General features: G+C 37.2%; 1 protein-coding gene and 2 pseudogenes across 1 annotated transcript; 1 reads left to right on the top strand and 2 right to left on the bottom strand.

The window, feature by feature from the left end:
• The first annotated feature begins 3,460 nt into the window (after positions 1 to 3,460).
• LOC116912655 lies at positions 3,461 to 4,516 on the top strand (annotated as a pseudogene).
• Positions 4,517 to 15,156: 10,640 nt separating this feature from the next.
• LOC116912378 (UDP-glucuronosyltransferase 2B7) lies at positions 15,157 to 28,475 on the bottom strand. Its single transcript, XM_032916435.1, has 6 exons — positions 27,752 to 28,475; positions 26,041 to 26,189; positions 21,074 to 21,205; positions 19,346 to 19,433; positions 17,915 to 18,134; positions 15,157 to 15,433 (listed from the first exon to the last, which is right to left on the bottom strand). The coding sequence occupies exons 1-6, from the start codon at positions 28,473 to 28,475 to the stop codon at positions 15,157 to 15,159; spliced, it is 1,590 nt and encodes a 529-aa protein (XP_032772326.1).
• Positions 28,476 to 52,344: 23,869 nt separating this feature from the next.
• On the bottom strand, positions 52,345 to 68,765 carry LOC116912410 (annotated as a pseudogene).
• Positions 68,766 to 72,089: the final 3,324 nt, after the last annotated feature.

The raw sequence follows: 72,089 nt of genomic DNA, 5'->3' as shown, positions 1-72,089 counted from the left end.
ATGATCATATAATCATTTCAAATATCGAAAAAACAGGATCCATAAACCTATAAAGTATTAATAAAATGAAGATCTTTTTTTTTTCAATGTAAACTTATATCTGATTTTATTATTAATATAATTACATATCAAAGACCTGTACATCTTATTTTTTTTTATACTTATTTTTTTTTATTAACTTGAGTATTTCTTATATACATTTCAAGTGTTATTCCTTTCCCTGTTTCCGGGCTTAACATCCCCTCCCCCTCCCCTTCCTTATGGGTGTTCCTCCCAACCCTCCCCCCATTACCGCCTCCCCCAAAAAGTCTAGTTCACTGGGGGTTCAGTCTTAACAGGACCCAGGGCTTCCCCTTCCACTGGTGCTCTTACTAGGATATTCATTATTACCTATGAGGTCAGAGTCCAGGGTCAGTCCATGTATAGTCTTTAGGTAGTGGCTTAGTCCCTGGAAGCTCTGGTTGCTTGGCATTGTTGTACATATGGGGTCTCGAGCCCCTTCAAGCTCTTCCAGTTCTTTCTCTGATTCCTTCAACGGGGGTCCTATTCTCAGTTCAGTGGTTTGCTGCTGGCATTCACCTCTGTATTTGCTGTATTCTGGCTGTGTCTGTCAGGAGCGATCTACATCCGGCTCCTGTCGGTCTGCACTTCTTTGCTTCATCCATCTTGTCTAATTGGGTGTCTGTGTATGTATGGGCCACATGTGGGGCAGGCTCTGAATGGGTGTTCCTTCAGTCTCTGTTTTAATCTTTTGCCTCCCCTTCCTGCCAAGGGTATTCTTGTCCCTTTAAAGAAGGAGGAAGTATTCACATTTTGATCATCCGCCTTGAGTTTCATTTGTTCTAGGGATCTAGGGTAATTCAAGCATTTTGGCTAATAGCCACTTATCAATGAGTGCATACCATGTATGTCTTTCTGTGATTGGGTTAGCTCACTCAGGATGATATTTTCCAGTTCCAACCATTTGCCTACGAATTTCATAAACTCGTTGTTTTTGATAGCTGAGTAATATTCCATTGTGTAGATGAACCACATTTTCTGTATCCATTCCTCTGTTGAAGGGCATCTGGGATCTTTACAGCTTCTGGTTATTATAAATAAGGCTGCTATGATCATAGTGGAGCATGTGTCTTTGTTGTATGTTGGAGCATCTTTTGAGTATATGCCCAAGAGATGCATAGCTGGGTTCTCAGGTAGTGCAATGTCCAATTTTCTGAGGAACCTCCAGGCTGATGTCCACAGAGGTTTGATGGGTCTGCCTTTATATGTTACTTGACCATCTTCCCTTACTACTTTTAATATAGTTTCTTTGGTTTTTTTATTTAGTGTTTTGACTATTATGTTACAGGAGAAATTTCTTTTCTGGTCCAATCTCTCTGGAGTTCTGAAGGTTTGTATATTCATTGGCATTTCTTTCTTTAGGTTAGGGAAGTTTGCATTTATAATTTTGTTGAAGATATTTACTGGACTTTTAAGTTGGGAATCTTTGCACTCTTCTCTACCTCTTATCCTTAACTTTGATCTTATCATTTTTTTTTCCTGGATTTCCTGGATATTTGGGGTTAGGAACTTTTTTATTTTTGCATTTTCTTTGACTATTTTTTCAATGTCTTCTACGAAATCTTCTGCCCCTGAGATTCTCCCTTCAATCTCTTGCATTCTATTGATGATGCTTGAATCTATGACTCCTGATCTCTTTCTTAGTTTTTCTATCTCCAGGGTTTTCTCTCTTTGTGATTTCTTTATTCTTTCTATTTCAAATTTTAAATCTTTGATGATTTTGTTCAATTCCTTCACCTGTTTGGTTGTGTTTTCCTGTAATTCTTTAAGGTGTTTTTGTGTTTCCTCTTTAAAGACTTCTACCTGTGTACCTGTATTATCCTGTATTTCTTTAAGAGAGTAATTTATGTCCTTCTTAAAGTTCTCTATCATCATCATGAGATGTGATTTTAAATCCAAATCTTGCTTTTCAGGTGTTTTGTGATATCCAGCATTTTCTGTGGTAGGAGCCCTGGGTTCTGATGATGCCAAGTAGTCTTGGTTTCTGTTGCTTAGGTTCTTGCACTTGTCTCTCAGCATCTCATTATCTCTGATGTTAGTTGGCCTTGTAGTCTTTTATTGGAGCTTGTCCCTCCTCTGGGCTTGTAAACCTATGAGCCTATGATCTTTGGAGAGTGCTCATCGTAGACCAGCTCTGTGCCTGCATTTTTGGTCTGAGAGCTGTAGAACAGCCCTAACTCTGGGCACAGATGGAGACAGGAATGGCTCAGTCCTAGGCCACCCTGCAGCTCCCGAGCCGTGTGCTCTCCCTGTAAATCTGTCTTTGGACAATCACTGGAAAGTAAGTGGTGTCCTACCTGTGGACTGTGGACTTAGGAGAGAGTGTTCCTGGCAGACCAACTTTCTACAAGCAGGTTTTGTATCCTTGGGCTGCGGTACAGCCTCAGCTCTGTGTGCAGATGGAGACCAGAAGGGATATCTTTTCCATATATCAAAGGTGATAGTTATATCTCTCATCCAAATTTTATAATGTTTTACTGAGCAAAAGAAAGCTGTTCAGTTGGATACTTCTTTTGTGTTTTCCGTGCAGACTATGCTCTGAGTATAAAAATTCTAAGTGTAGATATTTTAGGTCAGATCTTGAGAACCTTTTACTATTTCAGATAGTCTCTCTAGCACAGATAGTATGCTATGATACCAAAATTTTCCATTCAATCTTAACTATTCATTTTTTTGACAATCATCATTCCCTAAGTTTCTAATGGGAAATAAATAAAAGTGTATATTCTAAGTTTGTGCTTTTCCTCATACTTGTCCTGGGTAGGTTAGCAGTTAGAAATGACTGGTTTGATGAATAAGAAAAAGATATAGATCACATTTTTTTGCCACAGGAAGGAAGTGTATTACAACACCAAGAACACTGAATTGAGCATGAGGTACTTTGCTATCATTCTGCGCTCTGCAGGTCATCTTCTGTTGTTTATTTTCATACTGTCCAACTTCACAGGACCATTCAATGAAAAGAATATTAAAAGTGTCTGCCATGTGGTAAAAATTCTTTCTCTTTCTAACAGAACATTCATTGGATGATCTAGTTTTCAGTGGGAAATATATTAGGAAACATCTTGAGTTGGTTTAATAAATAAAAAAAATCTTGAAGTATTTTGTCTACCCTCTCAGAGAAGAAGGAGAGGGGGAATAGAGGGAGAGTATCTGTGAGGGAAGGGTCAGGAGGGAGGCAGCATTTAGGATATAAAATAAACTAACAAACAAATACATAAATAAACAAAAAAGAAATTCATGCATTTTTATCCTCATGTAGCAGATAGGACTTGCACCTAGACTAGATTAACTTATTCTAGATTCCACTTACATTTTGTCATGGATCTGTCTTAAAACTAAGAGAAGGCTCTCAGTCCCATATGGAACTTTAGTTGGAAGAGGCAAATCTGGTCTCAAAATGGAGGGCCATGATCTAAAAGAACCAGAGCAGCTGAAGAAGCTGTTATTTGGTAGTCTGAACTTTTAAACCACAGATGATAGCTTAAGAGAACATTTTGAGAAATGGGGCACACTTACAGACTGTATGGTAATGAGAGATCCTCAAACAAAAGTTTCTAGAGGCTTTGGTTTTATGACCTACTCTTGTGTTCAAGAGTAGATGCTGCAGTGTGTGCTTGGCCATACAAGGCATGTGGTGGAACCAAAGAGAGTTGTTTCTAGAGAGGATTCTGTAAAGTCCGCTGTCCATTTATCAGTGAAGAAAATTTTTGTTGGTGGTACTAAAGAGGATACAGAAGAATATAATCTGAGAGACTACTTTGAAAGGTATGGCAAGATTGAAACCATAGATGTTATGAAAGACAGGCAGAGTGGAAAAAAGAGAGGATTTGCTTTTGTAACTTTTGATGATCATGGCACAGTTGATAAAATTGTTCTTCAGAAATACCACACTATTAATGGGCACAATTGTGAAGGGCCAAAGGCCCTTTCTAAACAAGAGATACAGTCTTCTGGATCACAGCGAGGTCATAGAGGTGGATCTGGCAACTGTATGGGATATGGAGGAAACTTTGGAGGTGGCAGAGGAAACTTTGATCATGGAGGAAACTTTGGTGGAAGAGGAGGCTATGGTGGTGGAGGTGGACACACTTATGGAGGTGGTTATGGTGAATATAATGGATTTGGAGGTGAGGGTGGCAACTATAGTGGTAGTCCTTGTTGCAGCAGTAGAGGAGGTTATGGAGGTGGTGGACCAGGATATGGAAACCAAGGTGGTGGATATGGTGGTGGAGGAGGAGGACATGATGTTTAAAATGAAGGAGAAAATTTGGGTGGAGGTAACTATGGTGGTGGTGGGAACTATAATGACTTTTAAAATTATAGTGGACAGCAACAATTTAATTATGGACCCATGAAGGGGAACAGATTTGGTGGAAGAAGCTCAGGCAGTCCCTATGGTGGTGGCTATGAATCTGGAGGTAGAAGTGGTAGTTACATTAGCAGAAGGTTTTAAAATAAAACAGAAATAAACAGTTACAGTTCTTATCAGGAGAGAGAGCAAGGAGTCATTGGGAAAGCTGCAAGTTACTTTGAGACAGTTGTCCTAAATGCATTAGGGGAACTGTAAAAATCTGCTACCGAAGAAATGATGATCCATAGTCAGAAGAGTTACTGCAGCTTAAACAGGAACCCCTTCCCGTTCGGGACTGTCACAGTCACAGTTTGCAAAGAGTGTAGCTATTGATTAATGCAATATAGTGTCAATTAGATGTACATTCCTGATGTCTTTTATCTGTTGTAGCTTTTTCTTTTCCTTTTTCTTTTCATTAAATCAGGTATATTTCCTAGTAAATTGTGGTAGTGGTAACAGGAATAGGAAACTAAAGAATTTTTAACTTTTCAAAAAAAAAAAAAAAACTAATAGAAGAGAAAGTGGACAAGAACCTCAAACACATAGGCGCAGGGGAAAATTTCCTGAACAGAACACCTATGGCTTATGCTTTAAAATCAAGAATCGACAAGTGGGATCTCAAAAAATTGCAAAACTTCTAAAGGCAAAGAACACTGTCAATAGGACAAAATGGCAAGCAACAGATTGGGAAAAGATCTTTACCAATCCTAGATTTGACAGAGGGCTTAATTTCTAATACACACAAAGAACTCTAGAAGTTAGACTCCAGTGAACCAAATAATCATATTAAAAATGGAGTACAGAGCCACACCCGCAGATCCCGGCCCGCAGCAGCTCTCTGCTCCCAGACCCCGGGGGAGAGAGACATCACCGCCTGGTCAGGTGGGCACTCCTGAGGCTGCAGAGCGGAAGAGACCACCAACACTGCCCACCCCTGCCCACATCCCTGGCCCAAGAGGAAACTGTATAAGGCCTCTGGGTGCCCGTGGGGGAGGGCCCAGGAGCGGCAGGACCCCTGCCTGAGACACCACCGGAACCTGAAGGACACAGACCAGATAAACAGTTCTCGGCACCCAAATCCCGTGGGAGGGAGAGCTAAACCTTCAGAGAGGCAGACAAGCCTGCGAAACCAGAAGAGACTGCTCTCTGCACACATTACTGATTCCAGAGGAAAACACCAAACTCCATCTGGAACCCTGGTGCACGGAGGCTCCCGGAAGGGGCGGCGCAGATCTTCCTGGTTGCTGCCACTGCGGAGAGGCCGTGGGCAGCACCCCGCGAGCAAACTTGAGCCTCGGGACCACAGGTAAGACCAACTTTTCTGCTGCAAATGACCTGCCTGGTGAACTCAAGACACAGGTCCACAGGAACAGCTGAAGACCTGTAGAGAGGAAAAACTACACGCCCGAAAGCAGAACACTCTGTCCCCATAACTGACTGAAAGAGAGGAAAACAGGTCTACAGCACTCCTGACACACAGGCTTATAGGACAGTTTAGCCACTGTCAGAAATAGCAGAACAAAGTAACACTAGAGATAATCTGATGGCGAGAGGCAAGCACAGGAACCCAAGCAACAGAAACCAAGACTACATGGCACCATCGGAGCCCAATTCTCCCATCAAAACAAACATGGAATATCCAAACACACCAGAAAAGCAAGATCTAGTTTCAAAATCATATTTGATCATGATGCTGGAGGACTTCAAGAAAGACATGAAGAACTCCCTTAGAGAACAAGTAGAAGCCTACAGAGAGGAATCACAAAAGTGCCTGAAAGAATTCCAGGAAAACACATATAAACAAGTAGAAGCCCATAGAGAGGAGACACAAAAATCCCTGAAAGAATTCCAGGAAATCATAAATAAACAAGTAGAAGCCCATAGAGAGGAGACACAAAAATCCCTGAAAGAATTCCAGGAAAACATAAATAAACAAGTAGAAGCCCATAGAGAGGAGACACAAAAATCCCTGAAAGAATTCCAGGAAAACACAATCAAACAGTTGAAGGAATTAAAAATGGAAATAGAAGCAATCAAGAAAGAACACATGGGAACAACCTGGATATAGAAAACCAAAAGAAGAGACAAGGAGCTGTAGATACAAGCTTCACCAACAGAATACAAGAGATGGAAGAGAGAATCTCAGGAGCAGAAGATTCCATAGAAATCATTGACTCAACTGTCAAAGATAATGTAAAGCGGAAAAGCTACTGGTCCAAAACATACAGGAAATCCAGGACTCAATGAGAAGATCAAACCTAAGGATAATAGGTATAGAAGAGAGTGAAGACTCCCAGCTCAAAGGACCAGTAAATATCTTCAACAAAATCATAGAAGAAAACTTCCCTAACCTAAAAAAGAGATACCCATAGGCATACAAGAAGCCTACAGAACTCCAAATAGATTGGACCAGAAAAGAATCACCTCCCGTCACATAATAGTCAAAACACCAAACGCACAAAATAAAGAAAGAATATTAAAAGCAGTAAGGGAAAAAGGTCAAGTAACATATAAAAGCAGACCTATCAGAATCACACCAGACTTTTCGCCAGAAACTATGAAGGCCAGAAGATCCTGGACTGATGTCATACAGACCCTAAGAGAACACAAATGCCAGCCCAGGTTACTGTATCCTGCAAAACTCTCAATCCACATAGATGGAGAAACCAAGATATTCCATGACAAAACCAAATTTACACAATATCTTTCTACAAATCCAGCACTACAAAGGATAATAAATCGTAAAGACCAACATAAGGAGGCAAGCTATACCCTAGAAGAGGACCCTGCATTCTGCTGTCTACAGGAAACACACCTCAGAGAAAAAGACAGACACTACCTCAGAGTGAAAGGCTGGAAAACAACTTTCCAAGCAAATGGTCAGAAGAAGCAAGCTGGAGTAGCCATTCTAATATCAAATAAAATCAATTTTCAACTAAAAGTCATCAAAAAAGATAAGGAAGGACACTTTATATTCATCAAAGGAAAAATCCACCAAGATGAACTCTCAATCCTAAATATCTATGCCCCAAATACAAGGGCACCTACATACGTAAAAGAAACCTTACTAAAGCTCAAAGCACACATTGCACCTCACACAATAATAGTGGGAGATTTCAACACCCCACTCTCATCAATGGACAGATCATGGAAACAGAAATTAAGCAGAGACGTAGACAGACTAAGAGAAGTCATGAGCCAAATGGACTTAACGGATATTTATAGAACATTCTATCCTAAAGCAAAAGGATATACCTTCTTCTCAGCTCCTCATGGTACTTTCTTCAAAATTGACCATATAATTGGTCAAAAAACGGGCCTCAACAGGTACAGAAAGATTTAAATAATCCCATGCGTGCTATCGGACCACCACGGCCTAAAGCTGGTCTGCAATAACAATAAGGGAGGAATGCCCACATATACGTGGAAATTGAACAATGCTCTACTCAATGACAACCTGGTCAAGGAAGACATAAAGAAAGAAATTAAAAACTTTTTAGAATTTAATGAAAATGAAGGTACAACATACCCAAACTTATGGGACACAATGAAAGCTGTGCTAAGAGGAAAACTCATAGCGCTGAGTGCCTGCAGAAAGAAACAGGAAAGAGCATATGTCAGCAGCTTGACAGCACACCTAAAAGCTCTAGAACAAAAAGAAGCAAATACACCCAGGAGGAGTAGAAGGCAGGAAATAATCAAACTCAGAGCTGAAATCAACCAAGTAGAAAAAAAAGAACCATAGAAGGAATCAACAGAACCAAAAGTTGGTTCTTTGAGAAAATCAACAAGATAGATAAACCCTTAGCCAGACTAACAAGAAGAAACGGAGAGTGTATCCAAACTAACAAAATCAGAAATGAAAAGGGAGACATAACTACAGATTCAGAGGAAATTCAAAAATCATCAGATCTTACTATAAAAGCCTATATTCAACAAAACTTGAAAATCTGCAGGAAATGGACAATTTCCTAGACAGATACCAGGTACCGAAGTTAAATCAGGAACAGATAAACCAGTTAAACAACCCCATAACTCCTAAGGAAATAGAAGCAGTCATTAAAGGTCTCCCAACCAAAAAGAGCCCAGGTCCAGACGGGTTTAGTGCAGAATTCTATCAGACCTTCATAGAAGACCCCATACCAATATTAGCCAAACTATTCCACAAAATTGAAACAGATGGAGCACTACCGAATTCCTTCTATGAAGCCACAATTACTCTTATAGCTAAACCACACAAAGACCCAACAAAGAAAGAGAACTTCAGACCAATTTCCCTTATGAACATCGACGCAAAAATACTCAACAAAATTCTGGCAAACCGAATCCAAGAGCACATCAAAACAATCATCCACCATGATCAAGTAGGCTTCATCCCAGGCATGCAGGGATGGTTTAATATACGGAAAACCATCAACGTGATCCATTATATAAACAAACTGAAAGAACAAAACCACATGATCATTTCATTAGATGCTGAGAAAGCATTTGACAAAATTCAACACCCCTTCATGATAAAAGTCCTGGAAAGAATAGGAATTCAAGGCCCATACCTAAACATAGTAAAAGCCATATACAGCAAACCAGTTGCTAACATTAAACTAAATGGAGAGAAACTTGAAGCAATCCCACTAAAATCAGGGACTAGACAAGGCTGCCCACTCTCTCCCTACTTATTCAATATAGTTCTTGAAGTTCTAGCCAGAGCAATCAGACAACAAAAGGAGATCAAGGGGATACAGATCGGAAAAGAAGAGGTCAAAATATCACTATTTGTAGATGATATGATAGTATATTTAAGTGATCCCAAAAGTTCCACCAGAGAACTACTAAAGCTGATAAACAACTTCAGCAAAGTGGCTGGGTATAAAATTAACTCAAATAAATCAGTTGCCTTCCTCTATACAAAAGAGAAACAAGCCAAGAAAGAAATTAGGGAAACGACCCCCTTCATAATAGACCCAAATAATATAAAGTACCTCGTGTGACTTTAACCAAGCAAGTAAAAGATCTGTACAATAAGAACTTCAAGACACTGAAGAAAGAAATTGAAGAAGACCTCAGAAGATGGAAAGATCTCCCATGCTCATGGATTGGCAGGATTAATATAGTAAAAATGGCCATTTTACCAAAAGCAATCTACAGATTCAATGCAATCCCCATCAAAATACCAATCCAATTCTTCAAAGAGTTAGACAGAACAATTTGCAAATTCATCTGGAATAACAAAAAACCCAGGATAGCTAAAGCTATCCTCAACAATAAAAGGACTTCAGGGGGAATCACTATCCCTGAACTCAAGCAGTATTACAGAGCAATAATGATAAAAACTGCATGGTATTGGTACAGAGACAGACAGATAGACCAATGGAACAGAATTGAAGACCCAGAAATGAACCCACACACCTATGGTCACTTGATTTTTGACAAAGGAGCCAAATCCATCCAATGGAAAAAGATAGCATTTTCAGCAAATGGTGCTGGTTCAACTGGAGGTCAACATGTAGAAGAATGCAGATCGATCCATGCTTATCACCCTGTACAAAGCTTAAGTCCAAGTAGATCAAGGACCTCCCACATCAAAACCAGACACACTCAAACTAATAGAAGAAAAACTAGGGAAGCATCTGGAACACATGGGCACTGGAAAAAAAATTTCCTGAACAAAACACCAATGGCTTATGCTCTAAGATCAAGAATCGACAAATGGGATCTCATAAACTACAAAGCTTCTGTAAGGCAAAGGACACTGTGGTTAGGACAAAACGGCAACCAACAGATTGGGAAAAGATCTTTACCAATCCTACAACAGATAGAGGCCTTATATCCAAAAATATACAAAGAACTCAAAAGTTAGACCGCAGGGAGACAATAACCCTATTAAAAATGGGGTTCAGAGCTAAACAAAGAATTCACAGCTGAGGAATGCCGAATGGTTGAGAAACACCTAAAGAAATGTTCAACATCTTTAGTCATCAGGGAAATGCAAATCAAAAACAACCCTGAGATTTCACCTCACACCAGTGAGAATGGCTAAGATCAAAAACTCAGGTGACAGCAAATGCTGAGAGGATGGGGAGAAAGAAGAACACTCCTCCATTGTTGGTGGGGTTGCAGACTGATACAACCATTCTGGAAATCAGTCTGGAGGTTCCTCAGAAAATTGGACATTGAACTGCCTGAGGATCCAGCTATACCTCTCTTGGGCATATACCCAAAAGATGCCCCAACATATAAAAAAGACATGTGCTCCACTATGTTCATCGCAGCCTTATTTATAATAGCCAGAAGCTGGAAAGAACCCAGATGCCCTTCAACAGAGGAATGGATACAGAAAATGTGGTACATCTACACAATGGAATATTACTCAGCTATCAAAAACAACGACTTTATGAAATTCGTAGGCAAATGGTTGGAACTGGAAAATATCATCCTGAGTGAGCTAACCCAATCACAGAAAAACCTACATGGTATGCACTCATTGATAAGTGGCTATTAGCCCAAATGCTTGAATTACCCTAGTGGCCTAGAACAAATGAAACTCAAGACGGATGATCAAAATGTGAATGCTTCACTCCTTCTTTAAAAGGGGAACAAGAATACCCTTGGCAGGGAAGAGAGAGGCAAAGATTAAAACAGAGACTGAAGGGACACCCATTCAGAGCCTGCCCCACATGTGGCCCATATATATACAGCCACCCAATTAGACAAGATGGATGAAGCAAAGAAGTGCAGAAAGGTAGATCGCTCCTGAGAGACACAGCCAGAATACAGCAAATACAGAGGTGAATGCCAGCAGCAAACTACTGAACTGAGAATAGGACCCCCGTTGAAGGAATCAGAGAAAGAACTAGAAGAGCTTGAAGGGCTCTATACCCCCACATGTACAACAATGCCAAGCAACAGAGCTTCCAGGGACTAAGCCACTACCTAAAGACTATACATGGACTGACCCTGGACTCTGACCTCTAGGAGCAATGAATATCCTAGTAAGAGCACCAGTGGAAGGGGAAGCCCTGGGTCCTGCTAAGACTGAACCCCAGTGAACCAGACTGTTGGGGGAGGGCGGCAATGGGGGGGGAGGGAACACCCATAAGGAAGGGGGGGGGGGGATGTTTGTTCGAAACCGGGAAAGGGAATAACACTCAAATTTATATAAGAAATATTCAAGTTAATAAAAAAAAAAATGGAGTACAGAGCTAAACAAAGATTCTTTTTTTTAAAGCCTTTAGATTTTTTTTATGTTTTAATTCTTCAAAACAATTTAAATGAAGAATTTTTTCATCTTTATTAACTTGAGTATTTCTTATTTACATTTTGATCGTTATTTCCCTTCCCGGTTTCCTGGCCAACATCCCCCTAACCCCTCCCCCTCCCCTTCTCTATGGGTGTTCCCCTCCTCATCCTCCCTCCATTACAGCCCTCCCCCCAACAATCACATTGACTGGAGGTTCAGTCTTGGCAGGACTGAGGGGTTCCCCTACCACTGGTGCTCTTACTAGGCTATTCATTGCTACGTATGCATTTGGAGATGGGGTCAGTCCATGTATAGTCTTTGGGTAGTGGCTTAGTCCCTGGAAGCTCTGGTTGGATGACATTGTTGTTCATATGGGGTCTCAAGCCCCTTCAAGCTCTTTAAGTCCTTTCTAAGATTCCTTCAACAGGGGTCCCATTCTCAGTTCAGTGGTTTAATGATGGCAATCGCCTATGTATTTGCTGTCTTCTAGCTGTGTCTCTCAGGAGAGATAAACATTCAGTTCCTGTCAGCCAGCACTTCTTTGCTTCATCCATCTTATCTAGTTTCGTGGCTGTATATGTATGGGTCACATGTGGAGCAGGCCCTGAATGGGTGTTCCTTCTGCCTCTGTACTACACTTTGCCTCCCTATTCCCTCCCAAGGGTATTCTTGTTCCCCTTTTAAAGAAGGAGTGAAACATTCGCATTTTGGTCATCCTTCGTGAGTTTCATGTGTTTTGTGAATCTAGGATAATTCGAGCATTTGGGCTAATATCCACTTATCAATGAGTGCATACCATGTGTGTTTTTCTGTGATTGGTTTACCTCACTCAGGATGATATTTTCCAGTTCCATCCATTTGCCTATGAATTTCATAAAGTCATTGTTTTTTATATTTGAGTAATATTCCATTGTGTAGATGTACCACATTTTCTGTATCCATTCCTCTGTTAAAGGGCATCTGGGTTCTTTCCAGCTTCTCACTATTATAAAAAAGGCTGATATGAACATAGTGGAGCATTCTTTGTTATATGTTGAAGTACTGTTTGGATATATGCCCAAGAGAGGTATAGCTGTGTCCTCAGGTTGCTCAATGTCCAATTTTCTGTGGAACCTCCAGACTGATTTCCAGGGTGGTTGTACCAGTCTGCAATCCCACCAACAATGGAGGAGTGTTCCTCTTTCTCCACATCCTTGCCAGCATTTGCTGTCACCTGAGTTTTGGAACTTAGCCATTCTCACTGGTGTGGGGTGAAATCTCAGGGTTGTTTTGATTTGCATTTCCCTTATGACTAAAGATGTTGAACATTTCTTTAGGTGTTTCTCAGCCATTCGGCATTACTCAGCTGTGAATTCTTTGTTTAGCTCTGAACCCCATTTTTAATAGGGCTATTTGTCTCCCTGCAGTATAACTTAAATGAAGAATTCTTAATTGAGGAATATTGAATGGCTGAGAAGCACTCAATGAAATGTTCAAAATCCTTAGTCATCAGGGAAATGCAAATCAAAACAACCCTGAGATTCCACCTCACAGCAGTCAGCAGGGCTAAGATAAGAAACTTAGGTGACAAGAGATGCAGGCCAAGATGCAGAGAAAGGGACATACTCCTCCATTGTTGGGATTGCAAGCTGATACAACCACTCTGGAAATCAGTATGGCAGTTCCTCAGAAACTTGGACATAGTGCTATCTGTCTACCCAGCTATACCACTCCGGGGCATATACCCAAATGATGCTCCAAGATATAACAAGGACACATGCTCCATTCTGTTCATAGCAGCCTTATTAATAATAGCCAGAAGCTGGAAAGCACCAAGATGTCCTTTAATAGAGGAATGGATACAGAAAATATGGTCCATTTTCACCATGGAGTATTTACTCACAGAAGAACACACATGTTTTGCACTCACTGATAAGGGGATATTAACCCCAAAGCATGGAATACCCAAGATACAATTTACAGACTATATGAAGCTCAAGAAAAAGGAAGACCAAAATTTGGATGCTTCATTCCTTCTTTGAAGGGGTACAAAATATTCATAGAACGAAATACAGGGACAAAGAGTGGAGCAGAGACTGAAGGAAAGGCCATCCAGATACTGTTCCATCTGGAGATCCATCCCAGATGCAGCCACCAAATCCAGTCACTATTGCAGATGCCAAGAAGTGCTTGCTGTCAGGAACCTGATGTGGATGTCTTCTTCTGAGATGCTTTGCCAGAGCCTTATTAATACAGATGAGAATGCTTGCAGCTAACTACTGGACTGAGCAAGGGGACCTCAATGGAGGAGTTATAGAAAGGGCTGAATGAGCTGTAGTTATTTTCAGCCCCATAGGAAGAACAACAATGTCAGCCAACTAGACCTCCCATACCTCCCAGGGACTAGAACACCAACCAGAGAGTGCACATGGAGGGACCCATGGCTTTAGCTGCATATGTAGCAGAGATGGCATTGTTTAGTATAGAGACTCATGGAGACTTGTTTCTTTCTAATGTAGGGAAATGACAGCTTGTTGAGGTGGGAGTAGTTGGGTGGGAGGGAGAGCATCCTCATGGGGTTAGGTGTAGTGGGGATGGGAGGAATCAGGAAGAGGAATAGTATTTGAAGTGAAAATGCATAGAATATGAGTTAAAAGGAGGTAGGGTTGACTTTTAATGTTGATTGCTTGTATTTGTATTTCTGTGGAACTGAACTGAACATTGTTTTTTTCCATTGCTAGGATATTTAAGCAATATTTTTTCACTTACTCCAAGACTCCATTTTAGATTCCCATTTCTTTATTTCCCTCTACTCATCTTTTAGTGTTTTTAAAACTTCACATCATACTCATTATTGTTTTTGCTTTGGTAGTGGTGGTGTTACTTTGTCTGTGTTATGTCTTTACTATGGCAGTTTCAATAAAACCTGCCTTGTCACTTTTTAAAGCTATCTATCTGACTGTCTGTCTGTCTATCTCTCTGTCTATCAGTCTGCCTGCCTGTCTATGTATGTCTGCCTGTCTATCTATCATCTAATCATCTATCTATCTATCTATCTATCTATCTATCTATCTATCTATCTATCTATCTATCATCTACCTACCTATCTCTCCATCCATCCATCTATATGCCTGTCTATTTTCCCTTATCACTTTAGAAATGGATCATGTTCTTTTTTCTTATTTTATACAATGACAGTCCATTTTATTCAATTTTATTTTATAAACGATATCTGAAAATTCACAATAAAAACTTTGTTTCCTATTCTTTACCTGTAAACAAATTGGTGTTTCAGTGGCTATCATTATTCCAGCATTATTACATCGATGAATCAATATGAAAACAACTCACATGAGAAAATAGAGATTTAAAAAGGTTACTTTCTTAACTTATAGTGTAGAACACACAGATAAATCAATTAGCTCAATGCCTTCTAAAACAAGGAGCATCTGATAGAGTTTCAGTGGTAAATGGAATAGTCATGCCCATCACGACCACAGATCAGAGCCTTCCTTCTTAAAGAGCCCTAGTCCCTTTTATTCTTTCCCATCTTTACAAAAAGTCGGTAAAGAAAGAGACAGCATTTTACAGTAAGAAAAAGAATGGCCACCACACAGGCGAGCAGGAATCCAATCACATCCAGAGAGTGGTACTGATACCAGGCAAGGTTATGTGCAAGTGGTCTCAGATGCTTGGCCCCTTTGTGACGCATGACAAACTCAATCCAGAAGACAGCTCTGTCCAGGGGCTTCATAGGCTGGTCATGGTGAATGCTTGACAACCACATCACGTTCTCTTTATAGCTAAAGGAAAATACAACAGACATGGATGAACATGAAAAAATATGTGTATAAAGTTGTGTGTATCAAGATTATTACATGAAAGAATAAGGAAAATGATTGTAGTCACCTATCACCATCAAGATCTTATTAAATAATGTATGAGCTAGAACTTCTTCAACACAGGCTTATATATATATATAAGGAGAAATGCTATTAAAGAAACAGATATTTGTAAATAAGATATTGTAATCAGTCAAGGCCCAAAATCAAAATAAAATCAAAATGAGCTAGTTTCGAGGTTTAGAAGTATGACCCAAGCAGAAAGCCATTACTTGTGTAGCTGGTGTAAAGAGTTCAGAGCAGTAGAAAAATTTGGAAATGCATGGCAAATTCAGGCCATTTTCACTGTTATGCATAACGGGACAAAGCTGATAAGGAGCTGAGATAATTAATGAGGAATTTGTACCGATCAGTTATCAGTGCTTATTGATTATAAATTGAGATAGGCAGAGTAGGTTCTTTGATGACTTTTTTTTTATCCTTTTATAAATATCACTTTCTAATTGTGAATTGTTCAATATAATTAATAAAACTACATCTTCATTTACTACTAAAAATATTTTGGCTCTTGGAGTACTTAGAATTAGTAATGCTATGAAGTGGAAATAGAGTAGATTCTTGCTATTACTCTTTGTACTTTTATGTGTAATGATCTTTAATATTGCGAATGCTTAATATTTTACATTGAAACATTGAAGAGATATTTGATTATAGTGGTTAAATGGTACTGTACCAGTAGATATGGGGAAGGGTTTATAGACATTGCTCATCAAGTCTAAAGCTTAATGTACTGTATCATAACACAGAACCAGTGGTAATAGGTTCAACTTCCCTTCTTGCTATTTATAATATAGTCAAGAAAGGCAGCCATAAAATACCCAGAGAGAAGACAGTGTTTTTTGAGACAGAGGCAGCAGTAGTAACATATTGTTATATGGGAGGTGTGCCCGAAGACAAGGATGTTGTAAAATTTACTGGAGACAAATTCAGTATATCATAAGCCTTCAAAATGTATTGCCTATTTAAGAAATAATCACTATTTTCCAATGCCATTATCATGTCTATTAAACATTAGAAATGTGATATATATATATATATATATATATGTTTTACATTTGACCATAAAGAAAAGGGGGGATGGATGGAGACTTTCAGAGGGGACACCAGGAAGGGGGACAACATTTGAAATGTAAACAAATATTATAACCAATAAAAAAGAAAAAAATATTTTCCAAAAGCTATAACAAAAAATTTGTTTCAGGAAGTGTTTGTTAGAATGATTAAAATATACTTGATATGAGTTAACTTGCTTTAAAATTTTCCCATTGATGATTTATCAACATTATATTTCTAAACAAATGTTTGCATTTTTATACTTGGAGTATATGCATAACATTTGTGATGAAGGGAATTATATGACAAGGAAGCATACTTTAGCTAAATGCATATTCTGAAGTAATTTGGAAAGTAAATCATTATTGTGTAAGAAACTTGGTAATTAAACAGCAATATGCTATGTTCGTTCTTTCAAAGAAATTTTTCAAAAGTTTAAAATCCTTCCAAAAAGGCAACCACAACTTAAAACCTAAGAGTGTGCACTATTTATAAGTGGAATCAGTTTTTGTCAATGCTATCAATTGAGTAAAAGTCAAAAGTTCTATTATTTAGCACAGATCAGTGATGGAATCAAAATATTGGCAAAGACAAAATTGGAAGCATTAAATGTAATTAGAATTAGAGATAGATGTTAACTTGCTGGTTAACAGAAGTAAATTTGAGAAGACTTTTAAAGAAAAAGAAAAATGGTGGCTATCTTCAATTACTACACTACACTACAACTTCAACTATCAGTAGGCATTTTTAACATAGAAAACTATATTTACCCTAAAATTAAAATCTAACAAATTCTTATGCTGAGAATCTAAGCTTTAATAAAAGTTACATTTTGCCACTATAACTTCACTACATGCCTATTGCTTCCCCAAAATTCATGTTATGAGCCTATATATATATATATATATATATATATATATATATATTATATTTCAATAACCTGAATTAGCCTAAAACTATGTTAATTCTTTTCTAGTAAAATAATTGAAAAGCACTTTTGTCTGGGGTATTGGTACAATTTTGTTATTCCTGAGCTTTGCAGGATGAAAGAGAAAAGAGAAATATGTCAAGTTAAATTCAGACTCTAAAACAAAAATAATGAGAAGAAAAAACCACATTGACAATCCCTTGCTGTCTAATGTAGCTTTTTGTCCTCATCATTAGTTATTTCTCCAGGTTAATTGCTACTCCCTGGAACTTCCCATGAGAAATTATCTATAATAAATTGGCCCGTGATATAGCACAGTGATAGAATACTTGCTCAGCATGCATGTGTAGAGTCCTCGGTTCCAATACAATTCAAATAAATAAATACATGTTTATACTCACGAGGGGTTATTGACGACTGCCTTCAGTGCATTGAGCAAATCTGAACTGGACATTGTATGAAAATCTAGAGAAACAGCTGCTCCTTTGGCTACCATGTGAGCTATGTTATCATGTTGCTCTGCAAATAAAGGGATGCCAACCATGGGGATCCCATGATGGATTGACTCATAGATGCCATTGGCTCCACCATGAGTTACAAAAGCCTTAGTTTTTGGATGACCTAGGATCAGAAGAACACCAGAAAATATACTCATTTGAAGTCTTAAATATAATTGTGTAATAAAGTAATCAAAGAGGCAGGGTATTTTAAATATAAAAATTAAATTAAATTGCTTAAATAGCTTTAATAACTCAGAGTAAGAAATACCTAAGTGCATAGGAGAGTAAGTGAGATATCTGTACCTTACATTTTCTTTATTGTGGTGCTAAGGTTGAGGGAAGAAGTAGTTGAGAAATGAATGACAGATGTGGTACATGTCCTGGCATGTAGTTTGTGATGAAAAGTGATGTTCAATTGAACACACAAACTGCATATTGGATGAAGGAGATGAATGTCTGGGAACACCCTATGTTTGTTCTAACTTGTTGACATATAAAGCTCTTAGTGCCCCTCATGGCTTCTCTGATCCTATTACCCTCTTCCCATCCCAAGGTAAAGAATGCAACTAAAGATACTGGAGAAATAAGGAAAAATTGTTATTTCCTTATTGACTAATTGGGCTCGCTCATTAGTATATACACACAATGTTTTTCTGTCTCTGCCTGCCTGCCTATCCATCTACTAGCCTGTGCACCCTCTGTCCCTATATGTCTTTATTCTTTGTCTCTCCCCTCTCTCTCCATGTGTGTGTGTGTGTGTGTGTGTGTGTGTGTGTGTGTGTTTGTGTGTTGTGTGTGTGTGTGTGTGTGTGTGTGTGATTAATTTGGATGGGGTTTTGCCAAGTGTGGTGATACTGCTGCTCTTAGGCACCACAGACTTAACTAAGAACCCAGTGTCAGTAAAGACACAGACCACTTTAAATATTTGTGTCACAGAGGTGGTGTGGACAGTTGTTTGGTTGCCAGAGGGGTGGGGCACGGTTCAGGGCTTTGTCCAAACAATACAAATTTTCCTTCTTGGTTGCCTCTCAGAGGGTCAAGATAAGATCATATTGCTGAAGACATAATAAGTTTCAGAAAAAGGGCCCGAAGGAATTGAGATGAAACTGACTTGGACACCTTTTCTAAGGACTTTCATAGTATTAGAATTGCTATATAAGATCTCTAGGGAGGAACAGCCCCTGCTTCCTGTTAGGAGTACCAAAAATAAAGCTCCACAAATATAACATTCAGAGGGCCCATGCGGGCTCCCAATTATTTGTTCTGTCTGTGAGTCCCTATCAGTCAATTGATTGTGATTTGTGTTTTCAGTATTTGATTCTCAGTACTTACCAAGGAGGTCATTCTGAGGGATCCACTTGAACACTCGAGTATTGGGTCCTAAGGTGTCTGGTTTCTTGCCCTCAAATCTCCAAAGAACCTGTTAGATGTTAGACAATAATTTATGTAAGGATTAAAATTTTAAAGTAGAGTCTTTTAGAAGTTAGACACTGCTTAACTAAAAATGTCTTTTTTTAGCACAGGGGCAGAAATCAGAAGGAGTCATTAAGAACAATCATAAAAATGATATATAGACTGTATTAATATCCATGTTTCTATGTATGTTTAATGAGGTTGAATGTAGTCATGATTTGATATGTGCAGCTATGTGCACACATGAGACAGTTAATGAAATATTAATGTATTTTAAAAAGTTTGTTTACTTATGATAATACTTCTAATTTTCCAATTATAAATCCATGCCTGAATAAAATAACCCCAGAGTTTATATATCATTGTTCTGTGTTATTTTAAAAGAGTTTAGCATTTTTATATTTTTATTTGTTATTAATTTTGGAAGTATTCCACATCAACTAATCTCTCTGTTTAGAAGTTTCTGGAAAGTTGCCATGATGGCAAATCAGACAATGGTGTTGTCTATCTGTACCATCCTTAGAATAACCTCACAGATACTAGGTATTTACATTGGCCATAAAACTCCCGCAACTTTGTCATTCTTGTCCACATCCATCTTCATGATTGGCAAGATGTGGTTGCTGTCACATTTCTACAGCACAGAGAGGTCCACATTCTTGATTGTATCACATATACAGGACTAATTTTTGAAATCCTAAACTACCTTCACAGATTGGAGCTTCATTTGCATGTTTACTATATGTTTCCTATGAGATATTTAAACTTAATTTGGGACGTCAGCAAAAACCAGCATTGGTCATTATAGGTGACTTTATGCAGTAGAAAACAATAACCTAGTTTCTAAGTGCTGTGGATTAAAGTTCAGCTGTGGTAAATTAGCTTCATATACCTTATGAAGAGAGAATCACAAGGACCTTTTCTGGTACAAAGCTCATTTCTACTGGACTCTTTTTTATTTCTCCATTCCTTCCTAAATGGGAGGCATTTTACTCTAGAGTATTAAGAGCCATAGTCCCATGGATGATGTCTGATCATGTATGGTTGGTTAACCATAACGTCAGGGATCACTCTAACTTCTCTTTTACATCTTCCTGTGTCAGACTTTGACAGGTTCCTCTTTAGAAGCCCTGGCCTTGTTTCTCTTAACAAACATGGAATAAAGGAACTGTGATGGTGAACTCTGGCCCCACTTGATCCAAAATGTTTCCTGAATGGTAACTAAGTAATTCTAGATTTTTTTTTTTAAATATTGGAGGGTAACCTGGGAAGTCTACATGTTTTACTGTATATTCCCCAATACAATCTGCTAGTAAAGTGATTATGTCAAACATTGTTTGAATAAGTGGATTCCTGAATTTATGGATTCAAACAAGGCTCAAGCAAAAGGAACAAGTGACTGAGTTTAGTTATTTTTTGTGTAGTTTTGCTTACAATTGCTGTGCTTACCATGCTTCTCTGTAATCACTTGTTTATGTCAGTGTCATCATCAATTAAAAAACACATTCTACATTTTAAATTCTTATTTTTAAACTGGCTAAGGCAAACCATAATACTTGATTTCGAATAAAGGAACATCTCTGAATCAGATCTTTCCACACTGTCAAACTCAGCAGAAAGTTGGTTCCCACTGGGTTGCCATTTTACCTTTTGTGGAATTTGTGCCAGGGCTGATGCAATTGTGTTGGCCCTTTCTTGTGTTATGTTCCTGATCATCGACCCCAGAGAAAATACCACCACACCATGTTCTCCTGAGCTCTGTGCAAAGTCTTCCATTTCCTGTAAATACAGGGAATGTTTTACTGACAAAAGCCAACAACACATGAAACACTCTTGAATTTGTTATTAGATACTGAGAGAAAAATGAGCTATTACCGGAATGATAAGTACCAGTGGTCAAACACATTCAATACAGTCATTGCTGTCATAGTCATCCCATGTTCAAGGGGAGCATATGTACATTATATAAAGTGATCTGAAAATTGGAATCCTCATTGATATTTATTTTTTAACCTATAGAGAATATGCTTTCCCCGTTTCTTCATTTCCATCTAAATTTTCTGTGACTGGTGATTTAATGCAAATGACAGTGATATAAAACTATTCAATTAAATGTATGTATGCAAGTTACTCAGTATGAATCTTTCACCTTAGTTGATTTAGGGTATTAAAATATTTAGTAACACATTTTCAAAAATGTCATATTTACCAATACAATTTTTATAATCATTTTCTAAAGCTGTTTTTTATAACATTATTATACATATTGATTATATAACAGTTGTGAACTGCCATGTGGGTGCTGGGAACTGAACCCAGGTCCTCTGGAAGAACAGCCAGTGCTCTTTAATAATTGAGTCATCTCTCTAGCCTCTGATTTCCTATTTTTAAAGGAAATAAGTCACAAGAAAATTTGGTAAGCTATAGAAAAACAGGGAATTGTGGAAGGCAAAAATATTAATTCTAACGTACTTTTATTGAGAGAGCATTATATATATGTGTATATGTATGTATATATATATATATATATATACATGTATATATATGTGTGTGTGTGTGTGTGTGTGTGTGTGTGTGTGTGTGTGTGTGAGAGAGAGAGAGAGAGAGAGAGAGAGAGAGAGAGAGAGAGAGAATATAAACAGCAACCAAGAGAATGGCAGAAGACAAAGGCAAGCTTCAGTAGTGTTAAACAGAGACTCATGGAGCCAGCACAGCTCTCTGACACAGTCGAGGAAAGCTGAGCCAGTTACTGCTTTGACTATTGTGCTTGTTTTCGTCCTGGGTTTCTGATCTCTATGTTCCATATTTGTGGAGGACTTTATACATTAGGATTCATTTATGTCTTTTTCCTAGAAAATTATTTCTCTTCTCACAGCAATAACCTTATCTACCCCCACTCAGGAGTCTTTCTTGCCATGGAGAATATGAACAGCATGAAAAGTTGGATCGCTCTAGAGTTCACTTGGCACATCTACCTCTTAACAACTTAAAAATAAGAGATTTGTGAACAGATAAGAATGCAGGCTTCCTCTCACATGTAGTCTACAGACATTGTTCCCAGAAAATAAAAAGGTAGTTTGCTTAAAACTACCTTTGATTATGTATGTATGTAATATATATATATATATATATATAATAAAATTGACATAAGAGAAATATAAGAATTTGTCATTCATGAGGAGACTGGCTCACACTTTTATAGTGAGGTCATTTAAACTAGAAAACAAATGAATAGAAAATGTCAACTTGCAGCTTTGCAAAGCTTTCAAACTTTTAAGTCAGGCCAACTCACAACTTGTACTTCAACCACTACACCTTGTTCAAGGCTTGGGAACTCGCTTTGAATGACTCAATTTCTTATCTGTTTGGTGTTTCTCTTTCAGAAGAATGTCATAAATGGCCATGTACTCCAAAATGATTTGAGATTGTTGATACTTATTCTCTCTGTTCTTTTCACACTTGTCCAGGGACAAGATGATTATGAATAGTATTTCTTTTAAAATAGTAAATTTGCTTCTTTTGTGGAATTTGTATAAATAAAGAAACATTCTAGCTGCTACTCAGTCAGATATGCAAGATTCTCCAATCCCTAGTCTCTGTCTCATTCATCCATAATCCCCTCTGCTAGCTTCTTATCTCTTCTGTTGAAACCTGCCTATCTGCTGGGGCTGTTGCCAGTGTCCTTCCTCTTTTTGTGTTTATTTCCCTGAATGAAACTAAGGGTGTCAGGCTTTTAGGCTAGTTGTTTGCCTGCTGAGTCATCCTTGCAGTCTGAATAGAGAAATTTTAACACAGAATGATAAAGTTTATAATATATAATTTAGGTTACAATTTTGTTTTTGAAATGTAATTTCCACAGTTATTATTACCAATTATTATTATTATATTGTTGAACACATTTTCATTGTGTTCTTCTTTCCCTTGTTCTAATCTTAAGAACACTACATGCTTCTCTATGGAGGTTGACAAATCTTTCAAGTACTGGATAAAATGTCCAAAATTTGAATGCACATGGGATTGTCCTTTGATCATGGGAAATTACTTTGCATAGCCTAAATGATTAACATTCAAAGTTTATTTGGAAAGGAATCATTAAAGACTGTTTAATTGGCCAGTGAGATGGCTCAGTTGGTAGTATTTTTGTTGCCAACCTTGGTAGCCTCAATCTGTAATTCACAAGCTAGGAGAGAGACCATACTCATGGATTTATACATGTGCCAGGAATCCCTCTTCAATGCTTGTACACCCAGTGGTATATAGGCACGCCCATACTTTCAAATTAAAAATAAATGAAAAATATTTTGATTTTCAATGTTGTTAGTAATATAAAATTACAAGTACTCATTGAGTATCATATTATATGTCATTAAAGAAATCTTTTTTTTCCTGGAGAGGTTTAATGGGAGAAGAAGTGTAGAAAAGGAGAGGAATAGAGGTCAGCCATAAGCATGTGGAGGGAATGGGGAGGGAAATGCAGAGAGGAAGGGCAAAGAGAAAGAGGGCAAGAGAGCAGAGAAGAGAGACAGTGGAAAGAGCCATTAAAGCAATCTTGTTTCTGTCTTACAACTGTGATGTTCATTTTATAACAGATATAATGGTATAATGACTGGGTAATTTAAATGTGTTTCCTGTTTTCATAGGCAAGTGCTCATGTGTCGTATATGTATTCTTCTATGGTTATTCTGGCAGGTGATGCCATGGACCACCTTATACAAAGAGCTTTAGGGATCTCTCATCTGTCAGAAGACAGAAAAAGCAATATCAGTCTTCCCCAGAGATGAGCACTAAACTGTGTACCCAGTACCAAGAGATCTGCCCCTTAAAATGTGTACATATATGTACATATGGGCAAGACTCAGTGGACGCGAATATTGTTTTATATGTTTTTCTGCATATAGGTATGGTGTGTGTGTGTGTGTGTGTGTGTGTGTGTGTGTGTGTAAGAGAGATAATAAAAATTAATGAAAGACAAACAAAAATACCCTGCATCAATAGCATAAAGTATCCCTTTTATTCCCTATGCTACAAAAATCCGAGATCTAAGGTCAGGAGTACATTAATTAGTGAACTAAAAGTAAGGAAATGTTGAGTGTTTCTTATGTATCACTGAAGGCAAACATTCATGATATTGAGGAATGCCTTTCTCTTTAAGCTAGAAAACCATTGAAGAATCTTGACACAGATACATTTTAGGTTTACACCTTTGTCCTCTTTTCAAAATTTATACATTTATTTTATAATTATGAATGGCATTTGCAATTTTAGGATGCTAAGAGTGTTGAAATTCTCATTATTATTGAGCAAGATTAAATTGTTTCTTTAAATATAAGATATTTACTAGTTTTAGTAAATCAATTAGGTTGAATGCAAGTGTCCTCCTGTACACTAAGTGGCAATCCTGTGGTTCCTGGTTATGGTACACTTTGGGGAAGTTTTTGAAAACTTTAAGAAGTGAAGCGTACTTAATTACATCATGCAACTGGCTTTCTGTTTTGGGGGAGATCCAACCAAGTCTCTCCTTCCTGTTCTTCATGGTTCAAACAGATCCTTCTACATACATCTTCCCCCAATATGGTCTATCCTACCCCAGGACCAGAACTAATTGAGCCAAGTCTTGAAACCTCTGATGTCATGACCAGCAAATCTCATTTACCATTGTACCTTGTCAGCAATGCTATCCCAATTTAACAGTAACAACAAAAATAACAGTGATGAAAATACTCATCATTAACAGCATTAGCCACTAAAAACCTGAGATATTTAGTTTTACTCATTTCAATTTTCCAAACATCATATTATCTTGGTAGTATTAGACTATGGTTAGATGTACTGAGATCTGTCAGTATTCTATTCTAGATTTGTCTTCTTTGCTACTGGGCCTGCAACATTAGCCTCCTATAGTTTCCTTATTTCCTGACTTGCCCCTGTGCAATACAACTGGGAACTGCATCTTGTAGAGATGATTTGTTTTCAATTTTAAAGGAAATGTGATCTTACCTCTCAGTTCTCTTTCTTTCTCTGTGTTCTATTGTGAAGTTTTGTGTGATCTGTTTGTCAAAATCCCCTGCTTTGCACACATCATACTTTCAGGTCCTAGAATTTGCTCTAAATAATCTAGTGGCTTATTTTCGTGTATATTTCTTAGCTGTGTCATTTGACTTCTCTTCATATGTTAGTGTTTATTAAATCAATGACTTTAGAATTTGTTTTTTATTTTTCTTAAAAAATCTATTTAGATTATAATCATTTCTTTTAAATATATTCCAGTCAATGTTTATTAATGAATTATTAAATATTGTGGTTTGGGCAGAGATAACTTTATGCTGTTTCGTTGTCTGGCAAGAATCTATTTGGGTGTACACTAATCATTTTGCAGTTTTTGTAGGAAGAGCATCAATTTTTAGATCATTGAATTAAGCTGTCTTCCCATCATTCTCCTGTTACTTCATAAATTGAAGGAAATGCTTACATATGTGACTGTTTTAAATTGGTGTTCTATTTGACCAGATGCTTTTTCCTACAAACAATTCTCTCAACAGGAACAAAATTAAAAGTATGGTGTAGAGCCAGTTGAAATGAAACAAAATAAAACACAAATCAAAGACTCTATTTACCTTAGGTAATGGTTTGGCAGGTTGGCAGTGGAGTCCTCCAACAAACTCAATGTTTGGCAAGGATGGGCGGGGAAACTCCAAGTCCCAGTAGGACCGAATGAGCCACATTTCTGCTTTCTTCATTGTGTCAACCATTGTCGTGGGTCTTCCTAAATGGAGTGATGAGTGGGGGATGAAGAACCAAATGATAATGAAAGTATTGCCATGTGAATAACATGTCTGAAAAGTGTTGAAATAATGTTACTCAAAGAAACAAAGTGTGCACTTATGAAACAATTATATTTATTAATGTATAATTATTTAGAGAGTAATTTACTTTTTGTTTACTTAATATTTGCTTGTTAAAGGAAAACTCAGATGAAATGCTAATGTCACCTGAGTAATTCAGCAATCCTGTTTTCATGCAATCTGCTGAGCTTCTATGTATCAGCCATGCCTTTTGCTCCTCTAAGGCTTCAGAAGAATAGATGGAAATATAAAGGATATTGTACCTCTAGAGTAAAGCTACCTCAGCATAACCATGGGCAAAACCTTTCTATGATTAAAGTTAGTTTCTACAAAAAACAAGCTATCTCTTGACTCTCAGTTTTCTAAGAGAATTCTGAGGGTAATGCCTGAAAGAATTCTTACACCTAACCTGACTTTTACTTCATGCTATCAGTGTAATAATATACATTTCCTTGTAGAAATATTTACAAATTTTACCTGGAAAGTTTTAAGAAATTATGAGAATTGGATTTTTTTCTTGCTTAAGTAAAGCTTTCTTACCTAAGGAGGAAACTGAAACTGCAGACAATACAGAACAGATACATTTTGGGTTCAAGCTTCAGGAGAATAATTTTTTAAAATAGACTTGGACATAATTCTAGAGTGTGCCTTGAGGGGATAAAATATCATTAAAGCATATATTAAAAGAAGGAATGCTTTAGAAAGTAAAGAATCAACATTTTAATTTTAAGGAAAAGCAGATTCTAAGAAGACAAAACAATCTTCCAAATGCTGTATAACATAGAAATTATTATTAAATTTATTTCTCTTTAAAATTTATCAATCTTAGGATGTGATCTTGTTCAGCTGGCAAAATGTTTACTGTAGCTGCACCAGGACCTTACTATGGATGCCAATTATACCAATTAAATATAGGTACCTAAAACCTATACACAGGACACACAACTGTACTTGTGAATTTAAGTTGATTGGGTCCCTGGAGCTATTGATCAGGCCACTCTGTCAAATGTTAAAGTTTTGATTCAGTAAAAGACCTTGTCTCACTAAATAAATTAGTAAGAGATAGAAGTAGACAGTGAATTGTGACATCTCGTCTTCATTTTCACAGCACACATGTGTATTTTCATTTACATACAATGTGAATACAAGTATTAATAAAACACACATACAAACATCACATAAGAGAAGTACCCTATCCTATAAAACAAAGCAAAATATGATAAAATAAACACGGAATTCTTTAGAGAAAGCTTTTACCCATTAATTTGTAACTTTATTACTTCCTAAAATGCCCTGGACCAGAGCTGCTACCTGTTTCATTTTCATCAGTAATAGAAGCTCTCTCATAGGTTTGGTGAGAATGTTAGACACTGTTGTATTTCATTTAATCATTTCAGCATGAGAGGCAAATTTGTCCCTAAGAAGACTTTAAGGAGAAATGAAAGGTGGACCCTTACACTGCTGATGAGATCACATAACTTACCTAAAATTTCACTGAAAAATGGATCCCAATCCTTAGCAGGAAATGACTCAAACCAAAAATCAAAATAAAGTAAGCATAGCATATTTTCGACTCTGTTCATGAATGTCATTTGACCACTTAGTCCTGACAAAATAATAGGTACATAAGAGGGAGGAAAGAGTTGTCCCGCACTGTACTTTTCTATTCCATAGCCATTACCAAAGCGAAGACTGTACACAAATGGTAACTGCAGTATCTCAGCTATCAGCTCACCACAGGGACCAACAGCATCTGAAAGAACCACATCAAACTGGGATTCCTTTAGTTTTGCCATAAGTTGTTTGTTTGAAACAACTTCTCTACAAAGCTTTAACCACAAATCAGAAAATTGCCCGAACATTTTGTTCAATGATGGGTAGTATCTCAAACATGTATATTTCGGTACATCATATGTCCACATATTCACCCACTGGGTAAAAAACTTTTCTACTTCATCATTATTGGAATTTGTAGGAAATGTTTCATATATGAGACCAGATGCTTTTTTGGGATCAAGAAAAATGGAAGATGAAGGTCTGAGAACAGTGACTTCATGTCCCCTCTGTACAAGTTCATCCAGTATTATCTTTAAATTCATCCAGTGACTGTATTCCATCGGCCACACCAACACTTTCCCACAGTTCCCAGATCTGAAGCAGAAACTTATCTGCAGTAGGAGCAGAGCAGAAATCCACTTCTGAGGCATCCTGAAGATCAAAGTCCTTCTGTTCACAGAGTGCTCCCTTCTGTTACTGCTTGAGCTTTTATCCAAGAAACAATAGTCAAGAAGTTAAAATATAACTTGCATTGCTCAAGGCTGATAACTGGATGACCTTTAATTTTTGAAGAGAAAAAAATAGAGAAAGCAAATGTTAAGTACTCTCTGTTTACACGAGAGTGTTTAATGTCTCTTTTATGATAGAGGGTTTACAATAAACCAAGAGGTGATCACTGTGTGTTCAGTCTTTAATGCTAAGAAGATATTAGAAAATTCTAAAGTGTCTCACAAAGCAGTGACATGATACTGTGGCTACTCTCTGAATTCTCTTTACAGAATTGAAAGCATTAATATACGTAGCTGATCATTATTTCTTCCACATAATGAATTTTTATATCAGTGTTCATCAATGTACTCATCTAAATCGATTTGACAATTTAAGTTGCATGACAAATGTTTTGTGGTATTCCTATAGTACACCATAGACATCTTGACTACAAGTTTCCAGGAATTTCATGATTAGTTACCTCATTCAGTCCTCACTTTAGAAAGCCATCAAACCTGAAAAGGTGAAACCAGCCATTCCACTGGCATCTTCTATGGAGGGCCAAAGTATAAAACAATGTACTGAGATTACACAATACAGGTATTATGGGCAGAAGTAATGAATGGCTGAGGCAGAACACCATTTTCTGAACATTACAGAACCATTTTAGAAATGACTCCCAGTGGCGATGATTGCATGCACAAAACCTGCACAAGTTTAAGCCAACCATAATTCCAGGATGGATAGGGGATGTATAAATTTCTATCATTACCTGAGGAGTTACTGGCTTGTTATGGTTGCTAGGAAGATAGAAGCTGGAGCACCAGCCTTGAGAGCAGTAGTCAGGCTTCAGGAGATGACTTCACTCCTATCCACATGCTGCCAATCTCCGTGAACTCATTTGAGTTAAAAATGATTCTGAAGTTGGGAATGGAAAGTGCTGAGGGTCACAGTAATGAGAAAAATGGAGAGGGGGGCAGAGCTGGTGATTTGATCAAAACATGTTACATGCATGTCTGAAATTCTCAAACTGGAAAGTGATGACTGTTTAAAAGGAAGCTAAGCACAAGCAGGTACAAGTCTTCTTTCAAAATGCAAATCAGAATGAAAGAGAGTTTAACCTGGCATGTCAGAGTAAGCAGGGACTCCTAACAGCTTCTTGTCATGCCCTGGATGGGGAAATACCTTGTCTCAGAGTCTGTGTTCCTGGTTTTGTGGACTTTACAAAACCAGGTTTACACGATTGCATTTTTACCATAGTAAAAATACTTCTCTCTTTCACTAGATCCTGTTGCATATTAATTATAAAGTAGGTGGTCAACTTACCCATGGCCCCTGTATCTTAGATCACTCGGCCCAAAAATTCTATTATCTAGCCCTGTGTACATTACAGTGAGAAGTACATGGGACAATTACTCTATATGTTTCAGTCAGTAGAATCATTGCAAGATAACTTACAAATATGTGTTGCATTCTTCTAGACTGTGAGGAGGTGAGGATACAAAATATTTGGTAGTTGTAGAAATGTTTGAAATAACTCATGCCTTGGACATTTTAGACAGAACTTATCTTTGGCACCTGACATCACCATTCTTTGTTCTGTGATGTTGGTGCCTGCCAGACACACTCACCTCCATATATCACAAATATTAGTATGGGATAGAGTAATAAAGTTTAGATCCAAGATGTAGATCCAAGCAGACACATAATATATTTGCATAACTGCCCTTTGTCACACAAACTTGAACAAGGAAGACTAGGTTATGTTGCATTGCTTTTAATTGAGAGTTTTCCTGGGTATAGTAGCCTGGGCTGGCATTTGTGTTCTCTCATGGTCTTTATGACATCTTCTGACTTTTGGAGTCTCTGTTGAGAAGTCTGGCATAATTCTGATAGTTATACCTTTATATGTTACTTGACCTTTTTCCCTTACTGCTTTTAATTTTCTGATTTTATTTTGTGCATTTGGTGTTTTGATTATTACTTGACAGGAGGAATTTGTTTTCTGTTCCTATCTATTTAGAGTTCTGTAGGCTTCTTGCATGTTTATGGGCATCTATTTTTTTATGGGTGTTTTCTTCTATAATTTAGTTGAAAATATTACTGGCCCTTTAAGTTGGGATTATTAACTCTCTTCTATACTTAGTATCCTTTGGTTCGGGTTTCTCATTGTGTCCTGAATTTCCTGAATGTTTTGGGTTAGGGGCTTTTGGAATTTTGTATTTTCTTTGACTGTTGTGTCAATATTTTCTTTGGAATCTTCTCTGCGCCTAAGATTATCTCTTCTATTTCTTGTATTCTGTTGGTGATGCTTGCATCTATGACTCCTGATCTCTGTCCTTGGTTTTCTATCTCCAGGGATGTTTCCCTTTGTGATTTGTTTAGTGTTTCTATTTCTGTTTTTAGATCCTGGATGGTCTTGTTCAGTTCTTTCACCTGTTACATTATGTTTTTCTGTAATTTTTAAAAAAAATTTTGTGTTTCCTTTTTAAAGACTTCTACATATTTACCTGTATTCTCCTGTATTTCTTTAAGGGATTTGTTTATGTCACTCTTAAAGTCCTCCATCATCATCATAAAGTGTGATTTTAAATCAGAATCTTGCTTTTCTGGTGTGTTGGTGTAACCAGAGTTTTCTGTCTTGGGAGAACTGGGTTCCGATTTTACCAAGTAACCTTGATTTCTGATGTTTTTGTTCTTGCACTTGCCTCATTCCATCTGGTCATCTCCAGTGTTAGATAGTTTAGCTGTCTCTGTCTGTGTTCCAGCACTTCTTGGAGACCAGATCTCTCTGGGTGGAATTTGCAGTGAGAGCTGTGGGACAGGGTCATCTTCATGGAACAGAAGGAAACTGGAAGGGTCCTTTTCTGGGCTGTGTCTTGATTCTTGTGTCCTGTGGGTTCTAGGCAGGTCTCTCTCTTGGGTCAGGAATTTAAGAAAAGTGGTGGTCTCAGTTGTCTCAGCACTGTTGGGAGACCAGCTCTCTCTGGGTGTGATTTGTGTTTCGAGAGCTGTGCATTAGGTCAGCTCTAAGTGCTGTTGAAAAGCAGAAGGTTCCTTTCCCAGGCTGCTCCTTGGTTCCTGTGCGATGAGGACTCTGGGCAGGTTCTTCTCAGGTCATGTATTTGAGCAGAGGTGGTGTTCTTACCTGTGCTGTCAGGTGTGTCACCACTCCTGGGATTCCGGCTCTATTCTGGTGGGATTTTGGTATGGAGTACTGTGGTCCAAGGTCAGCTCTGGGTACAGGTTGAGAGGTGTATTTTTATATTCACGTAGTACATGGGACTTGGCTAAACATGCACCTAGTTTAGATCAAATTATCAGAGAATCTACTTCTTCTTTGTCATGGATTATGTATTAAAGGTCATTTCACTTTGAATATTATGCACATGCATATATATTTCTGCAAACTTATAAACTGTTCTTTCTTAAATATCTCTGGTCCCTTTTATACTTTCTTTTTCTTCTTTTGCAAAGAAATGGTATACAAACAAGTAGCATGTTATAACAAGGAAAAGCAATGACTACCACACAGGAAAATAGGAGTTCTACCAGATCCAGAGAGTGGTACTGGTACCACATGAAGTTAGTGGTGAGTAGCTTTAGGTTCTTTGCCCATTTCTGTCACAAAGTGAACTCAATGTTGAAAATGGTTCTGTCCAGTGACTTCATAGGCTCATAATGGTGAATGACTGACAACCGTTTCATATTCTGTTTAAAGCTAAACTAAAATATATAGGCAATGACTTACTGAACCAGAATGGAATATAAATGTATAAAATTTTGTGTTGGTGATACAGATTATTTCCTGAAAATATAAAAAATAATGTGTATACTCACTGTTACGATCTTATTAATATATAGGCTGGAAGTTCTTTAACATACAGATTTAATATATAAAGCGAAATGCTAGGGCATAGTGAATATTCCTAATAAGAGACTCCAATCACTTAAGCCACCAAACCAAAATAATCAAATAAAAATGAACTAGCCTTTGAAGTTATAAATCATAAGTCTTCCAGAAAGTCCTCTGTAGTGTATTAATATGAAGAGTTCAAAAACAGTACATGAGTTTTGAGATGGATGGAAAATTCATGCCGTTTCAACTGAGGTACAAACCTGGACAAAGCTAATGAGTTGGGACCAATAGGAATTGGTATTGACAACTTATCCAGGCCTGAGTTGCCATACAAGATAGATAGATGAATAAATTAACAAGTAAATGGTTGTGCTCATGAAGGGTTATTTAATGCCTTCAGAGCATTGAACAAATCTGAACTTGACATTGTATGAAAGTCTACTGAAGCTGGTGATCCATTGGCTACAATGTGAGCAAACTTGTGATGTTATTTTCTTCATAAGGGTAGGACAACCATAGGGATTCCATGATGGCTCAACTCATGGATGACATTGGTTCCACCATGAGTTACTAAAACTTCAGTTTTTAGATGACCTATGATTAAACAGACATCATAAAATATTCTAATGCAGAATCTTGATGTAAGTAAAAGTTGTCTAATAACATGCCCAAAAGGATAGAGTTTTTAATTAATGTAAAATATTAAATTATATTAATATCTAAGAGAAGAAGCACCTAATGTGCTGTAGAGTAACTGGGAACTTCACTTTTTATTTTGTTATTATTGTGCTTTCAATGTGATCATATGGATAACAAAAGAAATAGCTGACTGATGGATGATAGATATGGCATGTGACTTGGCCCTCAACAATGAATAGTGAGTTTCCACTTGAACACATAGAGTTCATAATGGATGGAATAAAATCAATATCATAGAATAACAAACTTGTGTTAGAACTTGTCTAATAATTAATTAATTAATTAATTAATTAATTTTGAGACTATAATTTAATTACATTTCCCCTTGCTTTTTCCACCTAAATTTTCCCATACATGTCTCACTGCTCTTCTTCAAACTTGTGGCCTCTTTTTTACTAAATGTGGTTACACGATCTGTGTATATATGTATTATATGTATTTTATTCCTAATTATAACCTATTCAGTTCATATGATATTATTCATATGTATATTTTCAGTAACCATCTGTTACTGAACAACAAGTTTGTGTGTTCTTCCATGGAGGAGACAATCTCCCAGCTTCCACCTTTCCTCATTTACCTTGACTTCTTCATGTAGGATTGAGGCCTTATAGGCTTTTCTATATCTACTCAGAACTAGTGAAGTCATGATTATTGGAGGAGAATCTGCAACCTCTAATTTAATAAAGCAACATTATTTTTAACAGCCATCTATAAATCTGTTCCTTTTTTTTATCACAGGTAAGTGTAGTCTTTATTCCCCATCAAAGAAACTTCTCTTTCCAGCAGAACTCAATACCTTCAAGAAATAACACATTCTGTTTTTTTCTTTTTTTATTGGATATTTTCTTTATTTACTTTTCAAATATCATCCCCTTTCCTCCTTTCCCCTCTGAAAACCCCCCTCACACCCCGTTCCTCTGCTCCTATGAGGGTGCTCCCCAAGCAACCCACACACTTCCTCCCATTTCCTAACACTGGCATTCCTCTACACTGGGGCATAGGGCCTTCCCAGGACCAAGGGCCTCTCCTCCCATTAATGCCTGACAATGTCATCCTCTGTTACATATGCAGATGGATCTATGGGTCATTCCATGTCTACTCTTTGTTTGTTGGTTTAGGCCCTGGGAACTCTGGGGTGTCTGGTTGGTTGATATTATTGTTCTTCCTATGGACTTGCAAACCCCTTCAGCTACTTCAGTCCTTTCTCAAACTCCTCCATTGGGGACCCTGTTCTCAGCCCAATGGTTGGCTGCAAGCATCTGCCTATGTATTTGTCAATCTCTGAAAGAGCCTCTCAGCAGATAGTTATATCAGGCTCTTGTCATCATGCACTTCCTTACATGTACAATATTCTCTGGGTTTGGTGGCTGTATATCGGCTGGATGTGTATGTGGAGCAGTCTCTGGAAGGCCTTTTCTTCAGTCTCTGCTCCAAACTCTTTCTGTATTTCTTCCTGTGAGTATTTTTGTTCCCCCTTGTAGAGGAATTGAAGACTCCACACTTTGTTCTTCCTTCTGCTTGAGCTTCCTGTGGTCTGTGAATTGTATCTTCATAAGTTCTTAATTCCAGATTTTGGGCTAATTTCCTCTTATCAGTGAATGCATACCACATGTGTTCTTTTGTGATTGGGTTATTGAACTATTTTATAGTTCAATCTATTTGCCTAAGAATTTCATGAAGTCATTGTTTTAATAGCTGATTAGTATTCCATTGTGTAGATGTACCACAATTTCTGTATCCATTCTCTGTTGAAGGGCATCTGGGTTCATTCCAGCTTCTGGCTATTGTAAATAAGGCTGTTATGGATATAGTGGAGCATGTGTCCTTCCTATATGTTGGAGCATCTTTTGCGTGTATGCCCAGGAGTGGTATAACTGGGTCCTTAGGTAATACTTTGTACCATTTTCTGAGGAACTGCCAGACTGATTTCCAGAGTGGTCGTACCAGCTTGCTCTCCCACCAACAGTGGAGGAGTGTCCCAGTTTCTCCACATCTTCGCCATCTTAATGCCATTTATCTCTTCCTATCCGTTGTCCTTTCCTTCACTCCCAAGCTAAAGAAAAGAACTAAGAGTGTTTGAGAAATTCATAGAATTTACAGGAAAACATTGTAGTATAGAATTTCTTTGCAATACACACATGTTGTACATGATCATTTGTGTGTGTGTGTGTGTGTGTGTGTGTGTATGTGTAACAAATTTAATTTTGATGGAATTTTGCTAAGTGGGGTAATACTGATGTCATCAGGAGCAGTAATTTATTAACAAAAAATTCATCTTCATTTCAGCCTAATTTGTTTTGACAAAATATCTTCATTTAATTTTGTTTCAAATTCTGGATTGTCTTCATCATTTCCATCAGCTTTATCAGTCTTGGGTAAAACTCAGAAGATTTTTTCTCCTTTATTATCTTTAAGCTTACTGAGCTAACCCTTTGCCTTCTTCAAACAGCTTGAATTATTTAATGAACATAATGCATTATGTTGTTATTTTAAATTCTGTATGTTATATTTCATCCACAGACATATTCTATTGGAGAATATATATATCTATAGAAATAGAGTCATTAACCTTTCATAGTATTACATTTTTGACATAAGAACTTCTTTTGTTAGTCTGAGGTTACTATGTCCACAGAGAATGGAACCAAACACTGTATGCACACAGTTTGAGTGGGGCATAAAGGATAGATATGGCTTAGTTGTATGCTAGACAGAGAAGGTTGAGATGTTGTAAAAGATCAGTTTTATGATTGGACCCTAAAGCTTAGGGGTAGATCTATTGGTTGAGGAGGATCAATGGAGGGGAGGATCAGGCAGATTTACTTTACTATATATTGACAGAAGATGTATAGATCCGAAATGGGCTTAGTGGTTGCATGCAGACTTACACATTGAATTGATGGTGTGGGTTCTGGGTGGAGCCTGGAGTGTGAGGGAATAGCAAGCAGGGATATCTAGAAAAGGCCAGGACATTGGATGTGGGCTTGTCTAAAATATATTCTTTAGTGTAGGTTTTATAAGTAGATTTTCCATGGTCCTGGCATTCCTACTGCCCTGGAGTGTCAATGGAAGTGAAATTTCAACCTACTGGCTTCATGTAATAGCTTATCAGTACCTCCCAGCCTACATACATACTTCACTACTCATTTCTTGTCTGTGGCCAGTAAGTTCAGCAAACCCTTCACGATAATCATAGTTTTGAATCTTTCATGCCTGCAGAACCAGTACAATGTGGTTGATACTGCCAAATTCTTCAACAAGATCATTATATATCACAGCCATCTTAGAGCAGCCTGTTGTAATAAAATGTTGCGGTACATTTTATTGCTTCTCTGACTAAATATGCTTCTAGGGTCTTGCGTCTGAAAATACACTTGTGTAGTAGTATTAACTTAGGCTCTTTCTTTTTTAATTGTTTTGAATTTACATAAGAGAGAGTGAGATAGATTAGTTATGTCCTCATAGTACTTTCATTCTAATACATTACAAGGGACCAGGGTTCTCTTGAATGGTGCTAAGTTCTTCAAAATCATATAGCCATTTTTTTTCAGGACCCTTTTTGCTGGTAACTTAAATATCTTCATGCTCCTTTCCTTGCCAACCTTCATGTTTTCCGTACCCTATCTGCTGTATCCCATGCAGGTGTGAATTGAAGCAGTGAGCCATAGCCATACCATACTCTGAGTGATCTTCTGTGTCTAGAGTTAACTGGCAAAATTTTGTTGAGTCATGTTAATAGATACTAACCTTTAGATTACTGCTCTAGTGATATGATAAGATTTAATATGGTCAGTGTAACTCCATAATTTATTATGTTGTGTTTCTGATTAGAACTAGATGTCTATGAAGAAGAGATGATTTAATATTTAGAAGCACTTTTAGGAATAGTTGGCCTTAGGATATATTAAAACCCTGTCTTCTATCTTATGCTTGCATTATATTGTATATGTGTATATAATTACCCTGTCTTCTAGTTAACACAACTAAGCTGAGGATTTAATAAACTAGTTACTTTCAGGCCTGCCTGCCTGTTTCCTTCCTTCATTTCTTCTTCCTTTCTAACTTCCTTCCTTCCTTCCTTCCTTCCTTCCTTCTTTCCTTCCTTCCTTCCTATCTTTCTTTGTTGTAGACCGATATAATTGACAAAGTAGAGTCTCATTGAGTACCTTTCCTTTGGTGCTTCTTGTATAGTTTTGACTTTGGAATACTCATGAAGATCCTCTCTCAACTTAGTGATCCTGGCCTTTTAATGGCATACATCACTACTTTTATCGTTATAATTAGGAGAAGAATACGAATAAGAACTAGAAAATATTTATTCTCCAAGACCTAAGTTTCAGATAGCTACATGGAAGGGAAAATTGTGCTCCAATTCTGTATAATAAATACACTAATGTCCATTCTTACATTTTAGGATTCTGACTTCCTGATTTGTACCAAGACTCATTTCCTTTTCTTTTTTTTTCCTGTTTTTTTCTCCATCTTTATTAACTTGGGTATTCCTTATTTACATTTCGACTGTTATTCTTTCCCGGTTTCCGGGCCAACATCCCCCTAAGCCCCTAACTCCCCTTCTATGTGGGTGTTCCCCTCCCCATCCCCCCCCATTACCGGCCTCCACGCAACAATCACGTTCACTAGGGGTTCAGTCTTGGCAGGACCCTTACATCACCTTATATCACCCTTACACTGGTGCCTCTACTGGCTACTCATTGATTCCTATGCAGTTGGAGCCCAGGGTCATACCATGTATAGTCTTTGGGTAGTGGCTTAGTACCTGGAAGCTCTGATTGGTTGGCATTGTTCTTCATATGGGGTCTCAAGCCCTTAAAGCTCTTTAAGCCCTTTCTCTTATTCCTTCAACGGGGGTCCCGTTCTCAGTTCAGTGGTTTGCTGCTGGCACTCACCTATGTATTTGCTGTCTTCTGGCTGTGTCTCTCAGGAGAGATAAACACCCAGTTCCTGTCAGCCAGCACTTCTTTGCTTCATCCGTCTTATCTAATTGGGTGGCTGTATATGTATGGGCCACATACATATGCAGGCCCTGAATGGGTGTTCTTTCTGCCTCTGTACTACACTTTGCCTCCCTATTCACTGCCAAGGGTATTCTTGTTCCCCTTTTAAAGAAGGAGTGAAGCATTCTCATTTTGGTCATCCTTCTTGAGATTCAGGTGTTCTGTGCATCTAGGGTAATTCAAGCATTTGGGCTAATAGTCACTTATCAATGAGTGCATACCATGTGTGTTTTTCTGTGATTGGTTTACCTCACTCAGGATGATATTTTCCAGTTCCATCCATTTGCCTATGAATTTCATAAAGTCATTGTTTTTGATAGCTGAGTAATATTCCATTGTGTAGATTACCACATTTTCAGTAGCCATTCCTCTGTTGAAGACCATCTGTGTTCTTTTGAGATTCTGGCAATTATAAATAAGGCTGCTATGAACATAGTGGAGTGTATGTCTTTGTTAGATGTTGGAGCATCTTTTGGGTATATGCCCAAGAGAGGTACAGCTGGGTCCTCAGGTAGTTCAATTTCTAATTTTCTGAGAAACCTCCAGACTGATTTCCAGGGTGGTTGTACCAGTCTGCAATCCCACCAACAATGGAGGAGTGTTCCTCTTTCTCCACATTCTCGCCAGCATCTGCTGTCACCTGAGTTTTTGACCTTAGCCATTCTGACTGGTATGAGGTGGTTATCTCAGGGTTGTTTTGATTTGCATTTTCCTTATGACTAAAGATGTTGAACATTTCTTTAGGTGTTTCTCAGCCATTCGGCATTCCTCAGCTGTGAATTCCTTGTTTACTTCTGAACCCCATATTTTAATAGGGTTATTTGTCTCCCTGAAGTCTAACTTTTTGAGTTCTTTGTATGTTTTGGATAGAAGCCCTCTATCAGTTGGAGGATTGGTAAAGATCTTTTCCCAATCTGTTGGTTGTCATTTTGTCCTAACAACAGTGTCCTTTGCCTTACAGAAGCTTTGCAGTTTTATGAGATCCCATTTGTCCATTCTTGATCTTACAGCATAAGCAATTGGTGTTTTGTTCAGGAAATTTTCTCCAGTGCCCTTGTGTTCGAGATTCTTCTCCACTTTTTCTTCTATTAGTTTGAGTAAAACTGGTTTGATGTGGAGGTCCTCGATCCACTTGGACTTAAGCATTATACAAAGTGATAAGCATGGATCAATCTTCATTCTTCTATATACTGACCTCCAGTTGAGCCAGCACCATTTTCTGAAAATGCTATCTTTTTTTTCCATTGAATGGTTTGGCTCCTTTGTCAAAAATCAAGTGACCATAGGTGTGTGGGTTCATTTCTGGGTCTTCAATTCTATTCCACTTGTCTGTCTGTCTGTCTCTGTACCAAGACCATGCAGTTGTTATCACTATTGCTCTGTAATACTGCTTAAAATCAGGGATAGTGGTTCCCCCAGAAGGCCCTTTATTCTTGAGGATAGTTTTAGCCATCCTGGGTTTTTTGCTAGTCCAGATGAATTTGCAAATTGTTCTGTCTAACTCTATGAAGAATTGGTTTGGAATTTTGATGGGGATTGCATTGAATCGGTAGATCGCTTTTGGCAAAATGGCCATTTTTACTATATTAATCCTGCCAATCTATGAGCATGGGAGATCTTTCCATCTTCTGAGATCTTCTTCAATTTCTTCCTTCAGAGGCTTGAAGTTCTTATCATACAGATCTTTCACTTGGCTGGTTAAAGTCAAAACAAGGTATTTTATGTTATTTGTGACTATTCGGAAGGGTATCGTTTCCCTAATTTCTTTTTGGCTTGTTTCTCTTTTGTGTAGAGGAAGGCTACGGATTTATTTGAGTTAATTATATACCCAGCAACTTTGCTGAAGGTGTTTATCAGCTTTAGTAGTTCTCTGGTGGAACTTTTGGGATCACTTAAATATACTATCATATCATCTGCAAATAGTGATATTTTGACTTCTTCTTTTCTGATCTGTATCCCTTTGACCTCCTTTTGTTGTCTGATTGCTCTGGCTAGGACTTCGAGAACTATATTTAATAAGTAGGGAGAGAGTGGACAGCAATGTCTAGTCCCTGATTTTAGTGGGATTGCTTCAAGTTTCTCTACATTTAGTTTAATGTTAGCTACTGGTTTGCTGTATATGGCTTTTACTAGGTTTAGGCATGGGCTTTGAATTCCTGTTCTTTCCAGGACTTTTATCAGTAGGGCTGTTGAATTTTGTCAAATGCTTTCTCAGCATCTAATGAAATGATCATGTGGTTTTTATCTTTCAGTTTGTGTATATAGTGGATTATGTTGATGCACTTCCATATATTGAACCATCCCTCCATCCCAGGGATGAAGCCTACTTGATCATGATGGATCATTGTTTTGATGTGCTCTTGGATTCCATTTGCAAGAATTTTATTGAGTGTCTTTGCGTTGATATTCATAAGGGAAATTGGTCTGAAGTTCTCTTTCTTTGTTGGGTCTTTGTGTGGTTTAGGTATAAGTGTAATTGTGTCTTCATAGAAGGAATTCGGTAGTGCTCCATTTGTTTCAATTTTGTGGAATAGTTTGAATAGTATTGGTATGAGGTCTTCTATGAAGGTCTGATAGAATTGCACTGAACCCATCTGGACCTTTGCTCTTTTGTGTTGGGAGACTTTTAATGACTGCTTCTATTTCTTTTTTTTTCCCTCGGAGCTGAGGACCGAACCCAGGGCTTTGTGCCCACTAGGCAAGTGCTTTGCCACTGAACTAAATCCCCACCCCTCCTTCTATTACTTTAGGAGTTATGGGCTTGTTTAAATGGTTTATTTATTCCTGATTTAACTTGGGTACCTGGCATCTGTCTATGAATTTGTCCTTTTCCTGCATATTTTCAAGTTTTTTGAATACAGGCTTTTGTAGTAGGATCTGATGATTTTTTGAATTTCCTCTGATTCTGTAGTTATGTCTCATTTTTCATTTCTGATTTCTTTAATTTGGACACACTCTCTATGTCCTCTCGTTCGTCTGGCTAAGACTTTTTCTATTTTGTTGATTTTCTCAAGGCACCAGCTTTTGGTTCTGTTGATTCTTTGTACAGTCCTTTTTGTTTGTACTTGGTTGATTTCAGCTCTGAGTTTGATTATTTCCTGCCTCCTACTCCTCTTGGGTGTATTTCCTTCCTTTTTTTCTAGAGCTTTTAGGTGTGCTGTCAAGCTGCTGATATATGTTCTCTTCAGTTTCTTTTTGCAGGCACTCAGAGCTATGAGTTTTCCTCTTAGCACAGCTTTTATTGTGTCCCATAAGTTTGGGTATGTTGTACCTTCATTTTCATTAAATTCTAAGAAGTCTTTAATTTCTTTCTTTATTTCTTCCTTGACCAGGTTATCATTGAGTAGAGCATTGTTCAACATCCATGTATATGTGGGCATTCCTTATTGTTATTGAAGACCAGCTTTAGCTCGTGGTGGTCTGCACGGGATTATTTCTATCTTTCTGTATCTGTTGAGGTGTGTTTTATGACTGATTATATGGTCAATTTTGGAGAAAGTACCATGAGGTGGTGGAAGAAGGTATATCCTTTTGTTTTAGGATAGAATGTTCTATAAATATCTGTTAAGTCCATTTGGTTCATGACTTCTCTTAGTATGTCTATATCTCTGTTTAATTTCTGTTTCCATGATCTGTCCATTGATGAGAGTGGGGTGTTGAAATCTCCTACTATTATTGTGTGAGTTGCAATGTGTGCTTTGAGCTTTAGTAAGGTTTCTTTTATGTATGTAGGTGTCCTTGTATTTGGAGCATAGATATTTAGGATTTAGAGTTCATCTTGGTGGATTTTTCCTTTGATGAATACGAAGTGTCCTTCCTTATCTTTTTTGATGACTTTTGGTTGAAAATCGACTTTATTTGATATTATCATGGCTACTCCAGCTTGCTTCTTCAGACTATTTGCTTGGAAAATTGTTTTTTAGCCTTTCACTCTGAGGTAGTGTTTGTCTTTGTCTATGAGGTGTGTTTCCTGTAGGCAGCAAAAAGGTGGGTACTCATTGCATATCCACTTTGTTAATCTGTGTCTTTTTATTGGGGAGTTGAGTCCATTGATGTTGAGAGATATTAAGGAATACCGATTGCTGCTTCCTGTTATATTTGTGTTTGGATGTGAGATTACATTTGTGCTTGTCTTCTCTTTGTTTTGTTGTAAAACAGCTTGTTTCTTGCTTTTTCTAGAGTGTAATCTTCCTCCTTGTGTTGGTTTTTTACCATTCTTTATCCTTTGCATTGCTGGATTTGTAGAAAGATATTGTTTAAATTTGGTTTTGTCATGGAATATCTTGGTTTCTCCATTTATATTAATTAAGAGCTTTTCTGCACACAGTAACCTGGGCTGGCATTTGTGTTCTCCTAGGGTCTGTATGACATCTGTCCAGGATCTTCTGGCTTTCGTAGTCTCTGGGGAGAAATCTGGTGCACTTTTGATAGGTCTGCCTTTATACATTATTTGACCATTTTCCCTTACTGCTTTTAATATTCTTTCCCTGTTTTGTGCATTTGGTGTTTTGACTATTATGTTAGGGGAGGAGTTTCTTTCTTTTTTTTATTAACTTGAGTATTTCTTATATACATTTCGGTGTTATTCCCTTTCGGTTTCGGGCAAACATCCCCCTCCCCCTCCCCTTCCCGTATGGGTGTTCCCTCCCCCTTTCCCCCAACAGTCTAGTTCACTGGGGGTTCAGTCTTAGCAGGACCCAGGGCTTCCCCTTCCACTGGTGGTCTTACTAGGATATTCATTGCTACCTATGAGGTCAGAGTCCAGGGTCAGTCCATGTATAGTCTTTAGGTAGTGGCTTAGTCCCTGGAAGCTCTGGTTGCTTGGCATTGTTGTACATATGGGGTCTCGAGCCCCTTCAAGCTCTTCCAGTTCTTTCTCTGATTCCTTCAGCGGGGGTCCTATTCTCAGTTCAGTGGTTTGTTGCTGGCATTCGCCTCTGGTTTGCTGTATTCTGGCTGTGTCTCTCAGGATCGATCTACATCCTGCTCCTGTCGGTCTGCACTTCTTTGCTTCATCCATCTTTGTCTAATTGGGTGGCTGTATATGTATGGGCCACATGTGGGGCAGGCTCTGAATGGGTGTTCCTTCAGTCTCTGTTTTAATCTTTGCCTCTCTCTTCCCTGCCAAGGGTATTCTTGTAGGGGAGGAGTTTCTTTTCTAGTCCAATCTATGTGGAATTCTGTAGGCTTCTTGTATGTTTATGGGCATCTCTTTCTTTAGGTTAGGGAAGTTTTCTTTGTGATTTTGTTCAAGATATTTACTGTTCCTTTGTGTTAGGAATCTTCACTCTCTTCTATACCTATTATCCTTAGGTTTGATCTTCTCATTGCGTCCTGGATTTCCTGTATATTTTTGGGCCAGTATCTTTTTTGGTTTTACATTATCTTTGACAGTTGTATTGATGATTTCCATGGAATCTTCTGCTCCTGAGATTTTTTCTTCTATCTCCTGAATTCTGTTGGTGATGCTTGTATCTACGGCTCCTTGTCTCTTTGTTTGGTTTTCTATATCCAGAGTAGTCTCCCATTGTGCTTTCTTTATTGCTTCTATTTCCATTTTTAATTCATTCACCTGCTTGATTGTGTTTTCCTGTAATTCTTTCAGGGATTTTTGCATTTCCTCTCTATAGGCTTATGCTTGTTTATTTGTGTTTTCCTTCATTTCTCTAAGGGAGTTCTTTATGTCTTTCTTGAAGTCCTCCATCATCATGATCAAATATGATTTTAAATCTAGATCAAGCTTTTCTGGAGTGTTTGGATAGTCCGTGTTTGCTTTGGTGGGAGAATTAGGCTCTAATGATGCCATGTAGTTTTGCTTTCTGTTGCTTGGGTTCCTGCGCTTGCCCCTTGCCATTATGTTGTCTCTGATCTTACCTTGTTCTGCTATTTCTGACAGTAGTTAGACTGTCCTAAAGGCCTGTGTGTCAGGAGTGCTGTAGACCTGTTTTGCTCTTCTCTTTCAGCTAGTTATGGGAACAGAGTGTTCTGCTTTCAGGCATGTAGTTGTTCATGTATCCTGGTCTTCAAGTGTTACTGTGGGTGTGTCCTGAGTCCACCAGGAAGGTCACTTGGAGCAGAAAAGTTGGTCTTACCTCTGGTCTCAGGCTTTGAGTCGCTTCTCAGAACCAGCTTTCAGCTCTCTGTGAGGGCCACAACCAGAAGGGCCTGCCCTGCCTTTGCTCGGGACCCTGTGCACAGGGAGCCTGCATAGCTCTAGGCGGTTTCCTCTAGTGGTAGAAATGTGGGTAAAGAGTAGTCTCCTCTGGCTTCCCAGGTGTGTCTGCCCTTCTGAAGGTCTAGCTCTCCCTCCCCTGGGATTTGGGTGCAGGAAGCTGTTTAATTGGGTCCCTTCAGCTCATTTCCTTTTCTTAACAAAACATATTTTTGTAAGTTTTGTGATTTCTGTGAGCTTATATAATTTCATCTTATTAATAACATAAATGATCTATGATTTTTTCCTACCTTTAATTTCAGACAACTTTGTATATTTCATCTAACATTTATTTCATTTTAAAATAAAATGAGCAATTTCATTTTTAAAAGACCCTCTTTTTTTCTTATTTATACAGAATTTCCTCTATATGCCTTGCTGTATTTTATTTATAACAATTATAATTTCACTTAAAATTCTTAAACTAGTCTTATACCTCAATTGTAGAATCTTTGTGTCTACAATCTACTATCTAGTCAGTTTTGGTAAGAATACCATAGATATTGTTGGCATTAGAGCTGATTTTTTTTGTATTTTACATAAAATTAGCTCAACCAAAACTTAGATGCTCACATAAGACCAAAAGAGAAGTGACTCTAAGGCAAATAGCATCTGAATATGTAGAAGTTCTCATAGCCTTCCATATCTGATGGTCACATTCACATTACTTGGGATTTGAGGTGTTAAGCTATGCATATAGACTCCAACTCTTGTAGGTAACAGGTATGGTTGGTTAGGACCCAAACTGTTAGCATATGGATTTATACTATGCTTATAGGACATGTTGTTACCACAGATTTTTATTCATTAACAGAAAGCATAGGCCCTGCAAAGTATTAACTGAAGGATGTGGGAAATTTCAGCATTATCTCTTTAATATCACTTAAGACCGTCATCCAGAATCCATTTGGTTACATAGCATTCATATTAGTAGGAAGATATCCTATTGCTGTGTTAAATGATTTTGTGTATGATGCTCAAATATAGAAATGATATCACCTGTGTAGATTAATAATAATTTTTCACCCAAATAAAATGAAAGATTTAAACATTATGACTAATAATGAGGGAATTTTTCAAATCCTGATATATTTTATTGTTTTCTTTAAGTAAACCTTCAATTAAATCAAGTACGAAGTTTTATAAACACATGTTAATACACAGAAAACTCAGATAATTGAGAAGAGATATTGACATCTCACTTTCCTTTCCTTGCCAACCTTCATGTTTTCCATACCCTATCTGCTGCATCCCATGCAGGTCTGAATTAAGTAGTGAGCCATAGCTATACCATACTCTGAGTGATCTTGTGTGTCTAGAGTTAACTGGCAAAATTTTGTTGAGTCATGTTAATAGATACTAACCTTTAGATTACTGCTCTAGTGATATGATAAGATTTAATATGGTCAGTGTAACTCCATAATTTATTATGTTGTGTTTCTGATTAGAGCTTGGTGTCTATGAAGAAGAGATGACTTAATATTTAGAAGCACTGTTAGGAATAGTTGGCCTTAGGATATATTAAAACCCTGTCTTCTATCTTATGCTTGCATTATATTGTATATGTGTATATAATTACCCTGTCTTCTAGTTAACACAACTAAGCTGAAGGTTTAATAAACTAGTTACTTTCAGGCCTGCCTGCCTGTTTGCTTCCTTTGTTAGTCCTTCCTTCCTTCCTTCCTTCCTTCCTTCCTTCCTTCCTTCCTTTCTTCTTATCTTTCTTTGTTGTAGACCCCCATAATTAACAAAGTAGAGTCTCACTGGGTACCTTTCCTTTGGTGTTTCTTATATAGTTCTGACTACTGAATACTCATAAAGATCCTCTCTCCTCTTAGTGACTTCTAGCCTTTTAATGGCATACATAAAACAACTACTTTTACCATTATAAATAGGAGAATGCAAATGGAAGCCATGGTCTTAACACATCCTAAGGCCAACTTTTCTTAATTTTGCTGCTTCATTAAACCATCTCAACTTCTCAGAGAGTTGGATATAATCAGAAACATGATGTTACAATATTAAATCATATCATATCACTAGGGCTGTAATTGAAAGGTTAGTACCTATGACCATGACTCAACACAATTTTGTCAGTTAGCTCTAGATGCACCAGATCAAAAGTTTTACTTTCAAATCTATGTTAAAATATAATTTCCAATATTACATTAGATAAAACAGTTTTTATCATTTATGACATATTTACTCCATTATAACTGCAACAGATTGAGACTTTATGACACACTATCTTACAGTATCCTAAAATATGATATGCACTTTGGTGCTGCAATAAGTTTTATTATATGCATGATTTCATTTTTTGTAAAAACTTACTTCTTACTCTTCTATCTCTTTTATTCAGATGAAAATATAGGTATATTTCTCAGAATAGGCTGTTTATATCTGCCTCTAAAGACTCTTGGCTTGGTAGATATTTGGACTTAGAACAGGTGCATTCTATCGACCTTTACCTCTGAGTAGCCTTTAAAGAAACATTCGAACAATTTCTCCAATATGTAAGCAATATAAATATAGTTCCAATTGTGTATTAAGAATATACTATATGATGTAAATTAGAGTTATATAATATTTTCTAGAATGTATCAGACTCATCCACTAAAGCAAATAAAGTTTGTCTGACATCGTCCCACATTGCTTTTGGGAGTTTTGCTAGGAAAATTGTACTTGTTAATATATATCTTTTAATAAATATAATGCCATGTTGTACAGAAGTCTCAGAAGATAAGATTAGCGATCTTTTCCCCCAAAGACCAAAAGTAAAACTCCAAGCCCCAACAAAGTGGCTAATAACTATGTGTATTTCCAATCCCATGGTATCTGATACTCTCTTCTGTCATTGTTGTGTAACTGATACCAGGCATGCAGACAAACTCCCATACACATGAAACTATCAAGGACTATGGGTCAAGAGCAATTACTGCTATGAGCACTGCCTTTCTTCTAGAGGATCAAGGTTCAAACCCCACTTACAATATCATAGCCCACAACTATCCACAACTTTTAGGCAATTCTGCCATTTTATCTTAGAAGTTTGCTACTTTAATCCTTTCTCTAACTCCAATAATAGGGACCTTGTTCTCAGTTGAATGGTTGGCTGCAAACATTTGTCTCTGTATTCATCATGCTCTGGCAGAGCCTCTCAGGAGAGAGCTATATCAGACTCCTGTCAGCATGCACTTCTTGGCATCAGCAATATTGTCTGAGTTTGGTGCCTCTATGTGTGTGGGCTGGATCTCCAGGTGTGGTAGGCTCTGAATTGCCATTCCTTCAGTCTCTGCTCCAAAGTTTGTCTCCATATATCCTCTTATGAAATTTTTGTTCCCCCGTCTGAGAAGGACTGAAGCATCCACTCTTTGGTTGTCCTTCTTCTTGAGCTTCATATGGTCTGTGGATTGTATCTTGTATAATTTGAGCCTCTGGCTAATCTCCACTTATCTGTGAGTTCATACTGTGTGTGTGTGTGTGTGTGTGTGTGTGTGTGTGTTTGTGAAAAGGTTTGGATCATATTGTTGCCACAGGAAGGAAATGTGTTACAATGCCTAGTACACTGAATTGGGCATGAGGTACTCTGCTAATTTTCTGAGCTATATAGGCCATCTTCTGTTGTTTGTTTTCATACTGTCCAACTGTCCACGACCATTCATTGAAAATAATATTAAAGGTGTCTGCCATGTGGTAAAAAATTCTTTCTCTTTCCAACAAAACATTCATTGGATTATCTAGTTTTCATTGGGAAATATACTAGGATACATCTTGAGTTGGTATAATATGTAAAAACATTTTTGAAGTATTTTGTTTACCCTCAGAGAAGAAGGAGAGGGGAAATAGAGGGAGAGAATCTGTGAGGAAAGGGCCAGGAGGGAGACAGCATTTGGTATGTAAAACAAATGAATACATAAGTAAAAACAAACAAAAACGAAATTTATGTATTTTTACCCTCTTGTAACAGATAAGACTTGCACCTAGATTGGATTAACTTTGTCTGGATTCCACTTATATTTTTTCACAGATTCTCTCTTAAAACTAATAGAAGAGAAAGTCCTTAAGAGCCTCAAATACATAGGCACAGGGAAAAATTTCCTGAATCGAATATCATTAGCTTATGATGGAAGATCAAGAATTTACAAATGGGACCTCATAAAATTGCAAAGCTTTTGTAAGACAAAAAATTCTGTCAATTGGACAAAATGGCAACCAACAGATTGGGAAAAGGTCTTTACCAATCATTGATCTGATAGAGGGCTATTATATAATTTATATAAAGAACTCAAGAAGTTAGACTCCAGAGAACCAAATAATCTTATTTCAAAATGGGGTATAGAGATAAACAAAGAATTCTTTTTTTAAAAAAGCCTTTAGATTTTTTATTACTTTTTAATAATTCTTCAAATCAATTTAACCAAAGAATTCTTAACTGAGGAATATTGAATGGCCGAGAAGCACCTAATGAAATGTTCAATATCCTTAGTTGTCAGGAAAATGCTAATCAAAAGAACCCTGAGATTCCATCTCACACCAGTCAGAATGGATAAGATAAGAAACTCAGGTGACAAGAAATGTAGGCAAGGATGTGTAGAAACAGGAATACTCCTCCATTTTTGCTGGGATTGCAAGCTGGTGTAACCACTCTGGAAATCAGTCTGGCAGTTCCTCAGAAAATTGGACATAGTTCTACCTGAGGAACAAGCTATACCACTCCTAGGCATAAACCCAAAGATAGTCCAACAAAGAGCATGGACACATGCTCCATTCTGTTCATAACATCCTTAATTTTAATAGTCAGAAGCTGGAAAGAACACAGATGTCCTTCAACAGTGGAATGGATACAAAAAATTTGGTACATTTCCACCATGAAGAATTACTCACAAAAGAACACACTCACTTGTAAGTTGATATTAACCCAAAAGAATGGAATACTCAAGATACAATTCACAGACCATATGTGGCTCAAGAAGCAAGAAGACCAACATTTGGATGCTTCATTTCTTCTAGAAGGGGGAACAAATACAAAGAGTGGAAGAGAAATGAAGGGCCATCCACACACTGCCCTATCCGGAGATCGATCCCAGATACAGCCAGCAAACCAAGTCACTATTGTTCTTGCCAAGAAGTGCTTGATAACAGGAGCCTGATGTGGATGCCTTCTAAGAGGCTCTGCCAGAGCCTTATACAGATAAGGATGCTTTCAGCTAACTGTCTGACTGAACCTGAAGACCTCAATGGAGGAGTTAGAGAAAGGACTGAAAAAGCTGAAGGAGTTTGCAGACCCATAGGAAGAATAGCAATGTCAGTCAACGAGACCCCACAGAGCTCCTAGGGACTTGACCACCGACCAGAGAGTGCACATAGAGGGACCCATGGCTTCAGCTGCATATGAAGCAGAGGATGGCATTTTCTGGCGTAAATGGGAGAAGGATCCCTTGTTCCTGAGGAGGTTCATTTTTTCTGGTGTAGGGGAATGCCAGAGTGTTGAGATGGGAGGGGGAGAATACTCATGGTGGTAGGTGTAGTGGAGATATGAGAAGGGGGAAACAGGGAAGAGGGATAGCATTTGAAATGTAAATACATAGAACATCCAGTAAAAGGGGGTGGAGTTAACTTTAATGTTAATTGCTTGCATCTGTATTTCTGTGAAACTGAACTGCACATTGTTTTATCAATTGTTAAGACATTTAAACAATTTTTCTTCACTTACTCTAAGACTCTGTTTTAAATTTCCTTTTTCAATACCCCTTCCACTCATCTTTTAGTGTACATAATATTTCAGTTCATTCTCATTATTGTTGTTGTTTTGCTGTTGGTGGTGGTATGTGATTGTATATGCATTATGTCTTTACTATGGTACTTTCAATAAAACCTGCCTTGTCAGGTTTTAAAGCTATCTATCTATCTATCTATGTCTGTCTATCATCTATCTGTCATCCTTCATTACCAACATATGTTTGTGTCTATCTATCTACCATCTAAATTTCTGTCTATCTGCTGGGGTCCAGCCTTGACACAGGATCGGAGTTCTCAAATGGAAGCCGGGATCTTTGGAAGCCGCATAATAAATAATATACCCAGAATACTCTTTGGGTACAAACTGACAGGCAATTTCAAGGCTTAAAGTTTCTCTCTCTCTCTCTCTCTCTCTCTCTCTCTCTCTCTCTCTCTCTCTCAACTGAGGCTGCATGCACGCTGTATTCTCTTGTGCACTCTGCTTTTCTCCATTGTGCTTTTCTTTTCTCGAACTCCCACACTCATGCACACCTCTGTTCATTACCCTTTCATTCTCACACATATCTCACACACACCACATACACTCTCCTTTCACTCACACACACAATCTTCGTACACCTTTACATTCTCTCTTCACTCACTCTTCACATGCTCTTCTCATTGTCTCTCACTGACTCTCACATTTGCTCTCACATTTGCTCTCACATTTGCTTCCTCATGTGTTCTCAGTCACTCTTCTCATGTTCTCTCTCACCTTTCTCTTGCCCCAGTCCTTTATTGATAATCCAAATGCAGGTAGAAAAAATATATTGTATGATCATCGCCAAATCAAATTTAAAAGAATAACCATATCCCTCAAAGACCTAAAAATTATAATTGTTCCCCAAAGTTTCAAGCTTCCCCTATTCCCAGACCTGTGGCCAAAATAATAATAACTATAAACTTATCATTATTTAAACTTTAACCTTTATCTTATTATGCTTCAGAGCGCAAAGTTCAGAGGTCAGCTACTTGAATGTTCCTGTGAAGCTCTAATGATAAATGACAGAGGCAAAGCTGCCAGGCAGTGACCGGAAAGAATCAAGTTAACCCTTAACTCAGTGGCTCTGCTAGCTTCCTGTTCCTTGCACACAATGACTCTCGTAAGAGTGCCAGTATTCTGACTTAGTATTACTAGTATAGAATTTTATATATTCTATACTTCCTAATCCAGGAACCACTCTCAAATGTTTTCAAACTTCAATAACTTTTTCCTTTCTTAAGATCCCAATGTTGGCTCTAATTCACTTTCTAATAATTTCTTTGCAAGTCAAGCATTAATCTGGAATGTATTGTGCAGTTATTACATTGTTTCCAAGATGAGAACACACAGCATGCACCTGGGCCATTAGGGCTGTGCCCCAATGCTTCAATTTCCAATTGTTTAAGAATCATAACATCAAGGAACATCTAGTTTCACAGAATTCACCAAGCAGAGGGAGAAAGAAGTAGGAAAGTCAGATATAATAGAATAATTATGCACACCAAGGCCAACTGAAAGGCAGTCAGGCACAAATGAAATCTACACAGCCCTTGTCCAGGACTAAGGTTAGGAGAAATGGGACCCACCAGGTTTTACAAAGAGTTGCTGTGGGCTACTGAGTTATCTCCATCCCAGCCATTAGGATCAGGCAGCCTCTTATATCAGAGGGAGGGATGCATCTCCTACTTCTCAGGGTCCCAGAATCCACCCTAATTTACAAGGAGCTGCCACGGGCTTCTGAGATGTCTCCATCCCGGCATACTGCTGGCAGTCCCTGTCATCATATGTTGTCCCCAGCATCTGTCTATCTGTCTGTCTGTCTGTCTGTCTATCCACCTATCCATCAATATGCCTATTTATTTATTTTGCCTTATCACTTTAGAAATGGATCATGTTCTTTTTTCTTTTTTTTGAAAATAGTTAATTTTATTCAATTTTATTTTATAAATATCTGAAAATTCACAGTAAAAAGTTTAGGCTTCCTATTCTTTGCCCATAAGCAAGTTGGTGTTTCAGGGATTAGCATTATCCTCAGCACTATCACATCGATGAATCAATATGAAAACAATTTATTTCAGAAAATAAAGATTTAAAATGGTTACTTTCTTAACTTATGGTGTAACATATATAGATAAATCAATTAGCTCAATGTCTTCTAAAACAAGGAGCATCTGATATATAGTTCCAGCAGTAAAGGGTGTAGTCATGCCCATCACGACCACAGATCACAGCCTTCCTTCTTAAAGAACCCTAGTCCCTTTTATTCTTTGCCACCTTTACAAAAATCGTAAAAAAACAGACAGCATTTTACGAAAAACAAGATAAAACAATGGCATAGCAGCAGCACACAGGTGAGCAGGAATCAATCCCACATCCAGAAATTGGTACTGATAAGAGCAAGGTTATGTGCAAGTGGTCTCAATCACTTGGCCCCTTTGACGCATGAGCAAACTCAATCCAAGACAGCTCTGTCCAGGGGCTTCATGGGCTGGTCATGGTGAATGGCTGACAACCACATCACTTTCTTTTTATAGCTAAAGAAAAATAAAATGGACATTAACCTACAGAATGAACGTGAAAAATATGTGTATAAAGTTATGTGTAGCATAAAGATGATTACATGAAAGCATAAGGAAAATGATTGTAGTCACCTATCACCATCAAGATCTTATTATATAGTGCATAAGCTAGAACTTCTTCAACAGAGGCTTAAATATATAAAGAGAAATGCTAGTAAAAAACCAAATATTCATAAATAAGTGATTGGAATCAGTTAAGGCCCAAAATCAAAACAAAATCAAAATGAGTTTGTTTCACGGTTTAGAGTATAAAGCAATTGCTAGTGCAGCTGGTGTAAAGAGTTCAGAGCAGTAGAACAATTTAGAAATGCATGGCAAATCCATGCAATTTTCACTGTTATCCATATCTGGACAAAGCTGATAAGTTGTCATAATTCATGAGGAATTTGTACCAATAAGTTATCAGTGTTTATTGATTATAGATAGAGGTATGCAGAGTAATTCCTTTGCTGAAATTTTTCTCCTTTTACAAACATCTCCTACTAGTTGTAAGTTGTTCAATATAATTAATAAAACTACATTTTCTTTTACCACTAAAAATATTTTGGCTCTTGGAATACATAATGTTAGTCTTGCTGTTAAGTGGAAATAGAGTAAATTCTTGGTGTTAGAGTTTGTACTTTTATGTGTAATGATTTTTAATATTGAGAATGCTTAATATTTTACATTGAAACATTGAAGAATTATTTGATTATATGTTGAAATGACAGCACACTAGTAGATATGGGAAAGGTGTTTATAGACATTGCTCATCAAGTATAAAGCTTAATGTACTATATCATAACACAGAACCAGTGGTAATAGGTTCTACTTCCCTTCTTGCTATTTATAATATTGTCAAGAAAGGCAGCCATAAAATACCCAAAGTGAAGACACTGTTATTTGAGACAGAAGCAGCAGTAGTAACATATTGTTATACAGGAGTTGAGGACCCTATGACAAGGATATTGTATAATTAACTGAAGACAAATTCATTGTATCATTAGCCTTCAAAATGTACTGCCTATTTAAGAAATAATCACCATTTTCCAATGCCATCATCATGTCTATTAAATGTTAGAAATGTAGACATAAAGAAGAGTTTTACATTCGACCGTAAAGGAAAAAAGGGGGATTGATGAAGGCTTGCAGAGGGGACACCAGTAAAGCGAACAAAATTTGAAATGTAAACAAATACAATAACCAATAAAAAAAGAAAACATATTTTCCAAAAGCTATATAAATTTTGTTTCAGGAAGTGCATATTAGAATGATTAAAATATACTTAAATTGAGTTAACTTGCTTTAAAATTTTCCTATTAATCATTTATCAATAATATAAACAAATATTTGTATTTTTATGCATGGTATATACATATTTGTGATGAAGGGAATTATATGACAAGGAAGCATAATTTAGCTAAATGCATGTTCTAAAGTAATTTGGAAAGTAAATCATTATTGTGATTACTTGATAAGTAAACAGCAATATGCTACATTCTTTCTTTCAACGAGATTTTTAAAGAATTTACAATCTTTTCCAAAAGGCAACCACAACTTAAAATCTAAGAATGTGCACCATTTATATGTAGAATCGTATTTTGCCAATGCTATTAATTGAGTAAAAATCAAAAGCTTTATTCTTTAGCACATATTGGTAATGGAATCAAAGGCAAAATTGGAAGCATTTAATGTAATTAGAATTAGAGATAATGTTAACTTCCTGGTTAACAAAAGCAAAACTGAAGAGACTTTTAAAGAAAAAGAAAAATGGTGGCTATCTTCAACTACTACACTACACTACAACTTCAACTATCAGCAGGCATTTTAACATACAAAACAAATTTACTCTAAAATTAAAATCTAGTAATTTCTCAAGGGGAGAATTCCAGCTTTAATAAAAGTTAGATTTTGTTATTATAACTTCACTACATGCCTATTGCTTCCCCACAATTCACCTGTTATGAGCCTCAGTGATTCCTTTCACCACCATATATATATATATGTGTGTGTGTGTGTGTGTGTGTGTGTGTGTGTGTGTGTGTGTATTGCTATTTAAGTAATCTGAATAAGCCTAAATCTTTGTTAATTTTTTTTTTAGTAAAACAACTGAATAGCACTTTGGTCTGGGGTATAGGAACAATTTTGTTATTCCTGTGCTTTGCAGGATGAAAGAGAAACATGCCAAGTTAAATTCAGACTCAAACAAAAATAATGAAGAGAAAAAACCCACATTGATAATCTCTTGTTGTCTAATGTAGCTTTTGCCCTCATCATTAGTTATTTCTCCAGGTTAATTGCTGCTCCCTAAATCTTCCCATGAGAAATTATCTATAATAAATCATCTCATGATGTAGCACAGTGATAGAATACTTGCTTAGCATGCATGTGTAGAGTCCTGGGTTCCAATACAATACAAATAAATAAATATACTGTTATACTCACGAGGGGTTATTGATGACTGCCTTCAGTGCGTTGAGCAAATCTGAACTGGACATTGTATGAAAATCTAGAGAAACAGCTGCTCCTTTGGCTACCATGTGAGCAACGTTATCACGTTGTTCTGAAAATAAAGGGATGCCAACCATGGGGATCCCATGATGGATTGACTCATAGATGCCATTGGCTCCACCATGAGTTACAAAAGCCTTAGTTTTTGGATGACCTAGGATCAGAAGAACATCAGAAAATATACTCATTTGAAGTCTTAAATATAAGTGTGTAATAAAGTAATCAAAGAGGCATGGTATTTTTAATATAAAAATTAAATTGAATTACCTAAATTGCTTTAATATCTCAGAGTAAGAAGTACCTAAGGGCATAGATAAGAGTGAGATATCTGTACCTTACATTTTCTTCATTGTGGTGCTAAGGTTGAGGGAAGAAGTAGTTGAGAAATGAATGACAGATGTGGTACATGTCCTGGTGTATAGTTTGTGATGAAAAGTGATTATCAGTTGAACACACAAACTACATATTGGATGGAGGAGATGAATGTCTGGGAACACCCTGTGTTTGTTCTAACTTGTTGACATAAAAAGTTCTTAGTGCCCTTCATTGCTTCTCTGACTCTTCCTTCCAATACCCTCATTCCATCCCAAGGTAAAGAATGCAAGTAAAGATGCTTGAGACATCAATAGGAAAAATTGTTATTTCCCTATGGACCAATTAGAATTGCTTATTAGCACATACACACACTGTCTTTCTGTCTCTGCCTGCCTGCCTGCCATCCACTAGTCTGTGCACCCATCTGTTGCTGTCTCCATCTCTCCCTTTCTCCCTTTCTGCCCACCTCTCTCCCTCTCCCTCTCCCTCTTCCCCTCCCCCTCCCTCTCTGCATGTGTGCATGTGTGCATGTGTGCATGTGTGCGTGTGTGTGTGTGTGTGTGTAATTTGGATGAAGAGTTGCAAAGTGAAGTGATACTGTTGCTCTTAGGCGCTGCAGACTGTTAATTAAAAACCTAGTGTCAGGAAAGGCAATCTTCACTTTGAGTATTTGGGCCACAGAGGTGGCGTGGACAGTTGTTTGGCTACTGGAAGAGGGGGGGTGGTCCAGGACCTTGTCCAATCAGTTTAAACTTTACTCTTGATAGCGTCTCAGAGAGTGAGGATAAGACCATATTGTTTCAGACATAATATACTTCAGAAAGAAGGTCTGAAAGAATTGAGATGAAACTAATTTGGACACCTCTTCTCTAAGGATTTTCATAGTATTGGAATTACTATATAATATTTCTAGAGACAAACAGCCCCTGCTTCCTGTTAGGAGTCCCTCAAAATAAAGCTTCACAACTATAACATATTCAGAGGGCTAGGGTGAAACCCATGCGTGCTCCCTGACTATTAGTTCAGTCTCTGAGTCCCTATGAGTCAATTGATTTTGTGATTTGTGTTTTCAGTACTTGTTTCTCAGCCTTACCAAGAAGGTCATTCTGGGGTATCCACTTGAACACCCGAGTATTGGGTCCTAAGGTGTCTGGTTTCTTGCCCTCAAATCTCCAAAAAACCTGTTAGATGTCAGACAAAAATTTATGTAAGGATTAAAAATTTAAAACAGACTATTTTAAAAGTTATACACAGCCTAACTTAAAATGCCTATTATAGCATAGGTATGGAAATCAGGGAAGGAGTCATTAAGAACTATCAAAAACCTGATACATAGACTGTCTCCATGTTTCAATGTATGTTTATTCAGGTTGAATGTAATCATGATTTGCCATGTGTAGTTATATGCACACATGAGACAGTCAATGAAATATTATTGTATTTAAAAAAGTTTGTTTACTTACGATAATACTCCTAATTTCCATTATTAGTTCATGCCAGAATAAAATAACCCTAGAGTTTATATGCACTTGTTCCATGTTATTTTCAAAGAGTTTAGCACTTAAAAATTATTACTTGTTGTGAATTTTGGCAAGTATTCCATATCCCCTAATCTCTCGGTTTAGAAGTTTCTGGAATGTTGCCATGATGGCAAATCAGAAAATGGAGTTGTCTGTCTTTATCATCCTGTGAATAACCTCACAGATTGTGGATATTTACTCTGGCCATTAACCTGGGCATGACTGTCACTCTTGTCCACATTCATCTTCATGATTGGCATAATTTGGTGGCTGTCACAGCATTTCTACTGCACAGAAAGTACCACATTCTTGATTGTATCACACATATTGGACTGATTTTTGAAATCCTAAACTACCTTCACAAATTGGAGCTTTATTTACATGTTTACTATATGTTTCCTGTGAGATTTTTAAACTTAACTTTGGGACCTCAGTAAAAACAAGCATGGGTCATTATAGGTGACTTAATGCAGTAGAAAAGTTCAGCTGTGGTAAATTAGCTTCATATACCTTATGAAGAGAGAACCACAAGGACCTTTTCTGGTACAAAGCTCATTTCTACTGGACTCTTTCTTATTTCTCCATTCCTTCCCATATGGGAGGCATTTTACTCTAAAATGTTAGATACATAGTCCCATGGATGATGTTTGATCATGTATGGTTAGTTAACCATAACGTCAGGGATCACTCTAACTTCTCTTTTACATCTTCCTGTGTCAGACTTTGGCAGGTTCCTCTTTAGAAGGCCTGGCCTTGTTTCTCTTAACAAACATGGAATAAAGGAACTGTGATGGTGAACCCTGGCCCCGCTTGTTCCAAAATGTTTCCTGAATGATAACTAAGTAATTCTAGATTTTTTCTTAAATATTGGGGGTAACCTGGGAAGTATATATAATATACTACATATTCCCCAACCACAATCTGCTAGTAAGGTGATTATGTCAAACATTGTTTGAATAAATGGATTCCTGAATTTATGGATTCAAACAAGTCTCAAGCAAAAGGGCAAGTGACTGAGTTTAGTTATTTTTGTGTAGTTTTGCTTACAATTGCTGTGCTCACCATGCTTCTGTGTAATCACTTGTTTATGTCAGTGTCATCATCAATTAAAAACACATTCTACAGATTTTAAATTTTATTTTTAAACTGGCTAAGGCAAACCATAATACTTGATTTCGAATAAAGGAACATCTCTGAATCGGATCTTTCCACACTGTCAAACTCAGCAGATAGTTGGTTCCCACTGGGTTGCCATTTTACCTTTTGTGGAATTTGTGCCAGGGCTGATGCAATTGTGTTAGCCCTTTCTTGTGTTATGTTCCTGATCATCGACCCCAGAGAAAACACCACCACACCATGTTCTCCTGAGCTCTGTGCAAAGTCTTCCATTTCCTGTAAATACAGGGAATGTTTTACTGACAAAAGCCAACAACACATGAAACACTCTTGAATTTGTTATTAAAAAATAAGAGAAAAATGAAGTATTACAAGAATGATAAGTACCAGTGGTGAAACACATCCAAGACAGTCATTGCTGTCTTAGTCATTGTGTGTTCATGGGGAACAGCACTATGCATATTCACATCTTTCTGTGACTGGTGATTTAATGCAAATGACAGTGATATACAACTATTCAATAAAAAATATGTATATAAGTTACTCAGTATGAATCTTTTACCCTAGTTGATTTAGGGAGTTACAGGATTTAGGAAAACAGTTTCAAGATGTGACATTTACCTATACAATTTTTATAATCATTTTGTAAAGCTGACTTTATAAAATTATTGTACATATTGATCACATAACAGTTGTGAGCTGCCATGTGGGTGCTGGGAACTGAACCCAGGTCCTCTGGAAGAGCAGCCAGTAATCTTTAATAGTTGAGTCATCTCTCTAGCCTCTGATTTCTTCTTTTTAAGGAAGGAAGTCACAAGAACATTCGGTAAGCAATACAAAAACAGGGAATTGTGGAATGCAAAAATATTAATTCTAATGTACTTTTATTGAGAGAACAATATATATATAATATATATATATATATATATATATATATATATATGAGAGAGGGAGGGAGGGAGGGAGAGAGAGAATATAAACAACAACCAAGAGAATGGCAGAAGACAAAGGCAAGCTTCAGTAGTGTTAAACAGAGACTCATGGAGCCAGCACAGCTCTCTGACACAGTCGAGGAAAGCTGAGCCAGTTACTGCTTTGACTATTGTGCTTGTTTTCATCTTGCGTTTCTGATCTCTTATGTGCCATATTTGTGGAGGACTTTATACATTAGGATTCATTTATGTCTTTTTCCTAGAAAATTATTTCTCTTCTCACAGCAATAACCTTATCTACCCCTACTCAGGAGTTTTTCTTGCCATGGAGAATATGAACAGCATGAAAAGTTGGATCGCTCTAGAGTTCTCTTGGCACATCTACCTCTTAACAACTTAAAAATAAGAGATTTGTGAACAGATAAGAATGCAGGCTTCCTCTCCCATGTAGTCCATTACAGACATTGCTCCCAGAAAATAAAAAATATAGTAACAAGGTTAGCTTGCCAAAAGCTATTATATATATATATATATATACATATATGATGAAATTGCTATAAAAGAAATATAAGAATTTGTCAGTTATAAGGAGTCTGGCTCCCACTGTCACAGTTAGCTCATTTATCTAGAAAACAAATGAATAGAAAATGTCAATTTGCAGCTTGGCAAAGCTTTCAAACTTCTAAGCCAGGCCAACTCACAACTTGTAGTTCAACCACTATACCTTGTTCAAGGCTTGGGAACTCGCTTTGAATGAGTCAGATAATTTCTTATCTGTTTGGTGTTTTTCTTTCCTGGAGAATACATTGTCATGTGTTATAAATGTTCATGTACTCCAAAATGATTTGAGATTGATGATTCTTATTCTCTCTGTACTTTTCACACTTGTCCAGGGACAAGATGTTTATGAATAGTATTCCTTTTAAAGTATTAAATTTGTCCCCTTTTGGAATTTGTATAAATAAAGAAACATCTTGGTTGCTACTCAGTCAGATATGCAAGATTCTCCAATCCCTAGTCTCTGACTCATTCATCCATAATCCCCTCTGCTAGTTTCTTATCTCTTCTGCTGAAATCTGTCTGTCTGCTGGGGCTGTTGCCAGTGCCCTTCCTCCTTTTGTTTATTTCCCTGGATGAAACTCAGGTGTCAGGCTTTGAGGCTAGTCCTTTGCCTGCTGAGTCGTCTTTCCATATCAAATAGAGAAATTTTAACACAGAATAATAAGGTTTATAATACACAATTAAAGTTAAAATCTTGTTAATGAAATGTAATTATCACAGTTATTATTACCAATTATGATTATTATATTGTTGAACACAGTTTTCACTGTCTTTTTCCCTTGTTCTAATCTTAATAACAGTACCCACTTCTCTATGGAAGTTGAGGAATCCTTCAAGTACAGAATAAAATGTGCAAAAACCTGTATGCACATCTAATTGGCTTTTGATCATGGGAAATTACTGTGCACAGCCTAAAAGATTAGTATTCAAAGTTTATTTGGAAAGTAATCATTAAAGACTGTTTCAGTGGCCAGTGAGATAGCTCAGATGTTAGTATTTTTGTTGCCAAACTTGATGGCAACACAAGCTGGAAGACAGAACAGACTCATGGATTTATACCTATGCCATGAAGCCCTTCTCCCTGCATGTGTACACAGTGGTATATAGGCACAAACATACTTTCAAATGAAAAAATGAGAAATATTTTATTCTTACATAGTTGTTAGGAATATAAAATTACAAGAACTCTTTTAGCATCATATTATATGATCTTTTTTTGTTTCATGATTCCATGTGGAGAAGTTTAATGAGAGAAGAGGAGTATAAGAGGAGAGGAATAGAGTCTGTTCATTAGCATGTGGAGGGAAGGGGGAGGGGAATGGAGAGAGAAGGACAAAGTGGAAGAGGGCAAGAGAGCAGGGAAAAGAGAGAGAGAGAGAGAGAGAGAGAGAGAGAGAGAGAGAGAGAGAGAGAGGCATTAAAGCAATCTTGTTTCTTTCTTACAACTGTGATGTTCATTTCATAACAGATATAATGGTGTAATAATTGGGTAATTTAAATGTGATTCCTGTTTTCATAAGCTAGTGCTCCTGTGTTGTATATGTATTCTTCTATGGTTATTCTGGCAGGTGATGCCACGGACCACCTTATACAAAGAGCTTTAGGGATCTCTCATGGTCTGTCATAAGACAGAAAAAGCATGATCAGTCTTCCCCAGAGGTGAGCACTATACTGTGTACCCAATACCAAGAGATCTGCCCCATAAAATGTGTACATATGTGTACATATGAGCAAGACTCAGTGGATGTGAATATCGTATTTTATGTTTTACTGTATATAGGTATGCTATATGTGTGGGTTTGTGTGTGTGTTTGTGTATGGGAGAGATAATAACAGTTAAAGAAAGACAAACAAAAATACCCTGTATCAATAACTATACCTTTTATTTCCTACACTACAAAAATCTGAAATCTCAGCTGAGGAGTACATTAATTGGTGGACTAAAAGCAAGGAAGTGTTGAGTTTTTCTTAAATATCATTGAAGGCAAACATTCATGATATTGAGGAATGCCTTTCTCTTTAAGGTAGAAAACCATTGAAGAAGCTTGACACAGATACATTTTAGGTTTATGCCTTTTTCATCTGTGGGATGATGTCACAGGTGAGGCAGGTACAAGATAGAATGAGTCCTTCATTGGACAAGAAGGAAGCATGGGTGGGAGAAAAGTTTGAGGGAAGAGGAGATTGGAACAGAAAGGAGGAGGAGACAGCAAGAGTAGAGGTGGAGAGAACATGGAGGCTGACGTTAAGATTCCACTCTGTGAATTTACAGGTTTTTATGAATATTCTTAATGGATGGATGTGTACAGGGCTTTGTATGTTTAGGTGGACAATTATATTTTATCATTGGATCAGAGGTTATTGTGTTGTGTGTTCTTTCATGTGCAGATTTAAATGTAAGAGAGTGTGTGGCAGCTAGTCTGGGCCACCATGGAGTTGGGATGTGTGCTTCTGGGAAGATATCTAGCAGATATATCTTGGGGCATTGTGGTACTGGACCTAGTGGGGTAAAAGAAAACCATTTTTGTTTATAATTTTACAACAACAGATTGCAAACCAATGTGATGGGCGAGAATCCACAAGTAATCCTAAGAGATGAGAGAAAGTTTTATTTTCTAAGTAAGAGGGGACCATTACCATATTGAATCACATAATGACCCAAGGACAGGAACCTTAAACAAAGAAAAGGCCTAGTACGTCTCCTGCTGTGTGATAAGTAATGGCAGCTCAGGGAGTTAGACATTAAAAGCTGCTTTTTAAAGAAATTTGTTTAGAAAGTCTTTCAGGATACGCATATTCCTTCTAATGTGAACTCCATGAGAATTTTGGTTTGAAATCCTATTTAGACAAGCTACTTCTCAATGACAGATATTATTAGAAGGTGATTAATTTTGTTTTTAAAAATAAGAGAGTATAGAGATTACCCAAAGCACATGCAAATTTTCATCCATGGTTCAGAACTTAGGGAAAAATTAGTCATTGACTCCGAGTAGAGAATTGTGATATTTCCAAGTTATTAAGGTTAAGTAGAAATCTGAGGCTCGGGATAGAGAGCTTAACAGATCGATATATTTTGGCTTTTAAGGTTAAATAAAAATCTATGACTCTGGGTAGAGAGCTTAATTGATATATTTTGGACTAAATTCCTGGTTTGATAAGTTATTGATATTTAAATTGATAGAAGGTGTTTAGTTTGTTTTATGAATTACCCCATTAGCCATATGGTTGTTGATGCCGGCTAGCGAGGGTTTGTGTTTATTTTTGATATTTACAACAGGAAGCTCAGATTCTGTTAAGGCGGTCTTCATGGCAATTTTGGTTTAATTTCCTGATATGCCAAAGTACAAAAGCCTATCGGGCTCATACACTATAGTTTAGCTTACTTCCTTTTTTAAAAATTGTTTAATCTTCACGATGGGTGTGAGTTTGAGTTTTATGGTTATATTATTACTCTGGGAGAGAGTGCAAGAGACAAGGTTTTCTGGTTATAGGCTAGAGAACACAGTATTTTGTGAGAAAGATTTTTGTCTTTGTGTTTTTAAAAAGTGTGATTAGGCTCTGGAAACCTCACAGAGTCGTACTAATCAGATATGAGAGAGGGAGACCGCCTGAAAAACTGGGTTCAGGGGAACCAAACAAAAACGGGCGGGGATCCAAAAAGATATCTCAATTCTAAACTTTTGTCTTGAGAGTTATATTTTGCAGAATGTGCCTACTTGGAATCCTGGTTTCAAGGAGTTTCGGCTGGGTCCAGTCAGGACACATCAGGCTACAACATTTGTTTCATTCTTCCTACCCTTCCCCCAAGGTTATCTCAATGCCCATGTACAGCTTGAAGAAGTTATAGAAGAGTCATAGCACCAATCCCCTGGACTTTTGGGGGACAGAAAGTGGTTATTCTAAGGTTATTTTTACGAGGAATTTAGAAATGGTTGTAATTTAACAGGAAGGAATTAGCTAGTTTGAGTTGTACAGTCATAATCTCATTTGGTAGCTAGGCTAAAATCATATCTTTGCTTTGGTATAGAATTTATCTGTCAAAATTTAAAAGTACAAGGTTTAGAGCCAATCCTTCTATTGATGTCATTACAAACTTCTGAGTTAATTACACAAGCAATTTAAGGGCCAAATAGCAAATTCATGGCTCTGAGGTTTTGAGTGTAGTTTCAAGATAATATTTAGGCTATGGAAAAAACAGTCCAGATTGTTTTATATAGATAGCTGTTTTTCAAAAACATCAGAAATCCACAAAATATGAAATTTAAAGTTATTTATCTTCCGTTGAGACATATCTGCTCCTAACAGTTCCCCTTTGGTGGATTTAATGAACAAATTTAACGTATTTGCCTCCAGGTGAGGCAATACTTTGTGGCTAGGCAGCCACTGGGCAGAAACTGCCTATTTCATCTATAGACTGATATTGTCCAGAAAAGGACAAATTATGCAGAATAGTTGACTGCTAAACTCTGCCAAGACAGGGTGATCAGCTCTTCAATATCTGCATTTCAAGAGTCTGTCAGTTGATTTGGGGCCAGAAGGCTGAAGACTTGCACTCACATGTTGCTAACGGAGGTCTGTGCTAGTAGAGATTTGTCTCTACAACCTCTCATTTCTGGGAGTCATGTTAGGCTTACTATGTGTATAAATATTTGGTCATTCTCAGATTTCTGATGGGGTTGAGGACTGATTATAGTCTCATAGCCTATCAGGGTGTTTAACTCTTAAAATCTATTTTATTAGATAGTTATCAGATAATATACAAGCTAGCCAGGATATAACATAGGTTTTAAGCCTTTCTTCAGCTGGAATGGATAACTTAATGTTCTGTTTAACTGAAAAAGTGTTGGACTGGGTGTTAGATATATTTTATGCTTTTAATTACAAAATGATAATAGTTGTACTCAGCTTATCTTTGAGAGAAAAAAGTTTTTTTTTTTAATTAGAAAAAAAGGATGAAATGTGGGATGATGTTACAGGTGAGGCAGGTACAAGATAGAATGAGGCTTGTCATTGGAGGAGAAGGAAGGATGGACAGGATAAAAGTTTGAGGAAATGGGAGGAGACTGAAATGGAAAGGAGGATGAGACAGGAGGAGACAGCAAGAGTAATGGTGGCGATTACACAGAGGTTGATGTTAAGATTCCACTCTGTGTATTTACAGGTTGTTATGAATATTCTTAAGAGATGGATGTGTACAGGGCTTTGTATGTTTAGGTGGGCAATTATATCTTATCTATTGGATCAGAGGTTATTGTGTTGTGTGTTCTTTCACATGCAGATTTAAGTGTAAGGGAGTATGCAGCAGCTAGTCTGGGCCACCAAGAAGTTGGGATGTGTGCTTCCGGTAAGTTATTTTTAGCAGATGTCTTGGGGCACTACGGTGCTGGACGTAGTGGGGTAAAATACAGCCCCCTTTTTATAATTTTACAACAACATTGATCTTTTCAAAATGTAAATGTAAATGGCATTTGTAAATTTAGGATGATAAGAGTGTTAAAATTATTATTATTGAGCAAGAGGAAATTAAGTTTTCTTTAAATATAATAAATTTACTAGGTTTAGTAAATCAATTAGGTTGAATGCAAGTGTCCTCCTGTACACTTAGTGGTCCATGCTGTGGTTCCTGGTCATGGTACATTTTGGGGAAGAATTTGGAAATTTTAAGAAGCAAAGTCTACGTAATTACATTATGCAACTGCCTTTCTGTTTGGGGGGAAATCCAACTAAGTCTCTGCTTCCTGTCCTTCCTGGTACAAAAAGAAGCTTGTACAAACATCTTCCCCCTACAGGGTCTGTCCTACCCTAGTACCAGAACGAACTGGGCTGAGTTCTGACAGCTCTGAGGTCATGACCCACAAATCTCATTTGCTATCATGTGTTTTTCTGTCAGCAATGTTATCACAGTCTAACAGTAACAACAAAAATAGCAGTGATGGAAATACTCAGTATTAACTTAGCATTATCCACTAAAAGCCTGAGGTATTTACTTTTACTCACTTCAATTTTCCAAACACCATATCATCTTGGTAGTATTAGACTATGGTTAGATGTACTTAGATCTGTCAGTATTCTATTCTAGATTTGTCTTCTTTGCTATTGTTACTGCAACATTAGCCTCCTATTGGTTCCTTATTTTCTGACTTGCCCCTGTGCAATGTAACTGGAACTGTATCTTGTAGAGTTTTTTTTTAATATTTAAGGAAATATGGTCTTACATCTCAGTTCACTTCTTTGTGTTTTATTGTGAAATTTTGAACAATCTGTTTATCAAAATCCCCTGCTTTGCACACACCATACTGCGGGTCCTAGTTCTTGCTCTCAATAATCTAGCAGCTTATTTTCTTATATATTTGATTTCTCCTTCATGTCTTAGTGTTGTTTTTTTAAATAAATGAGTTTAGAATTTGTTTTGTTATTTCCATTCAATGTTCTCTTAAGATTTGGGCAGAGACAACTTTATGTTGTTTCTTTGCGTGTCAAAAACTTATTTGGGTGTATACTAATCGTTTTGCAGGGTTTCTACAAAAGAGCATCAATTTTTAGATCATTAAGTTAAGCTGTTTCCCCATCATTCTCCCGTTATTTTATAAATTGAAGGAAATGCATACATATGTGGACGTATTAAATTGGGGATCTATTTGACCAGATGCTTTTTCCTACAAACCACTATTTCTCCTGGAAGGAAAAGTAAAAGTATGGTGTAGAATAATTTGAAATGAAGCAAAATAAAACAAAACTCAAAGAATGTATTTACCTTAGGTAATGGTTTGGCAGGTTGGCAGTGGAGTCCTCCAACAAACTCAATGTTTGGCAAGGATGGGCGGGGAAACTCCAAGTCCCAGTAGGACCGAATGAGCCATATTTCTGCTTTCTTCATTGTGTCAACCATTGTAGTGGGTCTTCCTAAATGGAGTGATGAGTGGGAGATGAAGAACAAAATGATAATGAAAGTATTGCCATGTGAATAACATGTCTGAAAAGTGTTGAAATAATGTTACTCAAAGAAACAAAGTGTGCACTTATGAAATAATTGTATTTATTTATATATAATGCATTTAGAGTGTAATTTATTTTTGTTTACTTAATATATGCTAGTCAAAAGAAAACTCAGATGAAATGCTAATGTCACCTCAGTAATTCAGCAATCCTATTTTCATGCAATCTGCTGAGCTTCTATGTATCAGCCATGTATTTTGCTCCTCTAAGGCTTCAGAAGAATAGATGGAAATATAAAGGACATTGTAGCTCTAGAGTAAAGCTACCTCCGCATAACTGTGGATTCAAGTTAGTTTCTACAACAAACAAGCTATCTCTTGACTCTCAGTTTTCTAAGAGAATGATGAGGGTAATGCCTGGAAAAATTCTGGCACATAACACAACGTTTACTTCATGCTATCAATGTAATAATATACATTTCCTTGTAGAAATATTTACAAATATTACCTGGAAAGTGTTCAGAAATATGAGAGTTGAAGTTTCTGTTCTTGCTTAATTGTGGCTTTCTTACCTAAGTAGGGAACTGAAACTGCAGACAATGCAGACCAGATAGATTTGGGTCCACCATTCAGGAGATTAATTCTTTAAATTAAAGACTTGGACATGATGCTATATAATGTGTCTTGAGGGGTTAGTATATCATTAAAGCCTCAGTATGTCTTAAAAGAGGGAATACTTTAGAAAGTAATTAATCAAAATTTTAATTAAAAAAACCAGATTCTAAGAAGATAAAACAATCTTCCAAATGCTGTACAACATAGATATTATTAAATACATTCCTCTTTAAAATTTATCAAGCTTAGCATGGGATATTGTTCAGCTGGTGAAATGTTTACTGTAGCTGCACCAGGACCTGAATATTCTGCTCATTTAGGTACAGGTTCCTAAAACCTGCACACAGGGTGCACACCTTTGCTTTCGAAGCAGAGTTGATTGGATCCCTGGAGCTATTCACAAGGCCACTCTGCCAAATTGTTAGGGTCCAGATTCAGTAAAAGACCTTGTCTCACTAAATAAATTAGTAGGAGATAGAAGTAGTCGTGAATGTTGACATCTTGTCTTCATTTTCACAGCACATATGTGTATTTTCACTTACATACAATGTGAACACGGGTATTAATAAAACACACATTCTTATAGCACATTAAAGAAGTTCCTTATCCTTTAAAATGAATAAAAATATGATAAAATCAATGTGAAATTGCTTGGAGAAATCTTGTACCCATTAATTTGTAACGTTATTACTTCCTAAAATGCCCTGGATCAGAGCTGCTACCTGCCTCTTTTTCATCAGTAATAGAAGCTCTCTCATGGGTTTAGTGAGAATGTTAGACAATATTGTATTTCATTTAATCATTTAAGCATGACAGACAAATTTGTGCCTAAAAAGACTTTAAGGAGCAATAAAAGTTAGACCATTTTACTGCTGATGAGCTCACATAACTTACCTAAAATTTCGCTGAAAAATGGATCCCAATCCTTAGCAGGAAATGACTCGAACCAAAAATCAAAATAAAGTAAACATAGCATATTTTCGACTCTCTCCATGAATGTCATTTGACCACTTAATCCTGACAAAATAATAGGTACATAAGAGGGAGGGAAGGGTTGTCCCGCACTGTACTTTTCTATTCCATAGCCAATACCAAAGCGAAGACTGTACACAAATGGTAACTGCAGTATCTCAGCTATCAGCTCACCACAGGGACCAACAGCATCTGAAAGAACCACATCAAACTGGGATTCCTTTAGTTTTGCTATAAGTTCCTTGTTTGAAACAACTTCTCTACAAAGCTGTAACCACGAATCAGAAAATTGCCTGAACATTTTGTTCAAAGATGGGTAGTATCTCAAACATGTATATTTTGGCACATCGTATGTCCACGTATTCACCCACTGGGTAAAAAACTTTTCTACTTCATCATTATTGGAAGTTGTAGGAAATGTTTCATATACAAAACCAGATGCTTTTTTGGGATCAAGAAAGACGGAAGATGAAGGTCTGAGAACAGTGACTTCATGTCCCCTCTGTACAAGTTCATCCAGTATTATCTTTAAATTCATCCAGTGACTGTATTCCAATGGCCACACCAACACTTTCCCACAGTTCCCAGATCTGAAGCAGAAACTTATCTGCAGTAGGAGCAGAGCAGAAATCCACTTCTGAGGCATCCTGAAGATCAAAGTCCTTCTGTTCACAGAGTGCTCCCTTCTGTTACTGCTTGAGCTTTTATCCAAGAAACAATAGTCAAGAAGTTAAAATATAACTTGCATTGCTCAGAGCTGATAACTGAACGACCATTAATTTTTGATGAGAAAAAATAGAGAAATCAAATATTAACTACTCTCTGTTTACACGAGAGTGTATAATTTCTCTTTTATGATAGAGGGTTTACAATAAACCAGGAAGTGATCACTGCGTGTTCAGTCTGCATAGATGGACCCTAATGATTGTCTCCATTATACCATATTTCTTAATTACCGTTAGTAGCTGAAATTAGCCATCATACCCATCTCTATATATGAAATTAATATAATTCTGTTCTATGGACAAACCACAACACTGTGATATAAATTTTATGAAAACAAGACATCATTTGTATCCAAAGGAACTAGAAACATTCTACCAACAGACCACCAAGAGTGAAATTGACATATTTCCTTACATAGGTTTCAAAATATGAATTATAAGGCAATTATGTGTTACTTAATTGTGCTGCTGTATTAAAACATCTCAACTTCTTAGACAGTTGGATATAATCAGAAACATAATGTTACGGTATTAAATCATATCATATCACTAGGGCTGTAATCTAAAGGTTAGTACCTATGACCATGACTCAACACAATTTTTCCAGTTCGCTCTAGATGCACCCGATCTAAAGTTTTACTTTCATATCTGTGTTGAAATGTAATTTCCAAAATTACATCAGATCAAAACATTTTTATCATTTATGACATATTTACTCCATTATAACTGCTACAGATTGAGGCTTTATAACACACTATCTTACAGTATACTAAAATATGATATACACTTAGGTATTGCACTAAATTCTATTATATGCATGATTTTTTTTTTGTGGTTTAATCCCTAAGTGCTTTGGGGGAAGTCTAGTTGGTTAATACTGTTGCAAACCTCTTCATCTTTTACAGTCTTTGCCCTAATTTCTCTATTGCGGTCCCGATGCTCAGTTCAATGTTTGGCTGTGTACATTTGCATTTGTATTTGTCAGGCTTCTGCCTTCAGATATATCTATTTCCAATGTCCTTAGGACCCTCTGTATTGATTTTCAGAGTGGTTGTTCCAGTTTGCAATCCTAGCAGGAATGGGAAAGTGTTCCTCTTTCTCCATTTGCTAACATGTGCTAGCACTAGAGTTTTTGATATTAGCCATTCTGATTGGTATAAGGTAGAATTTCAGGGTTGTCTTGCTCTGCATTACCATGATAACTAAAGACAGTCATTTCTTTGTTTTTTCTTTATTAAATTGAGTATTTCTTATTTACATTTCGATTGTTATTCCCTTTCCTGGTTTCCCGGACCACATCCCCCTAACCCGTTCCCCTCCCCTTCACAATGGCTGTTCCCCTCCCCATTCCCCCCACCCATTACCACCCTCCTCCCAACAATCATGTTCACTGGGGCTTCTATATGCATGATTTTATTTTACTAAAACTTACTTCATACTCTTGCATCTTTTTTATTCATACAAAAATATAGGTATATTTCTCAGAATAGGCTGATTTTATCTGCCTCTAAAGACACTTGGCTTGGTAGATATTTGGATTTAGAACAGGTGCATTCTATCTATCTTTACCTATGAGTAGCTTTTAAAGAAACATACAAACAATTTTCTCCAATATGTAAGCCATATAAATATAGTCCCAATTGTGTATCAAGAATATACTATGTGATACAAATCAGTTATATAATATTTTCTAGAATGTATCTTACTCATCCACTAAATCAACTAAAATTTGTCTGATATCATCCCACATTGCTTTTGAGAGTTTTTCTAGCAAAATTGTACTTGTTAACATATACCTTTTAAATAAATATAATACCATGCTGGGCAGAAGTCTCGGAAGATAAGATTACTGGCCTTTTTGCCAAAAGACCTAAAGTACCCTCCAAGCAACCCAAAGTACCTCATAACTCTCTCTTTTCCAGTCTAGGGGAGCTAACATTGGGCATGGATACAAACTCCCATACACATGAAACAATCAAGTACTATGTGGAAAGAGCAATTACTAGTATGAGCACTGCCTATTCTTCTAGAGGACCAAAGTTCGAACCCCACTACACACATCATAGCATAAACTACTCCACTTTTATGCAATTCTGTCATTGTATCTTAGAAGTTTGCTAGTTTATACTTTCTGACAACTCTCACACCATCATTATATGATGAAATTGAGTATGTGTGGGTGGTGTTGCAAGATTCTAAATTTATCTTTTTATTTTATTTTATACAGTTTCAAACCTAAAATTGTTCTCCCAGTCTCAGAAGAGATTTCAACTTAAGTTTTGAATACTGCTGAAACTCTTGAGACTATGAATGATGTTGGACAACAACTGCATTTATTTTCCATTTTTAAAATGACATTCCATAATGCTTAGGAATAGTTCATTATAGTTTCAGATGTGTTTAATGTTAAATGGATGAGAGAAAGAATTCAATGTTTAATGTTTTATCTTGAGTCTTAATTTGATCAGGTTGAGAAGAGCCCAAAAAACCATCAAAGTATACTCATGGATACTTCAAGGAATGACTAACAAAAGGAAGGGTATACTTAAAGCTGAATTTGGAGTCCACTATTTATTGGACTGGGAGTATGAAATACCAGTCAAAAAGGAGATAATGCAGAAATTCTCCATCTTTGCTTGTGGCCACCATAACCAGAGCTGCACTTCTCTGTGACACCTTCCCCCAACATGATGTATTGAAGTTCTGAAACTATAAAAACCACGCTGATTCAATTTTATATTGAAAATGGAAAACACTGATTTGATAGTTTGGACATCACAGAGGTTGTGTGACTGTGATTGAGATTTGTAATCAAACCCCAAGTGAGTGGAGAGACATAGTGTGTGCTTTCATTCTCCCGTGAGGCACCTGGCCCAAGACTGAGAAAGGGATTTGAGTAGAGTGCAAGAAACCTTCCTGTGAATCAATCCTAAGGGGCTGACTCTGGAGGACACCTTCCTTTGGCACAAGATAGGACTTCATATTGCATAGGATAGTCAGGATGAAAGATGTCATATGGCATAAATGAAATAGAACACCATATGATAAGATTGGAATCCAGGTGAGATATTATCATCACATGTTCTAACACAGATGAGATAGGGATAAGAAACCAGGCTTTGTCTTGGATAAGGGTTAAGTATAAAACATCTGATAGCAATAAGAATAAATTTTCTTAGGATTGCCCTCAAGTGAACTCACTCTAGTACTTGGGAAACAAACCTGAAGAAAAAAAAAGGACCGAT

The sequence above is a fragment of the Rattus rattus genome, chromosome 11 (assembly GCF_011064425.1).
Source record: "Rattus rattus isolate New Zealand chromosome 11, Rrattus_CSIRO_v1, whole genome shotgun sequence".
NCBI classification, from domain to species: domain Eukaryota; kingdom Metazoa; phylum Chordata; class Mammalia; order Rodentia; family Muridae; genus Rattus; species Rattus rattus.
The sequence above is the reverse complement of the archived record's forward strand: the minus strand, read 5'-3'. Positions and strand labels throughout refer to the sequence as shown.

Bases quoted from the DNA above. Each gene is read 5' to 3' on its own strand.
- LOC116912378 (XM_032916435.1), bottom strand. From the start codon at position 28,475: ATGCCTCAGAAGTGGATTTCTGCTCTGCTCCTACTGCAGATAAGTTTC. The intron at 26,190-27,751 runs GTAAGTTATGTG...CACTCCATTTAG, and splicing joins ATTTTTCAGTGAAATTTTAG to GAAGACCCACGACAATGGTT. The intron at 15,434-17,914 runs GTGAGTATAAAC...ATTTTCCTTTAG, and splicing joins GCAGTCGTCAATAACCCCTC to CTATAAAGAGAACGTGATGT.